We start from the raw sequence: 72,089 nt of genomic DNA, 5'->3' as shown, positions 1-72,089 counted from the left end.
CTTTCGAAAATTCCTTTCGCTATCTTAAGTTATTCTTCCAAAAAGTTAGCCCTTTCGTTTTCACTTTTGAGTTCCTTTATAACTCTGATAACTTCATTTTGAAATTTGAATTCATTGATTTCTTGAACTTCTTTTTTAGGAGAATCCTTGCTTAATTCCTTAATAACAAGATCCACATGATTATCAACATTTACATCTTGATATGAATGCTTCTTTGATTATATATTATGAAGCCTTTCCCAAAGAATTTTGGTTGTTGAGCATTGACCAACTTTTTCTTTTACGGGATCTAGCAGAACATTAAAAATGACATTCATGGATTTCATATTGTATCTTTTAGCTTCGTTGGTAGATGTGTCTACAAAAACAACATATTTCCATACATCATGAGATTGAAAATGGACTAACATTCTAGATTCCCATATCCAATAATTATCTTGATCAAATTCAAGAGTTGGTGTACAATACTAATTTTCTTCATATTTGGAGACTGCTGCAGTACCTAAAACTTCCTTTAAATGTTTGCTGGATTTCTTCTTTGATTTTTCCATCTTTGTATTATGAGATCTGACTTCCATCTTTTAAGATGATACTAAAGGAACATGCTCTGGTTCCAATTGTTGGAAATACCGAGAGGGGGGTGAATCAATATTTATTAGCAATTAGCATTTTTAATCCTTTTTAGAGTGTTAATTAATCTTCAATTATTTTTATTTTTGTTATTCAGATAATTATAAATAATAATCATAAGTACACAACACCATACAACAATGCAAAAAGATAAAACATTAGCCATAAATATTTTAGGAGAAGAACCCCCCCCCCCCAAGTCAAAAACCATTGAACACTTCTTAGCAATTGTCTTCTTCCTTTTTTTAAAGAAAATAATTACATCAAGATGTCAACTATAAATGAGGGAGGCGTCAACCCCCTAATTCACACGCTACAACCTATAGGATGCCACTACTCCCTAAAACTTGTTGCAACTAGAAGGATGCCCCAATTCCCTGTGAGTCAGGCCACAACCTAATGAGTGCTCCAACACTTTGTTTACCAATTGTTGTCGAAAGGATGCTTCATTCCCTGTAATTTATCAACCACAATTTAAAGGATGCAAAAACATTGAGTGCAGGCTGCGAATTCTCGTAGCACCACCCTGTGACCCTGAAGCTTTCTCGGGCCACAACCTAACGGTGACTCCAATCACATGCCTTGCACCACCTTGCCACTCTAATCAACAAGTGAACCACATTTCATAACTTTCAGAATGGATCCCCCTATTCTCTGAATCAATAGAAGAATGTTGTAAAGAAGATGTCAAGCCATGGTTGCCACTTACCACACTACACAATACTCTCCAAACCATTCACTGCTCAAAGTTTCTCATCATAGCCTCACTGTTAACGTTGCCATGTCAACTAACCACTACAAAAGTTGACCATTGTACAACTTGTTATCAATGATCACTATGACTGCTCAACTGCACATCACTATCATTGCTCAACTACTCATGAATACATGACCATTCATGAGCTTACAAACTAGCTACCAACTGCACATCATTGCACTACACTGCAAATGAATGAATAAGCATCAAATATTATATGCAGGAAATCACAATACTTACTTAAATTGCCTATAATGCTACAAATTCTAAACCCAAACGTTTGATAATGGCATACTCCAATATGCCTCATGTCATCCCTATGATCTGCTACCAATTCTCTCAAGCTTTTCACATGGAGAGCTAACAACTTGTATTTTCATTGTTACTAATCATTTATCATATAGTTCTATATGTCTTCATGTCAATAATTTGTACAATAGATGATGTTATCACTATCAAGAGTCATGTCAATATGTCTATGTGTCAAGTCACTAATTATTTTAATCTATGTCAAGAATAAGATCGGGTCTAATAGGTCAACGTAAAAAAATATGTCATTGTCACATCACATAAAGACTTACAACCAATATACACCATTAATGCATATGTCTAAGTGTCAAGTCAATTGTCATGTCTAGGTGTAAACTCAATCAAATCGAGTTTATATGTCAAGTATTGTTGTCAATGTTAGCCATTATATCACTAACACTATAGCCAAGAATCAATTACATTTAAGGACTCATTGTCATCTAACATCTACCTTCAATATAGTCACAAACCAACTCTGCCAAGTATGTCAAAGTGTCAATCACACAGTTTTATATATGCCATAGATAACCAATAGAGTTATTGCTAAGAGTGCTTAGGTAATGATCTCATCACTATAAGTCAAAGTTATATTTGCCACTATATTTCCATATCAAATACTATCCAAAACTATTTATCATGCTTAAGGTCTTCATTGTCTAGATGTTATCACTTTTATCAAGAGATAATTAGTGCAACTTCTAATTCATCATTAGGCCAATACTTACTATCATATCACATAAGAGATCACATTCACACAAGTTCACTACAACCCTAAAAAGGTTATCTAACATCAAAGTATCAATTTTCCTAATAACCTCAATAATACTTAGTCAAGTCTATATTATATGTGTCAAATTGATCTCATTGTTCTGCAAGGCCATATAAGTAATGTCACTTTCACATCAAACATCAGTCCATTGTCAATTTACTATTAAAATCATCAATATTGCTGATACAAAGTTCATGTTAATGCTTTAAGGTCATGTCACTAGTTTTCTTAGGACAGTCACAAAGATGTCAACAAGAGTTTAGTCATCAAGATGTCATTACATCATTACACACTCATCATTTTGAAACATAATTACAAGGTCACATAGGGTATGTCACTGTGTCAAAGAACACAAGTCCATGCGTCAAAATGTCAAGGTATTTTATATATATACCAATAATTTATACAATATTTTTTTAATTCCACTAAGTTTGAAGTCAAAGATTGGCTTAGTGCTTATATTTCTTAAAAATAGTCATTGATACATAATGAGATTATGGTGAGCATGGTTGTCATATATTGACAACTATATGTGATTACTAATTCAAGTTAAGGCCATACTACGTCATTGTTGCATCACATAAAAGCTAACAGTCAATCATGTTATTATCCTTGTTAATGAAGAATGTCATGCAAAGTTACAGGTTATATGTAGTTTGCACCAAATTCAAAATTGTCTATCTCTTCAAGCAACTAAAAAAGCGTAGAAACATTGTTTACAAGACAAAGTCGTTGGTTCCCATACAATCCTAATGACATACAACCTATGTCAATGATATGAACACATTAAAAACCCCACTCGTTTCTTATAAGATTGAACCAATAGATAGTGCAACCATGGGAAGGGTAATCATCATAATCTGTCTAAATATAGCTAGAAAAAAATTCCTTTATGAAAAATGGCCTCCTTTGGGGGCATTAGACCACCAAACGGAGGTTTCATCCTTCTCCAAACCATGTCTACACTGCTCCAAATAAAAAATTATGATTCCATGTTTTGCACACATATTTCAGCATAACCCAATCATATTTTCATGGACTAAATTTATCTAACAAAGAGAAGAATCCTCACTCTCCACTAAGAGCTCCAAGATATCTAAAGGTCTTTGTAAAAGGGTTTACTATGAAAAAATTCTTAGAATGCAAAGAACTTTCAAATGCGCTAAACACAACCATTGATCCAACTGTACATTGAATTCTCGATCTGGGATGAAGAAAAGGAAAAACCAACGGGATATGTGTTATTTATCATTAAGATAATATCCAACAAAGCAATTATGCTCGATATCAATTGACAAAGAAATAAATCCAAATTCTTTGTTGGCACATCAATTTTAAGCGGCAAGAAAATCAAGTTTTCCAATAGAACGCTCCATTCTTTACAAACCAACCGAAACTTTATCAGCACTGATAAAGGAAGCCAATAAAATATAATCTTAATAATCTCAAATGGAAGAAACTTCGAAACACTTGGATCCATCACAAAATCAACAAATTTGGTGAAAGCAAAGTAAATATTGTATGTTACATTGCAAAGGATAAAATCTTTAAAATTACTTATTTTAATAAACATGTGAATTATGATATTAAACATGCTAAAAATATACTTGAAAAATAACATTACCGAAAAGAAAATGAAAAATAATATATATAGATATATATATATATATATATAAACCATTTTTATGACATGTCAAATGTTAAATGACAAATTCCAGATGTTAAATTGCACGTTCAATTGAATTTGCATTATTATTTTTTTGTGTTTCGTGACTCTCAAATTGACATTGTTTTCTTCTGTTCAGTTCATCGTGGCCTTATATCTGGCAATCTCCTAAATCCTCTCCCCAGTTTTCGCTTGCTTACAACTAAGGTAACTAGCTCAAACTCATTCATTGTCAATTATTTTGCTCGCGAAGCCAAGCTGGGTTTTCAGCCGATGGGAGGGTTTGGTTCTTCTCGTCTACTCCACAATGAAATTAAGAATGACTTTGTTAGAATCATGTTCATGGCTCTATTTTTTGTATAACAATAGCAAAGGAAAGGCAACCCTTTTCACAACTCTAACTTTCATTCTTTCCTTACATTTCTTTCAAATTCACTATGCTTGGGACTAAATTACGATTGTTTTGCAGGATTGTTGCTGCCACCATGACCATTTTGTAAGGAAATCCTCCACGATGTCAAGTATAATGCCTAAAGACAGCAGAAATCTCTACGTCATTTTTCATTAAAAGCCATTTGCATTATGCTATGAGGTTTTCATTTTTTTTATTTTAGGCATTCGTTGGAGCTGTTAGGGTTTGATTGGAGCTCCATTCCCATCCTTTGCTATGGTTTTCCTTTTCCCATCTTCTCTAGAACCAGATTAACAACTATGTTTCTAGAATCTTGTTCATCACTCCATTCTCTCTCTCATAATAGCTAACGCAAAGTAACCATCTACCTATCCCTAACTTTTGCTCTCGCCTTTGATTTCTCTCACATTGATTACACTCTCCAATAAATTAGGCGTGTCTCGAAGGATTCATACCATGGCACTGACCATAAAGGAGAAAAAATCTCCACCGTGTCAAGTATATCATGTCAAGGCCCTAGTAATGTCTTCTTGAAACATTATAGGTAAAAGCTCTTAATGATTATTCGAGCCTAAACCATTTTTGTTGATTTCAAGGGGTTCCCATTATGCTGCAAGGTTAAAATTTCTTTTGCATTATTTAAAAGGGGTTTCCATTATGGCACAATCCCATGGTTCTTTTTTATTTTACACATTCCTCAGGGTGACAAGGTTTGAGCGGAGATTCGTTCCCGACCTCCACTGCCACTTCGTTCTTTCCCTCTACTCCAAAAAATTTCATTTTTTTGACACTCAACCTTCGGACCCCTGACTTTGTTAACGCTCGACCTTCCAACTCTGGACATCCGTCTTACCCCTACTACATTGTAGGTTGGGGTTAGGGCCACCCCTACTCCACCCCTACAACTAAGTTGTGTGTAATATCACCCAACTTCCGACTACCCGACAAGCTTCAACTTTGACTAGGAATAAAAATTTATTTGTATCAATTTTTATGCCCAACATCATTTTCTCTTACTTTTCTTTTGTTTTCTTTAAAGGAAGTCACAAATTACAATCATCTATATTTATAATAAACGTACATCGACCTTTGATCATCCGACCTCACCTCCATTTGCGAACAAAAGCAGTTCAAAAGTTTACTTTATGAAAAATTAATACCTATCAAGCAGAGATATTATTGTTGGTGAGGAGGGTTTCAATAAAATTTACTGAATTCCATAATCATTTAACAAAGCTTAATTGTTTTTAATTATCTTTCCAGGACACAGGATGGGAAACAAAGCTAAATCTACCACATTAAAGGAGGTTGGTTGTTCGATAGATTAAGGAACAAAAAAAGCGATTAAAAAATTTGCAACCAAAATATTATTTTGATCTAGAAGAAAATGAACAATTTGTTGTTCAATGTTTATTCTTATAAAAGAATTCACAAGTTGAATATCAAAACATACAAGTTTGCATTCTCTTACCAAGTACAACGCAAACCGCCCTAAGTCGACGCACTAAAATGAAAGCAACAACAACCGAGACCACCCTTAGCCGACACTACCAACAAACCCCAACAATTGAGAAAAATGGCAGCAAAACATACCCTAATTAAACTGAACAAAACCATAGAGATCATGTTTTTAACACCAACATACTCAAACCGATTCAATACACACTACAACCACGTTTCGGGTAGCAAGAATGTTTATTCTTATAAAAGAATTCACAAGTTCAATATCAAAACATACAAGTTTGCATTCTCTTACCAAGTACGACGCAAACTGCCCTAAGTCGACGCACTAAAACAAAAGCAACAACAACCGAGACCACCCTTAGCCGACGCTACCAACAAACCCCAACAATTGAGAAAAATGGCAGCAAAACATACCCTAACTAAACTGAACAAAACCATAGAGATCATGTTTGTAACACCAACATACTCAAACCGATTCAATACACACTACAACCACATTTCAAGGAGCAAGAATGTTTTTTCTTATAAAAGAATTCACAAGTTCAATATCAAAACATACAAGTTTGCATTCTCTTACCAAGTACAACGTAAACCGCCCTAAGTCGATGCACTAAAATGAAAGCAACAACAACCGAGACCACCCTTAATCGACGCTACCAAAAATCCCCAAAAATTGAGAAAAATAGCAGCAAACCATACCCTAACTAAACTGAACAAAACCATAGAAATCATGTTTTTAACACCAACATGCTCAAAACGATTCAATACACACTACAACCACGTTTCGGGTAGCAAGAATGTTTGCGCACCCTTAATTGTTTCCATTTCCTTTTCCCTTACTTTAATGCCACGTTGCCATTGACAAGAAAGATCGACCGAACTCCATCACCACGTTACCATGCCTTTTTACACTCTCTCTCATCACAGCCGTCGATTAACATTTTAGACAAAGAATATTCGCAACACAATTGATCCTTTCGCTTGACAAAATGAAAATTGAAATTCCACAAAGTCCTCATGCACCCAAAACTGAAATATATACACCTATCTGCAAATAAATGGCAATTTGAATATTAGTACCATGTCTGTTTGATAAAGACTGTGATGCATGACTCCCCATAATTTATATCTTTTAGTAAATGCTCCACTTTCACCCCGCATCCAACTCTTTTCTTCTTTCGACTTTTGGGGCACCATGATCAGGATTGGAGTGTTCCAGACATTGTGACGCCAGATTTATGTTTCGTGGTCCTTGTCTGCACCTGCTAACTCCCCATCTTTTGATCAGTTCCTCATCCAGTAAGGCAGGTATCAACCAGAAACCAGAACGTCACGCACATCCTTGACATGCCAACTCATTTTCTATACAAAATGATGTTGCAGCCTTCATTGAAAATCCTGCAAACCTTTGTCAAGTGGAAGCAACTGATGACGTCAACTTCTCAATTTTCTGTGACACAGCGAATAAGCACGCATCTCACGACGAGCTGAGCTGTGGAGGGTAACCACATGATTTCCATGATATCTGAATTTATTATTCTTCTACTTGTCAGCCCCCGTGTGCACAAATCCCAAATAAATTGTAACATAAATTATTATAATGTCATAGAGATGTACAAATATATTTCGACTATGTACAGAAGCTGAGTTCACGTCTCTGTACAGCAAATCTGAAGGTTTTTCTGACGCCATATGCATTAAAGGCATTGAAACCTCACGCTGACTCAATCATATGAGACATATCTTGTATATATATCTGACCAAATCTAATCCCCTAATTTATTTTTCTTCGGTGGAATGGACATTTGCAACTGTCGTCACGACCAGCGTTTAATTTGTCATTGCCAAGAGAGCACTCTGACATCATTTAGTGTTGAATGAATGAAAGCCATGACATTAACCGGAAGCATTTTTTTTTGCATAGTTAACTAGGTCGAGGAGTTGTCTAGAAAGTTATGGAAATTTCTGTCATATTTAGAGAAAATTTAGTAAGGATTTTTGTAAATCCAAGTTACAGTTATTAAACTTCAAAATTTTAGGTGACCTAGAGGTTTTTGATGGTGCTAAATCGATTTTCACTATAAAAACACAATTCAAACACTGCTTCTACAAGACTTTTTAAAAAATTTTATCCGAATTCTGGCCACTTTTAACTGTCCAGACAATTCCTCTGCCTCATTAAAATACTCCTTTTTCTTTTACATGATTATTTAAAAAACCAGAAAGAGAAAAACCTTGTGAAGCCAAACTTCTACGATGTTTTTGGTGTAATGCAGCAATCTTGTCATTAAGTGTTGTAAAGAGTTGGCTTCATGCTTTTAGTGCCGTGATGACAGACTTGGAAATCTTTCATGTGCATTGTTAAGGAAACTTTGTTAGAGTTGTCATGAATTTATTTTGGAAATGGACAAATAAGAGTAAGGTGAAATTTTTATTTATTAGATTTTAGGATATATTTGAAATCTAAAATTAAAATAATTATTTTTTTTGGTATTATTGATATATTTTTTTTTAATTTAATAACATAATTTTTAATAATATTATGAATTTTTGTGGCTAAATATTATTTTTTAAATATAAAAATAAATTAAGTATTTTGAAAAACTTCTTAATCATTTAAATTGGATAAACTTATCATTCCAAAAAATTACAAAGTATACATACAAATTAAGGAAATTTTTAGTAATTAAAGTAAAATGAATTAAAACTATTTATCATTTAGTTTTATATATTTTCCTCGAAACGGAGAAAGGATGACCTCTATCAAGACTTCCCACTCTTCATAATTATTTGTAACTCAAATGTCTAGATTGTTGTTAAATGGAATAATTTTATTTCAAAATCTTTGTAAGAAGAGTTTCCATTGTAACTAAAGTGTTCTAACCTTTTTAAGAAGAGTTTCTAAGTAGTTAAAAGTAGTTTTTGATCTACAAGTTTTTGTTTTAATCACTCTATTTCTAAATTTCGAATGGGTGGTTAGCACTTTGTATATATTATCAAATTAGATTTGTTTTGGTAAAAGTAAACTTTGTTAAATTAATAGTAGTTATTTATGGTACATGGTTTTGGTAAACTCTCATATTAGATTTTACGAATTATATGCGATGATTTTTTAAAAAGAGTGGGAGATTTTTCATGGTAATGTCTTAGAGTTCGCTCACTTGGTAAGAGTTAGGATTTTTTAATTAAAGTTTTCCTAAATAAATAATGCATGTATTATTGCTAGTTCTTTAATTAATTTTATTTTATGATTAATTTAATTATTAATATTTATGAAGAAATAACTAGATTTAAAAAAAATTAATGTATTTTTGTATAATCTTTAAAGATATTATTTAAAAAATAAGAAACTAAGATATATTAAAATTATCATTTTAGAACGATGCTAGGGTTTGATTGTGCGTCTCTGGAGTTTTGGGGTTTTTTCTGATTAGGAGTTAAGGGGGTGTTCTTTTACAGTAATTCTGAGCAAGCATGGTGAATTCTTGAGGGGGAAGGGTGAGAACCCCTCCTTCAAGCAAGTTGTTGGGGTTTTTTCTGATTAGGAGTTAAGGGGGTTTTGTTTTATAGTAATTTTGAGCAAGCATGGTGAATTCTCGAGGGGGAAGGGTGAGAACCCCTCCTTCAAGGAATTTGTTTTCGAAAAGAAGCAGAAAGCAGGGAAGGGACGGGGGATGTTAGAACCCGCGGTCCATGTGATGGGAAAGGCGACTCAACCATGCAAAGGACGTGTGAAATGTGAAACAAAATGAACCTTGGATGAGTTTATAAGGTGTTGGGCAAGTTGAGGGGGCGATCCCATGAGTTGGGCGGGCCGACCCTCCTCCTGGGCAAGATAACACACTGTAAACAAGTTGGATTGGGCGTTGGGTGTGGGTCGGCCGAGTGACATAACCCGCCACCCGCCCGTATATATTGAAGGGCGTTTGGAGGCAAACGACCATCATTTGATCAACACGAGTTCGAACGAGGAGTTATGCAGTGCGTCGATCAGCCCGCATGACAGGCAGAACTCAGGTGGAAAACTCATTCAGAAAAGTCGTTCAGAAAAGTCGGGTGAGAAACTCGGGCGAAAAAATTGTGCAGGAAACTCGGGAAACCCGGGTGAGGTCGTTCAGGTGAACCGGTGAAGTCGTGTGGTGACCCGGTTGAAGTCGTGTGGCGACTCGGGTGAACGAGTTTGGGTGAATGGGTGGACGTGCAGACGGGCGGCCGGGCAAGGGCGCGCCGTGCACGCCAGAACGAAGAATTGTGCATATGAGCGACTTGGGTAGGGCGCGCCATGCACGATGAAATGATGGAAACCGTGAAGTGTTGAGGTTGTGAACGAAGGTGTGACTTGTGCGGAGGTGCCTGTGTGTGGCGACTTGGTTACGACGAAGCGTGCCCAAGTTGGGCAAACAACACGATCGTGCAATGAGGTGAATGAAGGGTGGGTGAGTCGTGTGGCGACCGTGCGGAGGTGTCGACGAGCTGGGCAACCGAGTTTGCCGAAGTTCAAAATTGGCTAAGTGTAAATTTGGGGTTTCCCAATATTTAACTTGTACTTGTAAAAGAAGATTATATATATATTGATTCAAGCAGACTCATATTGCAGGGAGTTGCCCCTCCCTTTATACTGTTGTGCATTTCTCTTGTATAATTCTGTTTATGTGAATGTTATGGGCTTTCACTTGTATAAAGGAAACATAATAATACTTGGTAACGAAAATAAAACTAAGTATGGAATGTTAGGCGTAGTCTACAATCGTAAGTATTGGTGAAAAGAAAACGATTGGTAGTGCCGCACCTCACTATAAGTGGTTGAAAGACTACCACAGGTGTAGGGGCATGACAGGTGGTATCAGAGCAAGGTTGCTCGTGACAAAGTGTAGGTGTGGATGCACTTTACAATTGATGATAGTGGAAGCAGGTACTTGCAGGTGAAGGAAGCTAGTTTCACATACAAGTGTAACAAGGGAGGTTCATGATTGCAGGGAACTTGGTGAAGCTGGTGAATGGTGAAACAGGTTTAGCAGAGGAGAAGCCTAGTTCTTGGGCCAAGCTGAACGACAAGACATGGCAGGTTTGGAAGAATGCAAAGGGAAGATCTTCCTTACCTTGTACAGGTTGAAGCAGATAAAAGAAGAAAACCCCCGAATTCGAAAGGAACTTGAAGTCTTGGAAAGGAATGTTGAAGACAAACTTATTCAACATGGTTAGACAATGGAGCAAGATGAAGTTGCAGATTGTGTTAACAAGGAAGAGGAAGCCATGATGATTGAGGATGTTGCAGATGTGACAATGATGGAGGATGAACTTGAGATTGATCAAGTTAGACCAGGATCGTGCAGTTTGCAGACATCGATGGATGAGGATACTCACATGGAGGAGCCTCATGATGATGATGTAAGTACTATTGATACTTGTGTTTCACTTGAGCATTTGTAGATGGACCATATGTAGGGAAGGGCAAAATCAGTTTGCTGATGCTAGGGAGGATATTACCATGGATGACTATGATGAGACCTTGTATGGAGAAGCAAGGATTGTTGACTATTGCAGGACTTGTTGGGGTTGTTTTTGACCTTATGGTAGAAGGTGCAAAGGCCTATGACAAGGGAGGAACATGATGATCATTGCGAAGGATGGGTCATGCTTTATCCATATGAAGAATTGGCTAAGTGCCCGACATGACTCATGGACAAATTGAAGGGCACACAGTTGGGTATGATGATGCTTGGGTGGACTTCTCATGGACGAGACCAAGAGATAGTCTTGGTGGAACCTTTAGTGGGGGAGATATGACGGAAGGGACTCGTGATGATGAGTATATGGTTGGGTGATCGAGTTTACTAGATCGAAGATTTCAGACTTGGATAACGATGATTGATTGTTGTGATGGGTCTACTTGGTTGGACTACATGGGCAACTTAGTCATGGACATCAGGTTGGAGACATGGAGCATGGCAGTCTTATGCAAGAACATTATGCAGGAGCACTTGTAGAGGTGTCACTTATGGGCATCCAATGAGGAGTGCCAAGGTAGGGATGTTATGCAGGTGGATTTGCTAGTGTGACATGGAGACTTATTATTTATGAGCCGATGGATAGGTTGTGCACTTATATACAACAAGGCCATGGACTTGGATGGAGTTGTGAGCAGGCTATGGAGCATTCCTATTACATGGAGAAGCTAAGGCATCTTGCAGAGACCTTTGGGCCAAAACTTGTATGCTTGCTGAGATGTTCGTTGGAGATGACTCATAGAGCTCATGATGACATGACATTGTGACTTTTAGGGACTTCATATATGGTGGACTTAGAGGATCTAATGCATTGAGGAGCTGAGGTCAGAGACTTTGATGCAGGATGGGGTGCATACTTTCAAGTACATGTATGGGAATGGCTTGAAAGAGTGACTTGATGTGGAGGATCGATATGAGACACTTTGGAGTGATGGAGTTACAACGATGATGATGCCTTGGTGGCAACACTTGGGCATGGGTTGAGCCGAGACTCAACCACTTTTGACACATGGGAGCTGATTGATCTATGATCATGGGCAGCACATGGATAGATGAGACAGGTGCATACTTATTTCTATGGCAGACTTGAGGGATGGCACATACAGATATGATGGAGGTTGCTTCATGGACCTGGATGTGGCACATCGAGAGTTGGAGGTTGATGAGATGATCTCTTCACTTTGAGGAGATGGATGTTTTGCAGATGGATGATGATGTTGGATAGAAAACATCATGGACAACATGTTGCAAATGAGATGGAGACTACTTCATGGACCTGAGCATGGCTTACACTTGTATGGAGATGGATTCTTGATCGAGTTGAGGATGTGATGGGATGTTCAGAGAAACAATTGATGATGGCATGAGGATGTTCACTCTCATGGTTTGAGCGTGACAGTTGGATTAGCTACCCAACTAGTTCAAACATGGGGATGCGTAGTGTACAGAGATGTGTTAGCATTGTGTTGGAGTATCATGGCAGCAGTTCACATGAGGATGACACATGATGAGGTCGACACGAGATGTTTCAGGAAGCATGTAGCTTGAGATGGAGGGACCAACCTTCCACGATAGGGAGCAACATGTGGAGATTGCGACAAGATGGTCGATGGTCATGGATTGAGATGATTTCCAGTGTATGACATACCGATGGGGTGTATACCGTGGTATGGTGATCTTGGTGACAGATGGTTGCCGAGACGAGATATTGTTGAGGACCACAATGACTTCAAGTGGGGGAGGATGTTAGGGCCTGCGATCCATGCGACTGGCAGGGCGACTCAACCATGTGAAGGTCGTGCAAAATGTGAAACGAAATGAACCTTGGACGAGTTTATAAGGTGTTGGGCGAGTTGAGGGGGTGGTCCCATGAGTTCGGCGGGCCGACCCTCCTCCTAGGCGAGATAACACATTGTGAACGAGTCGGCTTGGGCATTGGGCGTGGGTCAGCCAGGTGACATAACCCACCACCCACCCATATATATTGAAGGGCGTTTGGAGGCAAACAACCATCATTCGATCAACACGAGTTCGAACAAGGAGTTCTGCGGTGCGTGGATGAGCCCACACGATGGGCGGAACTCGGGTGGAAAAATCGTTCCAAAAAGTCATTCAAAAAAGTCGGGTGAGAAACTCAAGCGAAAAACTTGTGCAGGAAACTCGAGCGAGGTCGTCCGACCAACCCGAGTGAGGTCATTCGGGCGACTCGGGTGAGGTTGTTTGGGTGAACCGAGTGAAGTCGTGTGGCGACCCGGGTGAAGTCGTGTGGCAACTCGGGTGAAGTTGTTCAGGTGAACAATTTTGGGTGAACGGGTGGACATGTGGATGGGCGGCCGGGAAAGGGCACGTTGTGCACGCCGAAACAAAGAATCGTGCGGACGGCCAACTTGGGTAGGGCTCGTCATGCACGACGAAACAGTGGAAACAGTGAAGTGTTGAGGTTGTGAACAAATTTGTGACTCATGCGGAGGCATCCATGTGTGGCGACTTGGTTACGACGAGGTGCGCCCAAGTTGGGCGAACAAAACAATCGTGCGACGAGGTGAACAAAGGGTTGGTGAGTCGTGTGGCAATCGTGTAGAGGCGCCGACGAGTTGGGTAACCAAGTTTGCCAAAGTTGAAAAATGGCTAAGTGTAAATTTGGGGTTTCCCAAGATTTAACTTCTACTTGTAAAAGAAGATTATATATATTGATTCAGGCAGACTCATATTACAGGGAGTTTCTTCTCCCTTTAGACTGTTGTGCATTTCTCTTGTATAATGTTGTTTATGTGAATGTTATGGGCTTTCACTTGTATAAAGGAAACATAATAATACTTGGTAACGAAAATAACACTAAGTATGGAATGTTAGGCATAGTCTACAATCATAAGTATTGGTGAAAAGAAAATTTTTGGTAGTGCCGCACCTCGCTATAAGTGGTTGAAAGACTACCGCAGGTGTAGGAGCATGAAAGGGGAGGTGTTGAAAAATGTATAACTAGGTTCAGTCTTTATAAAGATGAAATGTATTTTTGATTATTTAAAATGTAAAAAATGAAAGAAAATTATTATTATTATTTTTGGAGCATGAGTTTCATGCTCAAGGTCTTTTATTTTATAGTTCAAACACCCATTGAGTGCTTCTCATAAGTTGAATACCCCATCAGGCACATTGTAACTTGTAAAGAAAATTATTTTTGTCTTAAAAATTGTCACGATATCCTCTAATACCAAGTCGGCTTGGTCGTTGTCACGTTAACCTAAAAGGAAGAGTGACATCCACCTTAAAGAACATATATATAGGAAGGAACTCATCCTCCTTGATAGATATTCACCCATCACTCATTCTTGCGAAGAAGGAGGAAAAAGAAGGAAACGAAGAAGGAAGGGGACAAACGAAACTTTTGTTTGGGCTATTTATCTCTCACACGTGCTAAGGAGGACTAAGGTTTATGCATTAGATCTAGGGTTTCTATCTACAAGTTATATCTTAGAGAAAAGAAGGCAAGTAGGTCAAGTGAAGGTCACCAAGGGTCATCCTCAAGCTCCAGAAGTGAGGGAAAGGAAACCGAAGGTCAAAGGAAGGCAGATCGAAACTCACATGTGTGGAAACAACAACTGCTGGGGGGGCAAAAATTTCAGATCTGCAGTGGAGGCTAAAATTTCTTAATTGGAAGTCAAAGAAGTGCTAATGGAAGAGATTTGATTAGGTTTTACTAGATCAAGGTTAGCGCATCATCCAGAAAGGTTGGTATTGGTCTTGGAGGGTATTGGAGTTAGTATTAAGGTCTTGGAATTCATCAATTGAAGAATCTATAAGAAAGAGAAGATATTTGTGGGTTTTACTCTCAAGTGGAAATGTTTTGGCCCTAGATTGTAGCCTATACTTTTTATTCTTATTATTATTGATTTTGGTAGTTGTTTGATGATACGCATATATAATAAATAAGTAACAAAGCTAATAAGTAAAAGAAATGACAAGCAATTTTCAAGTGAAGAGAAATCATTATAATCTTTGCCCTATAGATTTTTCAACATGGTATTAGAGTTAAGATTGGATAAGGGCATTATGAAGATCTCTAACACATCAGGAAGCTCTTCAAGAAGTTTTCAAAGGTAGAAATCCATCTCAAGAAAGGCATCAAGGAAGCATGGAATCTTATATTCACTGCAAAGAAGGAAGTAACCAAGACAAAGGATAAAGGACTCTTCTCAGCACTCACTAGAACATTCTAAGACAAAAACATTTGTGTAATCAATAGTGTTGCATCTAGACACATGATTGGTCATCACAAACAACTGAAGACATTATCAAAGGGAAAATATTCTTACTCGATGGAACTTGGAGATAATAAGAGCTATCATGTAAGAGGAATTTGATCAACCTCTATAGATCTGGAGAATGGAAGCAACATTCATCTCAATAACATCCTATTTGTTCCATGTTTACATAAGAACTTAGTTTCTATGTCAAGTTTAGAAGATAAGGGTGATAGAGTAGCTTTCAATGATGGAAGAGTTGTAGTATGGAGCAAGAACTCAAGAATAGAGAATGCTAGAGTAATTGGTATTCATGAAGGAAGACTTTAGAGGTTGATATGTCCTCTTGCACAAGCTTTGGTTCACATTCAATTCAACCCATGTGAACTCTAGAATAGAAGATTTGGCCACATTCATTTCAAAATCCTTTCAAATCTAAGTTTTATTGTAGGAGAAATCTTTGAATTGAAAGAAGTTCATGGAGGAGTATGCAAAGGATGTGCATTGGGTAAAAATACCAAGATACCATTTGGAAGTAGTGCTTCATGGTCAAAAGAAATATTGGATATTATTCATTTCAATGTCTATGGTCCTATGACTCCTAAATCACTTAGAGGTCCTCTATATTATGTCACATTTATAGACGATCATTCAAGGAAAACTTGGGTTTACTTGATGAAATACAAGGACAAAGTATTTACAAAATTTCATGAATTCAAAGATGAATTTGAGAACCTTGGAGAAAGAAAAATGAAGATACTAAGGTCCAATAATGGAGGAGAGTATACATCCAAGGAAATTATAGATTTCTGTAAGGATTCTGGGATTAAGAGGGAGCTGATAGTCCCATACAATCCTGAACAAAATATAGTTTCAGAACAAAAGAACCGATCCATTGAGGAAAGTGTAAAAGTAATGTTGCATGATCAAGATCTACCAAAACATTTGTGGGCAGAAATGACTATGACAACTGTATATATTCAAAATTGAATTCCCCACAGATCACTAGACAAAAAAACTCCGGAAGAAGTATTCACTAGGAAGAAACCAACTGTAGATAATCTTTGAACCTTTGATTGTCCTGTATATATTCATATACCGAAGGACAAAAGAAAGAATTTGGATCCACCAGGCATGAGAGTAATATTTGTTGACTACAAAAAATCCTCTAAGGCATATAAAATCCACATAAAAGAAGGACACCATATATAAGTCAATCGAGATTTCATATTTGATGAAAATATTACATTCAAGAAATCAAAGGAACTTCCCACGGACTCTCATGATGAACAATTTCGAGAATTTGAAGAAGAATTTTACAAGAAATAAGAAGAATCTCACCATGAAGATGAAGGTCCCAATGAACCTATTCAACCTGTCATTATCCCTGAATCAAGAAAGAGACCTAATTGGTTGAATTCAACGCTATTTGATGTAGAATATCATGGAGCAACTCAAGGCACATTCAGGGAAATCAAGAAACCCAAACGATATTTTGGGTATGCAGTCTACATCACAAAATTAATAGAAGAAGAGCCATCCACTTTTGAAGAATATGTCAATAATCAAGAATGGAAGGATGCCATGAATGAAAAATATCAATCGATAATGAAGAACTGAGTTTGGGAGATCATGCTTAGGCTCGAAGACAAATCTGTGGTAACTTTCAAATGGATCTATAAGATCAAACATGTAGTGGATGGAAGTATCGAGAAGTATAAGGAAATATTTGTGGCTAGGGGTTTCTCTCAACTTGAAGGCATCAACTATCAAGAGACATTTGCTCTGACAAGAAAGTATAGAACTATACGTTCGTTGGTCTCTTTGGCATCATTGATGAGATGTAACATCCACCAAATGGATGTCAAGACTACATTTCTGAATGGCATAGTTGATGAGGAAGTAAATATAGAATAACCCCTTGGATTTGAAGTTAAATACAAAAAGGAATACGTTTTTCGATTGAAGAAGGAAATTTATGGCCTCAAACAGGCACCAAGGGCATGGTATGCTAGGACGAATGAATAAATTCAAATATTAGGCTTTTGTTGATCAGCAAAAATGACCTTTCAACATCTTAAGGGATACCAACTTAAAATAGTTCCTTTTCCATTGAAATGGTGGTTCCAACAGGTTCAATTAGGTCCAGTTACCCTCTCTCTATCTCTACTAGCTTAAAGTATGACTTTAACCTACCAATAGAGAAGAGATATCATGTCAACTCTTCTTACTGATCGTGCAAGAAAGTGATTCTTAAACTAACTTTATGGCCCAGCCAAACCACTCTAAACACTGCCCCTATATGAGGGGACTTATAGAATGCATAAAGTAGAACTAAATACAAAGTATAATCTAAGATGTATATAATACTAGACCTATCTTGATTGAAGGAAGGATTAGTCTTTATCTCAATCAAGAGAAAGCTAAAAGGAAACAAAAAGAAACATAAGTATGTTGAAATTGGAATAAGATAAAATGAATAGCTCAGGGAAATAAAATTTCAAGATCTAATTCTTGTTTGAGAAATTGTAAGCAAATAAATTCCTATTAAATAGTTAGCAGACATCCAACTACAAACATATGTAATTCCTAATAAAACATATACATAAGGACCAAAAGATTCATGCCACAGTACTGAAATAGTTCAAATACATGACATGTAGAAAGCAGGACATATATAAGATTAAACTGTTAGATAGCTAGAAACTCAAGGAGATAAAGATTTGTCCTTATGCAAGTTCCAATTTCGAATTTCATTTTTTATTAACCCTGTGAGATAGCTTGAAAAGATTCTAAATGAGCTTTTCAATAAGATTTCAAAAATAGTGCTAAAAAGCCACATACATAGTCATACACCATAAATGATATATGGAAACTAAAGCATTTACTTCCAATAACAAAGAAAGTAGAAGTGTTATTCAACCAATTATAGGAATAAATATTACTATAAATATGAATCAAGTTACAGAAAAAAAACAGAGAAATACAGTAGTGCAAGTCCTCTGTTGCCTCTAAACTCGATTCCCTGCCTGCAAACATGGATCGGCTATACCTACAATAGTGTAAATGAATCACAAAGTCCCTCCTTACAAACATGTTATAAGCCCAAGTATTACCCTATCTCTTTTCTCTCGGATTCAAATCCCCTTATCACAATCATAGATGGGTATTTATACATTCGAAAGCATAATAGTTTATCCCAATCTCTCAACCAAAAATTACATAAAAGGAAAGAAAAAATATAAATTAGTATCCAATGGATAATCCTAGCCTAACTTAGCAGATCTCAGAAACTAAATCTGAATCTGATTCCAACAAAATTTCAATAAGACAAAGGGTTGTTTCCAACAAAATCCCTAAATAGCATTATAAACAACCTCCTGCTTTCTTTAGCACTAACATAGTTCAACTGTTCGATAGAAATTGGAAGTACTAGATCTTCAGAATTGGCCCCCTAGATTATCCTTGCAATCAGATTAAAACAAAGCAGTAAGAATTTTATTGTAAATCACGTAAGTAAACCATAATAACAGCCTGAAACCTTAAAGCAATGTTCATACAAACTTTATAGTGGTAATTAAACCATAGTGTGACAAGTGGAAAACTTGGATAGGTATTAAAGGTCTTGATATCGGAGGTTTGAAACCGTCATAACATGACACACTTTGCAAACTTGCAATATAGAAATTTTTGATGTAACAGATGCAAAAGTACATTTAAAACATTATAATAAAGCTAATTTCATTTGTATATGATATCGACAATCAAAGATAAAGTATAATCGAAGATTCCATTTGAAAGTTCCGACATGTGAGGATGTGATTTATTACTTAAACTATAACACAAATCAAAACTGGATTTTTGTATCGGAGCTTTGAGAAAATCAGAGGTTTTACGATATCGCACATCGACAATTGGAGCAAATCGGAGGTGACACTATATCGGAAATCGGAGGTCCTGCGATATCGCATATCAGCAATCGAAACTGAAGTGCTATCGCACATGGACAATCAAAACAAATCGGAGGCTATACAATATCATATATTACAAATTTGAGGTTTGGAGTGGTGTCCCATAACCAAAACACTAATATGGTATTGCTCTAATAGGGTTTCATTATATGAAATGTGTGCTATTTATATTTATGAAAAAAGGTTTCCAAAGTATTAATACAATAGTTTATTACTCCGACAATTGTATTATTAAGCAAAGGTCCAATTTCACTTTGGTCAACTATAGAATATTAAAGTGATCCAATAATAAAAGTCTTGGACTCGAGGGCTATTTGATTCAACAATTCTAATTAATGAGTAATAAAAGAAAGTTTTATTAATATAATATTAAGGCAAACTGAAAATGAAACAAGGCTAACTAGGAAAAAATGAAATAACCAATGATTCAAAAACCAAATGCAAATAAAAGGGTCCCCATAGTTTTTATAATAGTAATAAGGTGAAACTGGGGGTGTTGTGTTTTCTTTACCACAACAATGGCGACACATGGGAAGAACGGGTAATCTCCAAAAATAATGTGAAACTCCAAAGAAAAAGGAATGAAGTTACATAAATATAAATTCTAAAATTCATATTTTTCAGTGAAATCTTAGTAAAGGACAATAGAATTTTATCATTTTGTATATATCTAGTATTGATAATAAAAGAAATTCATGTTTACAAAAATCATTAATTGATTACAAATTTAACTAAAGAACAAAAGATTTTAAATGAGTTTAGTAAAAAGATGAACTCTTATTATCACAGGTAGAGCCACTACTGCTAGCAGGAATCCATAACCTCGACAGGTTACCTTTTAACCCAAGTAAAAGTCAGTATCCCATCTACTAGATATTTCAGAGGAAACACAGTTTTCATCAAATTAGTCTGAAAGTCGTTGTCCTTTCCTGGTTACTAGAATTGACAATTCCACTCACAAGTATTAATAGAAATGAACAAGTCGGATTGTGATGAGACCACTTGTCCTACAACAAGTTGTTGTAATCCATTATCTTGGCATGGTAACTAGATACGATAATGTCACTACGATTAATGCCCATGATCATGGTAGGTTGGCTCTATAAGGAGACCCCTATCTTCTAGGTATATAATAGTTTATTTTACACTCTGATGATTTTAACATACATGGGGAGACAAATCCTCTCCTTAAGAGATTGGGATGATGTAGAAGAGTGATAAAACACTAAACCTTTTGTTTTTCATTTGCTACTTTAGGAATTGTTTATGATAAAAGGTTGTTGTAAAACCATATTATCTCTTAATTTATAAATTAGAGATCAAAAAAAATGATAACGGAAAAACTCATGGAATAAGATCTTTAAATTTGAATTTGAAAAATAGCAGGTTTGATAATTAACCCAATCTTTTTCCTTTTACTAAGTAATTCCATTAGATAAGAGTAAAAATTTCCCAATTATTAACCAAATTTGGGTTAAAAAGAACTCTTAAAAAATGCTCAGTAATACCACTAGGATTAATCCCAAACAAAGGTGAAACATGAACACAAGGGGATTGGAAAGGGGACCAAGAAATGTTGTGGAAAAAAATCCAACCAAGAGACAAGAGAAAATAAATAAAAACTAAAAAGAGAACTAAGATAGAAGCAAACGCAAAAAAAATCAACCATGAAAAGGAAATCATGAATTAGGAAAACTCAAGTGAAACAAAAGCAATATTTTGATATAAGCAATAAAGATCTTATTATGTTCTTTTCATTATGTCAAGAATATGAAATGTTGTCTCACTTGGTGAGTTTGTTATTCAAGACTTTAATTTAAGTAATTTCTCTAACTAAAAGGAGAGTTGTGATTGAATTTTGCATATGAGACTTTAACAGGAAAGTTCTTCCTTTTATAAAATATTGCTTTAAAACATGTAACTTTGAATAAACATATCTTGAAAAAGAATAGGAGAGATGATAAGAAAAACTCAGAAGTAAAGGAAATTGCCTTGAAAGAGTTTTTAAAATTGCTCCTTTCAACATTAGAGTTTGTCACAACTACTTTATTGGTAAAATTTGATCTTCTAACTCAAGCCCATACTTGGTAAAAGAAATTCTAGAAAACTATGAATAGATGGAACATGTAAATGTGTACTTGGGAGAATTCATTCATAGCTTTACCTGATGAATCTTCATCTTCTCCCATCTATTTTTCAAAGTTCAAAAACATCTTCTTATTTAATTTAAACTAACTGCTAAACTACACCTAATCCTAATCTAAAAAGTAGACTAAGACTAAGTAAATTCATTCTTCTAATGTAACCATTCAAACATCTTATTATCTACATGAATGTGTAAATCAAACATAATAACAAAATAATAAATATACCAACAGAAATAAAACTGAATATATTATATACATTTAATACTAATGTATGTCCAACAAGTAACTCATTTACAAAATCCCTTCTATGAAATTCTTCTAAACATATATCTATAGGATCATCAAGATAAGGATGTGATTCAGATTTTTGAAAAGAGTTCAAAGATAGAGGAAACAACAAATCATTATTAAATGTTAAATCTTTGCAAATGACAGGTTGCTGTAAAGAAAAAGAAAAATCTGAAACCTTATTTTCAAAATAATTGAGTGGATAGAAATGAGGAATATTTCTATAGAGATTACATGGCTGGCCAAAGTACAATAATGGCCTCTCAAATGTCAACATTTAAAAATCAAAAAGAAATGGGCTATACATAATCATCAAATAGAATTTAAGAATAAGAATAAGCCAATATTCATGATTGAAACACTGAAACTAATTCTCATAAATACTGATTAATACATTTTATGAGGAACTAGAGTTGTGTTTCTCATAGTACCAGCATAGTGTGCTCAGAAAATCAAAACTAAAATTGAACAAAAAAAGAATTGAAAAGAATGAGAGTTGTGTTACTCCTACCACCAACACTTGGGGGCGTTTTGTTTTCTTCTTTACTACTGACAACTGTATCCATTGATGTCATTTGGGTGTTCAACACTTGGATACACGTCCATTCTTGAGTAATCACTTCAGATAATTATTTCAACATTTAGCTGTGGGAAATTTCCCACTGGAACTTGGTATGTAAAATTGGCAGTAGGGTTTGGCACATGGATACTCGGCCTGACATATACATACTCAAACTATGAATCAACAAACATTTTAAATTATCTTATGAAGTCTAATTTGTGAGAATATATCCCACATTAGCCATGTTACCATTAACATTGTTTTTTCATATACACCAATAATTACACTTTTTTTTTTATATGTTGTGCCCATGAAGTGCCCCGTGTGGTCTTGATCTTGACTCTGACTTACGTTGTGTTGAAATTTTTATTCTATGACCAATAGGTGTATTTTTTGGACTTTGGAAATTTGGCCTTGTGCCATTATATTTTTAATAAAAAATAATTAAACTCTGTAAATAATTTGACAACACACTAGTTCTAAAAACCACTTTTTTCATTTGATAAAATTTGTAACTTTTGCCCAAGATTTTGTATTTTCCCTCACCGGGCTGACCATCCAACTTTCAGTGCCCTTATTTGATATTTTCGAATTAGCGTTAATGATCCAAATGCCAGTGTACCTGAATCTTTTGGAAAAAACAATTAAAATGGTTGAGCCTTATACTCTGAAGCTACGCTAAGATAACACGCACAGTGTAACTTTGTTTTAATGTGCCTGTGACCAGGAAGTTCTCTTCGACATAGTTTAATATTGATGTATCCTTCTTTGAAAGTGATGATGCATTCTTCTTTCCTAAATCATGAAGCTCATTCAGAATCTCATTTTTCTTGAATAAGGAAACTATGTTTAATGTAATATTAAGCTCAATTCCTAGTACATCATGTGCCTTATAGTCCAACTTACTATTAATGCCAGGGCTACATCAATATCAAATGCCATATAACATTCTATAATTTTCTCTTTACAATTTTCTAGATACACTTTAATATGTATGTTGTTCCACGAAGAAATGCATCACAACTGTAATACAAGCATCCACCCAACCTTCTCTAATTATTTGTTCACAAAATGCTTCATCCTTTCCCTTTGCTCTTAAAACTTGCATTCCTGTAAGTGGCCCTTGACATGTAATGACATGAAGGAAAATATGGTGAATGTGTATTATATGTTCCCATAGACTCCTTAAAACATTCTACACATATTGAAATTGATGTTTAGAGATGAATATGAGTCCCAATTATTATATAAGTCTAAGAATGATAGGGAAAATAATAGAAAGATAATGCACATACTTTGAATGAACAAACAAAATAACTTGTCATGACACTATTTCATTGGAAGATTTGCATTAAATGACAATTGGGAATTTTACAAAGTTGACCTAATTAATACAATAGAAACATCCATAAATATTGGTAAAAGAAATGGGGACCGAAACTTTTAAATGTACATGGTGAAAATTTCTGGGGGTTTTGTGGCCACTGCAAGAAGTGGTGAACCACTAGTAGAATCAAACATCTTTGTGTTTTTCCTTTAAAAATATGAAGTCTTAATAACGACGCAAGAAAGTATTGAATAGAAACTATGGGTACTACTTTGAAATACTTGACCGTTTATAAATGTGCCATCTATATATCTCATAGTTAGGTTCTATTAGTCTCTGTACACTACACCAAGAGTTCACACATGTAATTCTTTGACAATGACATAGAAAACATGACCAAGATATTGTAAATTTTCAGAATATAAAATGTGTGTCTGGTGTTTCTCCACTTCCAGCGAGCATCTATAGCCCTAATGGAGTCACTGAAGAAATCAAAAGCATTTCTTCACTACCAGTGAGTAGCGATAGCCCTAACGAAGCTTCTTGCACAACCTCTCTATTCATGAAGCCTTTCTCAAGCCTTTACCATTTTATTTATTTTTCTTTACATGCAATTTTCCATTATCTGGGCATTCTTTTACTAGCTTAGATGAGGGATCCTGACTTATTTTATGAGTAGAGAGGTTATTCCTTGTTTTAAAGAAACAAAATATTTTTAAAATTAGGTTTTCCCTCTTTCCATATCACCATATCACATCTCTAACTCAAAGGTGAGATTTAAAATTCACAAAATTAAACATTCAAGAATATACCATAAATAGAGTTCAGGTTGTAGATGTATATCTTATAATCTTATCAAAGTTCCCTACAAGTTACAACTTGTATTTTCCTCATTAATATGTTAGACTTAGAGAAAGGTGTAACACCCTCCTCGCACATCTACCCAAACAATTGGAAAGCTAGGGTAAACATGTGACGAGAGGCCACTATGATATAATTTGACCTCCTAAGTCATGTTAAGGAAGTGGAACCAATGGAAACACACCATACAGACATTTCACATCAGCATTAGGACCCTCAAGAACCAATTCAACCTTTCTGCCAACCATCCCTAGGTCCCACTGAGATTTTGGACCACTTGACCTCTGGACGCTCTAATTCCATGGGCATGCTAGCATCTAGGGACCTCTAGAGGTTCTCACAGGCCTACAAGACAACATTGAAGGACTATTTTACACAATGGTGTGCCACTGTCCCCAAGATTTGAGCCACTTTTTTAGGCCCAGAGCCTAGGTCACTGCTTATAATTGAATGACATCTTCATAATAGTAAAATAACAAGGAAATGATTGTATAAATTTAATCACTTGAATAAGACCTTGACTGGACCCCTACTAGCAAAGACATACATTTCGTAAAAAATATCACGAATAAGTAATCTACTGGTGTAAATAACATATATGAGCATAGGGATCTCACGCTTAGCTGAGAATAGCTAAGAAAAATTGATGCCTCAACACATCAATTACTATTTCATCCATTAGGTCATAGATACATTGTTCATTCATTTACCAGTAAAAACATAATGAGGTGCATACATAGTTACTATCATAAAACACATATGTAAACAACATAATAACAACAAAAATACCAAGTAAATCAAAACCATATAATCCACATATATACCAGTATAATACTCATAAAAATACAAGGAGAAAGAACCTCATATTGATGATGCAAAATCCAAACCCGAGATGGGGCTTCCATGTTCCACCCGATCATAGAATGGATGAGCCAAATCTCTCTTCAGCGATTCACCCTCGTGTCATATTCCAACCATGAATGTGGGATCTCATAAAACACATCAATCCAAAACCATCCAAGGCTTCCATATGCCAACCACCTCAACCCATCAAATAGTGGTTCTACCTCACGGTTAGACAACACAAAACCATCATCAGATTGGTCTCTATCCAAGCCTTCTAGGGCTCAAAAGCATTTGTTGCAACCAAGGCTCCAGGACTAGTAACGGAACCCACAACTGTCACCAAGCTCCAAAGCATTTGTGTAACCAAGGCTCCAGGACTAGTAACTCAACCCACCAAGGGCTCTAGAGCGTTTTTCCAACCAAGGCTATGGGATTGGTAACTCAACCCAAGTTATTATAGGGATCCATAGCATTTGTCCAACCAAGGTTCCAGGAACTAGTAACCCACCCCAAGCTAAGGAAACATGAGAACCAACCAAAAACAAAATAGGAAAATAAACCCATAATCTCCATGGCTATCCAAGAAATGGAAAGGCTAGGCAATCCACTGTCAATCCAAGAAATCCTCCATGCCAGTGATAGATCATGACCAATAATCTATATGAATATACCAAAACTAGTGAGGAAAACATACATGCAACTCGGTACCTGCAAGCAAATCTCATTGTAGCTATTAATCTTGATGTCCTCTTTCACTTTCTTGCTCTTCCTTTTCCTTCTTGCTCCAAAAATCCAAGTATGCCTGATGAGCCTAGGCATTGTAGCAAGAATGCTACAACTCCCAGGGCTACCAACTTTACTTATCAACTAGCCGTTCGTACAAACTTAGAGGCGATTGTGTTATATACACAAGTAGAAGTGAAGGTACTGCCTGTTGTCACTCCTCATCTGGCAAGAGACCCCAAGGATTCCAAGCCAGACTTCTATAGGGTCAGAAGAAGCTTGATTTTGATGGAAGGAGAGAAAATCTATTCTAAGGGAGAGCTACTTTACTGCAAAAATGAAGAAAACAACATGCAATCCTAAATCACACCATAACCTAATTAACCATGGAAACAACTAGACTAAGTAGAATTGCTAAACAAAACTAATCTAATGCTAACTATCCAAGTTGCAGAAGTAAAAGAGCATAAAATTATCCTAAGGTGCAAGCAAAGGAAACTAAGCTAAGTCTGTGTTTAAGCGGAAAAATGGTCGGAGATCAAAATTGGTCAAAGGAGGATGTGAGGGAGCAACATCGCATAAGAACCATTGGATCAGGTGGGTGAAAGGCAATTGAATGGTTGAGATTGGATTGCAGGAGGGTATGTAGGTAGATGGGCGAACAAGGTTAACTAATAGGATGGACAGTTGATATTATGTCGCGGAGGTGAAGTCAAGAGATGGACTGGTGGAATCAATCGGAAGATGGACAACAGAGATCAGCCAAGCCAGTTGGCGATCAGGTGAAGTGACAGTCATCGGATCAGACGAAGCAGATCGACAGTGGGAGTTTAAGACGATAAAGTGATCGGGTGATGCGATGGTCGTCATATCAGGAGACAGATTGATGGTGGATATGGGAACACTTAAAGGAACATGTCGAAATGGGGGAGCAGGTTTATAGGGTGGTAAGCAGTATATTGCGCGCCCTCAAAGCTGTAAGCAGCTTTCTCAAATTTCACGCAATTAGCCTCCCCAGCCGACATGTAGCAAGGGGAAACTGCTCATTTCACATGCCCTCAGGCGGATAACGATCAGACAGAAATCCACGCGATATAGCGCGAAGGCCATCGGATCTGGCAAGGTAGATCTATGGTGGAGATTTGACCAAGCGGGTTGGTGAGCGGGTGTGCGATAGCCGTCGAATCTGACAAGGGAAATCGATGGTTGGGACTTAAAGTGCACAAATTCAAACTCTAAAAGTGAATTCAGACGGTGATCAGTCAGTTTTGCTGTGTGAGGAGATATACAGTTAAAAACCGTTTGAAAATGGATTAATAGCTTCCGCTCACCTTTTCATGATGAAGGAGAATGATAGGGATGTGAGGGAGATTAAGTGACAAGAAGAGAGCGAAGGAGCAGATGACCATTAAAGGAATAGAGTGATATGGAATGAGCTTAGTGACTATGTTTAAATGACAAAATCCTTATGAAAACCAAAACCCTGTGTTTTTAGGGTTGTTGCAGGTTTCTTCCTCACGTCATGGCCCCAAAGGGAGGAGGTGAGGCCAAGACACCTGTGAGAAACCTTGTGGATCTTTTCTTTGCCAACCTACTGGTTCAATGAGAGCATAAATGGAAGTAGGCTGAATCACAGCTAATCTACTCTGCACTACTGTAATGAGGCTGCAACTACTCAAACAAATAAATAGAAAATAGGAAGCTACTTCACTAAATGAATAGGAAAGCCATAAATATATGTTGAACTACTGTAACGAAAATGCATCTACTTGAAAAAATGAGCAATTAAACCATGCATCTATGTTGTACTACTGTAATGGAAATGAAGTATTTAAGCAGCTGAAGAGAAAGCTATGATACTTAACAATACAATAAAGAGGAGCTTTAGCTACTAGAGTTGATCCCTAACCCAAGAGCTTCAACCCTCTGAGTTAACTCAGTGCTAGCTCAAAACAAAACCCATATTCATTATAAAAACACTGTATTACATCAAGAACTATTATAGGTCTAGTTCTACAGTCAAAAGTTTGAATTCTTGCTAACTCTTGGTAACTGACTAATGGTGATGTCATGCGGAAAGAGTCAATTTTGCGGACAAAACCGACCTCCCTAGAAGCTAAGGCTTTCTAGTGACAAACAAGACAATTAAACACTATCTTTCCCTAAATATGCATTTAGAATACAAGCAATCAGGTGTTTATAACATACCTTAAGTCCAACGCTTTGTAGCAGTCCAGCCTCGCCGATCTGGATGAGCTCCTCCTTCTCTTCGAAACCTGCATTCACTAACAAGAAAACGATTACATAGCACCTGAATAACTCATAAAATAAAACATATTCATCATACAGACCAAGGAGTATATGAAACAAATCATGTATAACAATCTGTTGAGAAAAAGGAGCTTAATTGTATTAAGTGGAAACAAAAGAAACCATTACAACCCGTGCCTTGGTGTTGTGCAGGTCCCTCCCAAGGTCCAGCAAGAGTTCTCCTTTACTTTGATCAGCTCACCCACTTCCAAATGAAGCTAAGAAAGGATGGGAATCTCTCCTCTCAAGCTCTATAAGGGAGTCCTAAGTCCAGCAGCATCTACCCTTAGGAATGTACAGCTTTCAACCTCCTCTCCCTCTGGCCCAATGCCTGTATTTATAATGCTTTGGAGGAAGTTAATTAGGTCCACCATCAATGGGATAAGCCCCTCTTTGATTGGGATAGCTCCCCTCTTGATGGGATAAGTTCCTCTTTCATAGGGATACATGAACCATCTGGAGGAGCTCAATACACATCAAACAAACTTCTAGAATGCTCTAGAATCGACCACAAGTAACTTTTTTGAAGTAAAACTCGCACCTTTTGACCTTTACAGGGGTACGCACCCACCCCTTTACAGACAGAGCGTACAAGTACACAGGGAATGTGAACTTGAGGTGCGTACACGCAGGTAAGGCTAAGAGAAACTGCGTACCCAGAGTTATATAGATTTTTAAAGACTTTCTCTCTTTCTTGGAGTTTGACATGAAGAGCAGAGGTATAAGACTTGCCAAGGAGGATAGTATGACAATTGATGGAGCCATACTAACTGCAAATAGTCATGGTGACAAATTTTAGTGTAACAGATTTCCCCTTAAAGTGCGAAGCCTGTAGTAGATTAGGGTTTCATATCATCTAGGAAGGGTGAAGTACTTTATCATTTCAAGGATTATCTTGTGGAGAGCCCAGTCGGAACCTGAAAATATTCAACACAAAATACATATATAAGATCATATCATCGCTGAGGTAGGCATTCCCATACTCAAATTGAAAACTTTAACTAACAAACTAACTACTGCTCTGATATAGGAATGATTTCGCAGTACATCATAATCATAGACTCTTGTAGACACAGTATGGACGCAGCCATCTGTTTATGATTAGTCTACTGTATAATGAATACAAAACTCCTCGCAGCCAGGATGGTGGAAACTAGATCCAAGGTCTTCATTTCTACTTCCCGAAATGGTACGATTCTATCCATGCGAATAAATGAGTTGATGTCGAACATGGTAGAAACCACTTGATTACCAGTCGATGATGTAAACTGTTAACAAGTGTGAGAGAGACCACCAGTGATGTCAATGGTTCTCAAAGTACCCAGTACAATCCATGAGATGTGAATGAATGAGTTGATGTCGAACATTGCACGGAATCCTTCGATCGAATGTCAATGATGTAAACCGTCGTCAAAGGCGAGAAACCTGCCATTGATGCATGCAGATTTCAAGGTACTGATGATTTCTAGGTCATCTTTCTAGATAATGTGCTGATTCGATAGAAAGCGACCCGTTGCAGGCAAGCCCACAACACGAAATCATAGATCAAGTTGAAGAAATGTAGCAGTAAGGACTGACTCAGGTATGGTTGAGATGGATGACGGGTATTTTGCAGATGAATGGTTTATTTGCAGTGACCTCTTGAACACATAACGACACGACAGATGGCTTGGTGACAATTGACCCAAAGTTAATACCCGGAACCGGTTGAAGATTTTCAATGTGGTTTGATCAACTATTAGGCAAAGGATTTCCCAACCCAGGTGAATGAAAAGTGTTGTGTTCAAGAGTGGTGATAAGGCTTCTTCTGAGACAAAGGATAACAAATAGGCTCATTTCTCTCTCTTTTCCCCCACCATTTCTGGCAAGTACCTCTTTATTTTTTACAAGCTTGAGGAGGATAACATATGCTTGATTATAAGCTCATCCTTCGGATGAGTCCAACTTAGTTTAGATTCGAACCCTAAGAAGGATTGGTCCGTTCCTGTTTGTAATCGAACAGGTCCTTTACTGTGAAATTTTAACGAGTTCAGTATAGGAGAAACTCGGCATTTTTCAATTTTAGAGAGTCTGAAAAACTTAAGAAGACTCCAGGGTTGAAATTTTTCGTAAATTTGTGTCTCCCAAGCCCGAAAAAGTATAAAATAATACTTGAGAGAACCGCTTGATCTTCTACGACCAAGGAGTACTTTCATGATTAGTGTCTTTGACCTAAAAAGTAAAAAGCGATCAAGGACACGTCGTTTTCTTTCCAGTATCGAATTTGAAACGAAAAAAATCCGACAATCTTTTCCGTTTTTATGGTCAGAAAAGGGCTATAAGGGGACCGTCTTTTAATTCCGTTTTAACGAGTGTAAAAGAAACGCTCGGCAATCTTTTCATGTTTTAGGAGTCAAAAAAGAGCTTAAAAGATGACTCTGATGTTTTTGTTTGTGAAAAATGACAATTTTCCCTGAAAATCCTTTTATCCTGCACAAAAGCAAACACATTACTCATACCTGTTTAAAGATAGATAAAAATTCTTTGAAAAATACCTTTTCATGGTGAAAAATAAACAAATTTAGCATTTATTTACCCTAAAAAACCTATAAAAAGGGTTTTTACCATTTCATCTTTACCATTTTACTGTTGAGGAGAGAAAAAGGGCTTTTGGCAAGAAATTTCCCATGGACATTGCAGAGAATCCGACCGTCGAAATCGAATGTTGTCTCATCAGGTATTCTACAACATCCTCCTGTTCATTTCCATCCGTTTAGAATTTGTTTTTAGGCCCTAGTTTCATTTTTTGGAGGTTTTTGGGTTTCAAGGTCCGCTTTCGGGGTACGCAGGTGCTCCATTGGTGACCCGCGTACCCCGACATTTTCTCAGTTGGGAAAATGCCGGGCGTATGCACCTTGTCTTAAGGGAACCTGGGTACGCACGCCCTGTTCCTAAAGGTGGGGTGCATACCCCGCAAAATGAATTTTTAAACCCCAATTTCTTCAAAATGGACCAAAAAGTTTTGATTTCGTTGACTCTAACAGATGTTTTTTGGTGTGTAGATTGCCCACCATGCTTGATTGGCGTGAGAGAGAGCACGAAGATGTTGATTTGGCCGCCATTAATCATCAACCGTCCATTGATGCTTTAAAGGCATGCGGCCTCTACAAATACTGGGCCATACCTGGCATGAGGGCCCAGGTGCGCTTTCTAGAGTGGCTGGTAGAGAGATGGAACGTCCAGGACTAGTGCTTTTACATTGGAGGGCACCAGCGAGATAAAGCCCTCAGATATTTACTTTCTCACTGGTTTGCCCAAGAGGGGCGAACAATTGACTCTGTCCGGGACTAGGCCGGGTGGCCAGTCCATTGCTAGTCCCCGACTAGAGTGGTGCAACATGTAGAAACAGGAGAAGGGGATAGAGATCAAAACTATATCCCGCCCTGAACTTATGGTCATTTCTTCCACGGTTACCAGACTTTGCGGGGCTGCCACTTTACATATTGCCACTAGATCCCAGATGCGGATGGAAATTGATTGTTATCGGGGCACCATTTTCAACTGGTGCGATGTTGTGTTGGCTAACTTAAAAAGCCAACTGACTAAAACCAAAAACGGACAGCTGAAGACCTTTGGTTATGGGGCTTTAGTTGTGATTTTTGCTTTAGAGAGGGTTCCGATGTTGATCCCACAGCATCTCACTGTTGAGGCTGGGCTTCCCCGAGAGCCAAAATTGATGCGATGGGTTGCGGTTATGGCCCGTCATCCTGACGAGGGAACGGAGGTTGTCCGATTTAGACCGGAGTATTTTCACTGGTTGGAGGACCAGATCTTTTCGATACAGGATTTTCCTTATGCCGGAGTTGATTTTCGTGGAGATCCGGACATGGTTCTTCCACCGGGAGAACAATGGGATGACACAGGTACTTCATTTTTCACAAGTTTTTAAATTATCTATTTTTTTTGTTTTTTATATCGTCTCAAAACTGACAGTAACATTTTTCAAAATGCAGATGTAGGCCCACGTCGTCCAGCCAATCTCCGGCCTTTCGAGAGGAGACAACCAGTTGCAGCGGCACCGGTCCCACGGGACGAGGCCACAGAGACCCTAGCTGAGTTGGAACAAGACCTAGAGCATCTTACGGCAGACATACCAGAGACTACTATAGATGATATTCCTATCAGGCTTCAGCGCTATGTAGTCACAGTCCCAGGACCTTTTAGGAGGTTCTTTTGTAGGGTGGCGCGTGCAGTGGTGTCGTATAGAGAGCATCACCAGTGATTGGATGGTCGTTTTTGTAGACACATGTGACATTTTTGTTTTTTGTACTTATCATTTTTGCCGATCATAAGGTGTTTTTCAACCTATGATCGAAGACGATGTATTTTTTGACACACTCCTATATATATATCATTATTACCGGCTTATCTTGTTAAACATGTGTGATTAAATGTTTTTAAATTTACATGTATGATTATCGCAAATGTTTGTCTAACATTCGAGAAGCAATTGCGTCTGCTAATGTATTTAAAGACCTTGGAATATGCTGATATTCAATGTAATCAAATTCACGTTCCAAGAGACACACTCTCAAAAATAACCTTAATAACACTGGATTTCTAATGGCATACACTCTATCAAGCTGTAATACAACGAGTTCAGAATCTAACCTCACTATCAAACTCCGAATCCCAAATGAAATAGATTCAGACAATAATTCAATCACTGCACTGTATTCTGCAATGTTGTTTGTTGTTTGACCGAGGCTTACCCCATGCATAGAAACTAACTCGTCAGAGGGAGAATAGATAACCCAAGCTGCGAAAGAGATATTCCGTGTGATACAACAAGCACCATCAACAAATCCGATGTATGTTTGGAGAGGCATCGACATCTGCAAACATCAAGCGTAAAACCAAGATAAGCAGAATAACGACGAAAAACACACTTTCTAAGCTAAGCACGCTGTCTAAGCTAACAAACACACCAGCTAGAAAGAAAAACCTAACCTAACTAAAAATATCCATACCCATCATTTAAGCATAATACCTCTTTAGGTAAAGTCCATTTCTGGATTTACCCAAAAAGTCCCCGTCAAAATCTACCAGCGCATAGGCCCCTTTTGCTAGCTTTCGCTTGATAATGTAGGGCCCATGCCACATAGCAACAAATTTTCCAGCACCTAATTTATCGTTAGCTTGATCATTTAATAGCACTAGGTCTCCTTCCGAAAAATTTCGAGGGGTCACATTTCGATCATACTGAGCTTTCATACGTTTTGCATGAGTCTCGATTGCTAATACAGCTTCACGTCGAGTCTCATCTAATTGAGCTAAGTATAATAAACGCTTCTCCTCTTCAGAAGTAGCTGGAAGTAATTCGACAGCCATTTGAAGTGACGGGATTTCGCATTCAATTGGCAGCACAACTTCCAAACCATAAACTAGTTGGAAAGGAGTGAACCCTGTTGATGTTTTCACTGAGGTTCGGTACGCCCAAAGCGCGGAAAATAACATGTTGTGCCAATTCGACCAATGAATACCAATGATTCGTCGGATCATGATAACTAAAACTTTGTTGATGGACTCAACCAGACCGTTCGCTTGTGGATAATAAGGAGTTGAGCTATCGTGACGCAAACCAAGCTAGCCTGTAAGTTCTGTCATCATAACGTTTCGAAAATGGCACCCATGGTCAGTGATTATCGCTTGTGGGACACCAAACCTAGCAATAATGTGATTGAATACGAAAATTGCAGTTGTCTTGCCATCTGCCTCGAATGTAGGCATCGCCTCGGCCCACTTAGTAAAATAATCAACCGCAAGGATGATATAGGCATGTCCCCCGGCCGAGTGAGGGTTACATGTAATAAAATCGATACCCCATTTGGCAAAAGGACCAACGGCAATTATAGGGTGGAGAGGAGCAGGTGGAGTGCGCATCTTGTGATCAAACACTTGACAGTTGTGGCATTTCCGGACCGTAATAATACAGTCTTTAAATAAGGACGGCCAGAAGTAGCCAGCGCGCAATATCTTTTGGGCTGTGGCATACCCAGACATATGACCGCCACACACCCCAGAGTGACAGTCATTCAGAACCCTTTCAGCTTCCTCGTGGGTTAAGCAACGACGAAAAACCAAGTCCGCCCCATGGCGATAAAGAGTATCTCTAATAATTTTGTACTGTTGGGACTGGAATCGAATTTTCCGACGTTCCGACTTTGAAACTTCGGGCCGAAAGGATTGGGTCTAGAGATAGATGATTATATCCCCATACCACGGATCTAAAGTGCTGGTGAGAAACAAAGATTCGTCTGCAATGGGTTCCTCTACCACAGTTTCTGTGTCAGCACGCGGGAAGTCACACATTAACTCTGCAAAAACTAAGGATTTCTTAGACTTAGATTTTTCAAACTCCAAGTCGAACTCTTGCAGGATAACGATCCATTTAGAGTACTTGCCCGTTAGCAATTGTTTAGTCAAAATGTAGATCATAGGGTTGCAATCCGAAATAACTGTAGTTTTACGGAGGAGAATGTAGTGACGAAAACGTTGGACAGCTTGAACGACTGCCAATGCCAATTTCTCCACATGTGAATATTTGAGTTCAGTTGGATTTAAGGTCCGACTAAGGTAATATATCACATGTTCCGTTCCAAATTCGTCTTCCCGTACTAAGACCATTCCAATGGTGGAATGAGCGGTGGCGAGGTACAAAAAGTAATCCTGGTTGTAGTTGGGAGGATGCAGCAACGGTGCATGGGTTAACGCGTGCTTGAGTGCATCAAAAGATTTCTGAGCTATCTCATCCCAAGAGAATTGAGCATTCTGTTTCAACAACTGGGTAAAACCTTTTGTAATCTCGGCGTAGTTAGGAATGAATCGGCGTAAAAAGTTTTCTTTCCCCTGCAAACTTTGGAGTTGGCGAAGACTCGAAGGAGGAGGCAATTTGATGATAGCTTCTATCTTCGAGGGATCGACGCGGATGCCGGCTTTTGAAACTACAAATCCCAGCAATCGTCCCACTTCTATACAGAAGACACATTTGTGTGGGTTCAACCGAATCCGATAATGCCTACACTTCATGAAGATTGCCCGTAAATGGACAAGGTGATCAGCTCGATGTAATGAGTGAGCGGGCAAATCATCGAGATACGGTTGCACAATGTGTTTGATGTCATGAAACGCATAAGACATCGCCCTTTGAAAAGTGGCTCCGGCATTCTTAAGTCCAAAAGGTAATTTGCAATAAGCAAATGTCCCCCATGGACAAATGAAAGCCATTTTTGGTTGATCGGTAGGTAGAATATTGATTTGGTTGTAAACGAAAAAACCATCCATAAAGGAAAATATTTCACTGCCGGCACAATCATCAATTATTTGATCGATATAGGGTGTTGGGTAGTTGTCCTTGGGACAAGCATGATTAATATCCCTATAGTCGATACATATTCTTATTGTTCCCTATTTTTTGTTAACCGAAACAATATTCGATACCCAATCCATTAACGGGATCGGATAAATGAAACCTGCTTTCAACAGCTTCTCAACTTCTGCTTTAATTGCAGCCGCTTTTCGTGGGTGAATCTGATGCAAACGTTGCCGGACGGGTTTAGCGTCCGGGTAAGTCTTGATCTCATGGACAACAATCGCGGGATCAATTCCTGGCATTTCCTCATAGGACCAGGCAAACACGTCGCAGAATTCTTGAAATAGGGCCTTGTATGTCTGAATTTCGTCATCTGAACACGAGGCACCTATATGAATGTGCTCAAGAATTCCGAGCTTGACTCAAATGTCAATGGGAAAAGTGCGAGAAATGTTTCCCAAATTCAGCTCTGAATCAGGATGTTTCATTGGACTCTGAGCTTCTTTGACATATTCAGCTGTAAAGATTGATGAGAAATCATTTTCAAAACGATCATCCTCAGGTAAAAACGAAGATCTATGATGGAGATCTTCCCATGGTAAATCGTCTACACATAGGACTTCACAAAGTTGTTCGTCAAATGACACAACTTCGGGAAACGTTATTAACTCCGAGGTTGAGGTGAAAAGTGATTCCTCATGGACCACATTCATTTGGTCGATTTTGGTTGAACGCGGGTCGGTAAAAGACTGCACAGCTTCATAGGCAATTTCATATGGACTCAAAGGCATAGCATCACCAAATGAGTCTATCTCAGATTCAGAAGGAACGATCCAAGGATCGTTATAAACAATGGTGTCTGAAGTAATCATATGAATAGATGCAAATGAAGACAAGGCGTTGATTGGAGGAAAAGGAAAAGTTCCCAGTAAACTGGCATCTTTAACTAATCCTACTCCAACATCCTTATAAGGGATAGTCGTTTTACCGACATGCTGGATACTCTCTGAAGAGGCTGGGTCAGATGAAAAGTAAGCCAGCTGGTCTATGGTTACGATCTTGACATTATGTCGAAACTTTATTACTCTGAAGACCAATGAAATGACCGCTGTCATAGCGTAAGACCAACTTCGACCCAAGAGAAGGTTGTAGTCTAGAGGGGCATCAACCACCTCCACATCCAGACTAACGGTTTTTCCCTCAACCCCTATAGGCAAATCCTGTAGAATTCTAAACGGATGGAACCCATGGCCATCAAAGGCCTTAAGAATGGTCGGGGATTCATTTGGTGAAGGAGAACCAAGCGATCTCCAGCACTGTATCGACATAATACACGTGGAAGCTCCCTCATCAATTACAGTCCGATGAATAGGCCTGTTTTTGACTATCACTGGGATCTGGAAAGCCATTTGATGAGGTAAACGCGGTGTACTATTTTCTAGATCAAAGATTATTAGGTTCGGGTCCTGAACATCAACAGCTCCTATAGCCGACAAAAGTAATTTACGTTGTGCTGGGCATGATTTCAGCACTTCCAAAGCCGACATTGCTGAGGGTGAAACAGCTAAATCCTCAACAATGTTGTAATTCTGGGCCGCTCTCGCATGTGGATTAAAAGCAGACCTTCGAAGTACACCCTTGGCGGGCGGTTTGATTACTAAGTCTGGGTTAGGCTTCTCGATCTGTAGTGGATCGGAACCGAGAGCTGAGGTTGATGGATTAGAATGAGAAGATTCTGCTTCTTTGCCATCAACAGGACTTTTACTACCATAATCTTGAAATCGAGTCGCAATCCTTACATGAGACATCATTAATATGGGTTCTTCACTGGCACTCGAGGAAGAACCTATCATCTTACTCTCCTACTTTGGAAATGGATCTTTCAAAACAACAGGAGTTGGGGAACCTTTGACGATTTTCACAACCTCAGCCCGATGAGGGCAATCTCTTGTAAAATGATCCTCTTCACAAATAAGACAAGGATATCGAGGTTTGCGCTTTTCGTCATTGGTTTTTGACTTTTCAGTTTTCTCCTTTGGAGCTTTGTCTGCTTTATTCTTCTTCTTACCTTTCTTCTTCCCACAGGATTTTGATTTAGCCGTAGATGACTCTACAGCGTGAATATCGTCGGAAACTTCAGTAGAAGATTCTCCTGTCGGGGAGTCTGGTAAGGTTATAATAGGAGAAGAATTATTTGAGGACTTCTTCTTGATTTTAGTGTTCACCGTACCAATCATGCCATCAGCGGCATGAGACCCCGAAGGAGCAGCAGCGATTTGATTTGACTTAGGAAGATCTGGGATCTTTTCGTGTAATGTACCTGACTGAGTGTAAACTAAGTCAAGGTATTGCGCTTGAGCAATCACTTGCTCCTCAGTAACTACTCCAGCCTTAGCTACGTCTTCAGTAATCTTCGGTAATAATGATTTAACAAACCATTCAGCTAAGATTTGGTCCGGGATAAAAACTTTCACTAATCGCCTTCGACGTCTCCATTCATGAATATGATCGGAAATATAAGTGGACGTCGATTGTTTTAATGAAGTTAGTAACTCCGTGCCATTATCATATCTGACCGGCAACTGAAAATGAGTTAAGAACGAGGTAGCTAACTGGCTAAAATTATAAAAAGAGGCCCGTGATAACTCAATGTACCACTTGGCCGCGAGACCAATGAGAGTACGCTGGAAAAGACGTAAGCGGATCGAATCATCCGAGATGGAATTAGAGGCACACCAGAGGTGGTAAGTCATCACATGATTCGATGGGTCCTCTCCAGACTTACCTTCGAACTTGGGTATGTCACTGGGCAACTTATTTGGCATTGGCGGCCAAAACGGAAGATAATTTATTGGATCGTTCGTTAGGCGCGACAAGTCTGGTAAATCCAAAGTTGCGATAAACGGTAATTGCTGATTAGGATCCCTAAAACTTTGGGTCACAAGACCAGTCCCAGGAGGAGGATATCCAGGATAACTTGGAATAGGAATCGCATTCGGGATATTGTATCCTTCCGGAAAACCAGGATTAACCGGACCGTACTGGGGTTGTTGAGGTTGTTGATAAGTGTACCCAGGATACAGTTGATACTGGTAAACTGGCTGCTGGACAGCAGGCCCGCATTGGTACTGTCCCTGGTACGGTTGATAAGTGAATTGAGGTTGACTAGTGACAACCGTACTTAAACCAGGTTGTCCTACAGGCATCTGAACCGTAGTTTGAATCGTGGATCCAGACAAAGGTAAAGATGTCTGAGGAGTAGTTACAGAGACAGTAGAAACCGGAGCTGTCGATACTCCAGAAGTAAGTGTGGTAGATTGAACAGATGTTGCGGTAGTTGCAGCAGTCGTTTGAGATGGAGTACTAGGGGCGATAGGCCCAGACTGAGAAACTACTGAAGGTACAGAAGTTTGAACATTAGACTGGACTGGTTGCTGGGGTGAACCAGAAACTAAGGGTTGTCCAGCTTGAGATGACAACTGTACACTTGGCTGCAATACCTGTTGAACTTGCGATGGATCCCACACTATATTCATTCCGGGGTATTGACCCATGACAGGTTGAGGATATTGAGATCCATAACCGGATTGAGGGTAGGATTGATAATTGAAAGGTACATTTCCCGTACCTTGAACATAAGATTGACCTTGGGGTGGTTGATAACCTTGACTCGAGTACTGACCTTGGGGTAGATACCCTTGAGGTAAGTACTGATACTGAGGTTGACCTTGAGGTATAAATTGATACTGAGGTTGACCTTGGGGTACATATTGAGGCTGAGGTTGACCTTGAGGAATGTATTGCACCACGGGTACATACTGTCCTTGAGGTTGCCCCCCAGGCGGTAACTGGCCACCTTGAGGTTGAGAACTAGGAATTGAACCTGACATCATGGAAATGTCTCCTACACCCGACGGTTTATTACCATTGTTTCCAGTTAATAACCCATGTTCAATGGGTTGAGGAGATGCTCCCGCAAAAGTACCAGAAAGTGACTGATACCCAGAGGGAACAGAAGGACCGCCGTATAAAAAAGATTCAGGCGATTGAGTAAACATAGACGACTGACCAGACATATTTACAGGAGTATAAATACCTCCAGGTGGATAAGGAGTACGAGGTGGAGAAAAACTTGACCCTGAGTTGTCCAAATAATTAGTTAACGAAAGATACCAAGTAGTACTTCTAGGAGGACTGTAAAAAATGGATTCACGCTCCCTTAGATCAATAGTAGGTTGATCTTCAGGGATAGGGACGCCTATTTCTTCTTCTGGAGCAAGTTCTTCAATAGCTATCAAACCAGAAGGAAGATTTTCAGTGATGACTCGTTCTACCCTTGGTGAATCAGGAGCACTAGAAGTTGGAGTAACAGGTTCAGAGATTTCAGGTTCTTCGCCTATATCACTGGTAGACGAAAAACTACCAGCAAGCTTAGAAACTGCAATATCTTTGGGATTATAACCTGTTTCTAGACTTTGGTAATCAGGATGAACTACCAATGAAGACTCTCCTTCTTCCGGTGAACCTACTTTACTGCCACTAGGAGTTACAAGGACTTTCAAACCTTCGTAATGACCCGGGACGTCTTCAGGAGGTTGGCCCCGAAGTCTATGGGACTTCCTCAACAAATCGGCCACGGTTACAATCTCAAGTGACTGGCCCCGAAGTCTACGAGACTGTCTCGGTAATTCAGCCACAGTCAAAAACTTTTAACTACTGCACATGCAAACAAAGTAAAATCTCAAAGCAAACCGCCGAAAGTCTCTAAAGAAACAAACAAATTCGAATCACACGCCTAAAGAATCTAGGGCGTCAAATCATTCACAAATAGTAGCCTTCCGGACCGAAAACACTAGTTGGTGATGAAGCCCAACATCGTCGAATTCAGTACAGAAGTGGCGGGTGGAACAGTTACCCCGACAACCTGCTTAATGAATAGACTGGCACAAGTTCCTCCACTTTAACCGTCTCGAGTGAAGTGAACCGCCCGGAAAATCCAAGTGAGTCTAGCTGACGTCTGTTCCAGGTACAGTGGGATCTTCCCTCCACCGTCACCTTGGGTAGAACCCTAAAGATAATGGTCACTAAGGTCACCAACAACAACAAATACACCTGGGGGAACAGTCTATGACCCGATAGCACGCAAGGGCAGAGTAACAAGCTCAATCCCCTTGCCGACTCCTTGACAATAATCCAAGGTTTACCGACAAGTGACCCCAGGCTCCTCGACAATAATCTGAGGTTTACCGTTTGTAGTACGTGCGTATATGGCGTCTTTCGCAATGAAGGAGGATTGATCCCCTCACTGGTTCAGACACGGTCTCGTGCTTCTCCTTTAAGAGGAGCTTTCCCAGAGCATAAATGTAACAGTTGGATTTATCCTACCACAAGATGAGCTACTTGTTTGGTTTTGCTGTCTTGGAGAGTTAATTACTCTCCTACTCCAAGACACTAGCCTGATCTATGTTGGTGTTTAAGAGCCCTAGTAAATAAAAAGTTACTAAGTAAATTTTACCTTAAGCGTTAATTTTTATGGCTTTTCTTTAGGACAAAAGGTAGTGGAGATGAAACTGATGGTGTGTAGACTCGACTCAAATCCACTAAAAAGATGCACCTAGGATGATTTAAACTATTTTTCTTTTTTCAATGAATTCCCTAGCTAAGAGAGTTGGAGAATGCAAAATTGATATAAAGACAACTTTCTTGACAACGAAAATCAAAGAAACAACCTCTTTATCTTTTCCAAAGCATACAACACATGACCACTAATTATTTCACGAAAATTCCTTTCTCTTTTCAAAGACTTCAAATGCTACTAAAACAAACTTTTCTTCAAAAGAGATTTTTTGTATTTTTTCCTATATTAACAAAGCATGTAAAACTACTTTAACAAAAATCAAGTTTAAAAAATCTATGACAATCAAATCAACTTTTCCTAAAAGCAAATCTAAGAGAAATTCACCTAAAAGCAAATCTAATGAGGCAAAAGCCTACAAAGTATAATTCCAGGATGTTTTACTCAGTTACAATTCAACCAAGGACTCGTTCATGCAGAATCATAAACCAGTCAAAAACAAAAATCAAAATCTTTTGTTCTTTTTCTTAAGAATAAAATTCACAACTTTAACAAACAAGCTTTCTCAAAATTCCGCAAAGAGACAACACAAAGGTAGGTTTCTCACACAGGTGGATTTTATGAAAGGTCCGACTCCTAAGAAGACTGAAAAGACCAGGGAGATCCAAGGTTTTACAACTTCTAAAGCCAAAGTCACTACAGGACCAATGCAAAAATCAAACCCTAGGGCTAGAACTTCTATGAATTTCACTAAAACCCTTGATACTAATGAAACAAGCTTAGATGAAGAATTCTGACAGGTAACTAGTGGATCTGGGAAACAAAAACAAATTAAAAACAAAATATAAGAGGCAAAAAAGGAAAAATTGAAATTTTCTCAACTTTTGACAGGGTACGCAGGCAGCCTGTTTGCACAGGTGCGTGTACGCTCTGTGTACAAAGTTGCAGTGCGTACAAGTACACACTGTGCTTAACACAGAGGCTGCGTACTTCTAGCAAAACCAAGAAAAGTAAAATCTAACTTAACCCTAAGCTATTCCACCCAAATTCACAGTCAATCAGTCAAAAACCAGAAAGAAAATGACTTTTCTCAAATCAAAGTATCAATCAAAAGAGAAATCAATCAAATCCATGGATTCCCCAGCGGAGTCGCCATTTTGTCATGCGGAAAGAGTCAATTTTGCGGACAAAACCGACCTCCCTAGAAGCTAAGGCTTTCTAGTGACAAACAAGACAATTAAACACTATCTTTCCCTAAATATGCATTTAGAATACAAGCAATCAGGTGTTTATAACATACCTTAAGTCCAACGCTTTCTAGCAGTCCAGCCTCGCCGATTCGGATGAGCTCCTCCTTCTCTTCGAAACCTGCATTCACTAACAAGCAAACGATTACATAGCACCTAAATAACTCATAAAATAAAACATATTCATCATACATACCAAGGAGTATATGAAACAAATCATGTATAACAATCTATTGAGAAAAATGAGCTTAATTGTATTAAGTGGAAACAAAAGAAACCATTACAACCTGTGCCTTGGTGTTGTGCAGGTCCCTCCCAGGGTCCAGCAAGAGTTCTCCTTTACTTTGATCAGCTCACCCACTTCCAAATGAAGCTAAGAAAGGATGGGAATCTCTCCTCTCAAGCTCTATAAGGGAGTCCTAATTCCAGCAACATCTACCCTTAGGAATGTTCAGCTTTCAACCTCCTCTCCCTCTGGCCCAATGCCTATATTTATAATGCTTTGGAGGAAGTTAATCAGGTCCACCATCAATGGGATAAGCCCCTTTTTGAGTGGGATAGCTTCCCTCTTGATGGGATAAGTTCCTCTTTCATAGGGATACATGAACCATCTGGAGGCGCTCAATACACGTCAAACAAACTTCTAGAATGCTCTAGAATCGACCACAAGTAACTTTTTTGAAGTAAAACTCGCGCCTTTTGACCTTTACAGGGGTACACACCCACCCCTTTACAAACAGAGCGTACAAGTACGCAGGGAATGTGAACTTGAGGTGCGTACACGCAGGTAAGGCTAAGAGAAACTGCGTACCCAGAGTTATATAGATTTTTAAAGACTTTCTCTCTTTCTTGGAGTTTGACATGAAGAGCAGAGGTATAAGACTTGCCAAGGAGGATAGTATGATAGTTGATGGAGCCATACTAACTGCAAATAGTCATGGTGACAAATTTTAGTGTAACAGGTGACTAACTGACTAAAACAAATGAGGTCCTAAGCCTCTCTATTTATACATTTGAAGTCTCTAACGACTTCCTTCAAATTAGGGAGGTACAACCCCCCACTCAGTGATAAATTCGTGCTTTCCCTTTCACTAGCTCGACTGCATTCTAGTAGGGAGGCTTCTTGTACTTCCACTTGCTTGGCTGCCTTCTAGTACACATGATTTGGTTGTTTGCACCTTCACTTGCTTGTTTATTTGTACTTTCAGCTGATGGAGGGATATTCAAATGGAGGGGCAGTAAATGAGGAGGATTTACCTCCTGTAATTCCTCTCCCTTGTCCCATTCGAGTTTTTACCGAGGTCTTTTACCATAGTTCCTTGCTTTTATCTTTTATGCCTCCATCTTCCTTGTTCTTATTCTTTATTCCTACATTACTTGCACATTAGACCACAAAGCAATATATCCAACTGTAACTCATCTCATAAGCAAAATATAATCATAAGTATGCAATACGTTGTGATAATAGTTGGTTTGACTAAGCTAGGAGGTGAATTAAGGCCAATTAAGGCCCATATAATTACTAAATGATGAGGCTCATCATCAACCCCCTACTGAAAATGTTGCTCATCCTCTGAGAAACTTAGTAGCTCTGGTAGCCTCTCTGACATCTTATGCTTCTGCTGTGGTCTTTTCTTCTTGTTTATAGTAGCTTGCTTTCCTTTCTCCTTCTTCCCATTGATATTCTCTAATCTTCAAGCTATGTGGCAATGTTTTCCATCTCCTTTGGTAGACATTTATATTATCATTTCTTAGTAGCCTAAACATATCCTCAAAATGTGTACTTGGTTTCCCTTGGGTAGCAAAACATCTAAGTGTCAGCTGAGGATAATTTGTAATTGGATTATGGGTGCTAATTAGGGCCATGGAATTTTATTATTTAGTCATTTCTCTGTCCTCGAAGCCACTTAGTTCTTTTGTTTCTTGCTTCTCTTTCTTTTTCATTTCAATGCCTTCTTCCTCTTCTGTTTCAGCATCATGTTTCTTTGTATTAGTGTCTTCTTTATCCATTTCATCCCCATCTAGCTTTGTATCTTCTTCTTCTTGTTTTGCCTCCTCCTCACTGACAGAAGGACTAACACCATAGATGAAGGTTTTGATGTCATCCTCTGCTAGTAAGTCATTGAAGATTGTCCATGTTATAGGGATCCTGAGGTTTTGGAGGGCATCCTCAATGAGGATTCTGATCAACCCATGGTGAACTAACTGTTGGGAATTTCCTTTATTTTCTTTGCTGCTGGAGTCCATGAGTGATTGCATCAGAAAATATGGTATGCTGAGGCTTTGATGAACTGGTGTTTCTACCCAAATCTTAGTTCTTCAATCAGTCTAAAATGGTAGCCATAAACAATATTGTATCTACCTTCACATGAGGAGGAAATGAGAAAAATACTTGATAAGCATCTTGCTTGTGAGGCTTGAGGAGGAAATGAGAAAAATCTTGAGAAAACAAAGTTTCTTGTGCATGTAATCCACTAGCTTTTTAGAGAAAACTGGCCACGTTTTTACTTACAAATCAACTACCTCTTAACCTTTACAAATTTTGATCAGATGATGCATATAAGGGAGTGAGTAGGATAGTTACCTGTGGCCTTAATGCCATGTTGTAGTTGTCAAAGATTAGAGGTGTTGTTGATGGTCATTCTTCTTTTTTCCTCTGTTGTCTGTTGATGGTTTCTTGACTGCAGATCTAATGTTGTTGTTGCTGCTATATGTTCATCTTTCTTCCTCCTCTGTTGTCTACTGATGGCGTCTGTGACTACAAATCTGATGCTGATAAATGGATAGAGGGGGCAGGAATGTGTGTCAAGGTTGGGAGGATGTTTTCAGCCTAGATATTTTCCCTGGGTGCCTCAAGGAAGGTTTTCACCCCAGGGATCTTATTTTTCTTTCCATTTTTCTCATCCTTGGGCCGCCTCATGGATGTTTTCAACCCAAAGATGGGACTCGGGCGCCTCATGGAGGTTTTTACCTGAATCCCTATTCTCTCTTTTTCTTTTTGAGTGACCTGATGAGGGAGGAGCTAAAACTTGCTCCACCATCATCACTATCTTATTAAAACTAGAAATGAACTCTTGTTTAGATAAAGGAATATTGTACATTTTCATTCTATGTTGATTAACTAGTAATGGGATGGCTTCTTCATCTATAGTTCTGATTCACACTGAACCATTTTCATGGCATCTTTCCATCACATATGGTCTGAGCCATCTGGTCCTTAGCTTTCCCTTGAAGTCTTTGTACCTTGAATCATATAATAATGCCCAATATCCTTCTTGAAATAGCTTCTCCTTAATATGTTGGTCATGCCAGATCTTCCTCTGAAGATGAACTATCTCTGTATGAAGGAGGGCCTGCATTCTGAATTAATCCAAGCCATTCAAATGGAACAGTCTTTCTCTCTGTTCATGGCTATGATCTAGATCTAGTTGGGCTACCATCCTCAATGTGTTATATTCAAATCTAATGGATAGAAAAGCGTTTTTCCCATAGACCAACTCATAGGGTGTAAACCTAGTGGTGGTCTTCTATGTTGTATTATAGGCCCAGGTGGCCTCAGGTAGTCTCTCTGCCCAATCCTTTCTGATGTTGTTCACTACCTTGGTTAGGATGTTTTCTTGTGATCTATTGGTCACCTCCACTTGCCCATTAGCTTGTGGATGATAAGGAGTGGAGGTCCTATGCTTGATTTTTTTATGCTTGAGCAGTTCTTCAATTATGCTGGAGATGAACTGGCTACCTTGGTCTATGACTAGTTCTCTAAGGTACCCAAATTTGTAGAATATATTCTCCCTTAGGAACTCAGCCACCTTTTCTTTTGTTGTTGCCTTGATTTCTTTTGCTTCAACCCACTTAGTCAGATAATCAGCACACAATGATGTGTTTATTTTGCTTTGAGGGAGGGTGGATAGGCCCAATGAAGTCTGTGCCCCACTTTTTAAATGGTTCAAAAGTCACTTGAGGTTGTAGGAGCATTTCATCTCTTGGAGTCGGCTTTCCCATCCTCTGGCACTGATAAAACTAACTAACATACTTCTTCACATCCTGATGAAGAGTAGGCCAATAATAGCCTACTTGCAGAACTTTGAATGTTGTCCTATTTGCTACAAAGTGACCTCCACAAGGCCCATCATGACAGGTCAGAAGGATGTCAAAGACTTCCTCTTCCCTTACACATCTTCTCAAGATTTGATATGGGCCATGTTTAAACAGATTTCCCCCAATCCAGATGAAGGGGGCACTTTTCCTAATTATCTTGTTATTTTCTCTAGAGGGCAAGTTTGGTGGGAACTGTGCTGACACCAGATAGTTTGCTATATCAACAAACCATGGGGAGAGCACTAAAATAGAAAAAAAAATCTCATCTGGTAACTAATCATCCACCATTCCTTCTTCACCTACAGGCAGATTCATTCTAGACAGAAAGTTAGCAACAACATTTTCCTTACCAGGTTTATCAATGATAGTTAGATCAAACTGCTGTAATAAAAGTAACCATCTTATGATTCTAGAGTTTACATCTAGTTTGTTCATTAAATATTTAATTACAGCATGATCAATATGCACAAATGTTTGATAGCTTGTAATGTAATGCCTAAACGTGTTCAATGAATGCACAATAGTGAGGAGTTCTTTTTCAGTCAAAGAATAATTTAACTGAGCCTTTGACAGGTTTTTACTAGTAAAATAGATGGCATAAGGCAATTTCTCCCCTACCTGACTTAAGGCTACTCCTATGGCTTTATGTGAGGCATGAGCATGGATATGAAAAGTGGGGATCGAGTTTGGGCCTCTAAGCATTGGTGTAGTGGTTAATTTACCCTTTAGAATGTCTAGGGCCTCTTGACAGCTCTTTGACCATATAAATTCAGAATATTTGGCCAATAATCCAAACAAAGGAGAGGCTAACTTGTTGAAGTATTTTATGAACTTTCTATAGTATCCAGCTATCCCTAAGAAACTCCTAACATCTCTCTGCTTTTGTGGAGGTGGGACCCTTTGAATGATTGTTATTTTGTATGGGTCCACCTACAGTCCTTGCTGAGATATGGAATGATCTAGCATAGTCCCTTTAGTCATTAAGAATTCACATTTTTCTGGACTGAGAGACAGGTTCATCTCAATGAATTTGTGTAATACTTTGCCTATGTTAGTTAGGGCCTCTTGGAAATCACAACCATAAGGTGTAAAATCATCCATATAGATCTCAACGGCGTCATGAACTAATTCAGAAAAAATACTCAAGACTACTCGATAGAAAGTGGCAGGAGCATTGCACAGGAAAAAAGGAAGGACCCTATAGGAAAAATTACCCCAAGGATAGGTTAATGTGGTCTTATCTTGGTATTCTAGGTAGATTTTGGATTTGGTTGTCCCCACTGAATCCATCTAGCAAAGAAAAGAACTTCTTCCCTGCTAGGCCATCTAACACTTGGTCAATGAAGAGTAAGGGAAAATTATCCTTCTTTGTGGCTTTGTTCAGCTCCCTATAATCAACAAAAATCCTCCACTTCCCATTTTTCTTGGGAACTAACACTAAAGGAGAGACCCACTCATTGTTAGAGATAGGGTAAATGAACCATGCATCTAATAGTTTTTGCAGTTCTTCTTTGACTATGTCTTTGAGGGTTGGAATCATCCTCCTTTGTGGTTTCCTGACTGGATTACAACCTTCCTTGATGTATATGTGGTGAGTACACATTGAGGGGTGTACTCCCTTCATTTCCTTGTAGCTCCAACAAAAGCCTTCTAGGTTCTCTCTCAACAAGTGGCATAGTTGTTCCTCTTATAAAGTAGAAAAAGATGGATTAATCTTAAAGGTTCTCTCTGGGCCAAATTATATGGTTTTGACTCGGATTAGCTTGGAATCGGTTAAACATAAGTAAATTTGATGATTTTGCAGTGTTTCCTTTACTTCTTCTTCTAATGGTAATGAGCTAGGAGTTGAACTTTGGAGCAGGTGTTCAATTAAATCATCCTCATCTTGTTGTCCTCCTCCTATGATGGCTTCCAAAGTATAAAGTTTGGTAGAATAAAGCTCATCCTCTTCCTCCTCCTCCAACCATAAAGGTAAATCATGTTCTAGGCAGGGTTGAGCAGGAAGGTATAATACTAACTATTTGGACATATGCCCATTCTTGATGGTCATATTCCTAGCTCTACAACTAATGTAGGGATTAGTTGTGGCCAACCATGGCCTCCCAAGGATGAGAGGGTAACCAGTAATCTTAGCCTTAGGCTAGAGAACTAGGAAATCTGCAGGGTACTCCTAGGAATCAATGGAGACCATCACATCCTCCACAATTCCCCCAGGGGTGACTGTGGAACAATCTACAAGATGTAGCACTGTTGTGGTCTTCCTTAATTACCCTTAGAGGTTAAGCTTGAGCATGGTGTCCTTGGTCATCACATTAATGGTAGCCCCAAGATCAATCAAAGTGTGTGGGACAATGGTGCTATTGATGTGCACATCAACTATATGGCTTCCAGGGTCTAAGTATTTTGGACATATTGCCTACCCCAACATTAAGTGAGATAACTGCCCAATGAAATTAATGGTAGGGGCATCCCTTTTTCTTCTTCCTCGATTCTTAAAGCATTTCTCCTTAATCAATTTATTGTAAATAGGAACATCTTTGACTCCCTAGAGAAGGGGAATCTTTACACATAGGTTTTTCAATTCTCCCAAAAGTTTGGTTTCTTCTGGGGTAGGCTGGAGTGGTTGGGTTAATATTTCAAGAAAGGGTGGATTTAATTTAAGGTTGCTTTCCTGTCTTCCTCAACCTCCTTATGTGGAGAGGGAGGTTGGTTATCTAGGAGAATTCTCGCAAATCTTAGGTTGATCTCTTGGATTTCAATAACATAAGCTAGGTATGATGTCTCTCCACCGTATGTTTGTTGAGCCTACCTATTTTTGGGGTTTGGTTTTGGCTAGGAAGGCATCTGGGGCTTCCTAGGTGGAGCAGATTACAGGAGTTGCGATTGGGTAGGTGATGGAGGCAATAGAGCTAGAACATTGTTGAATTGGTGCCTCCACCTGTGGGGTGGGGTATTCCACTGATGTTCTGGCTGATTGTAAGGTTGAAATGATTGGCTGGCTGGCTGGGAATGATATTGAGATGCATAGGACCAAGGAGGGGGTGTAGACCAGGAAGGATGAGCAGCGGGTTCCCAAGAAGGTATAGTTGTGGTTTGGTTGGGTCTGTAATATGCATGGGATGATCTTTGCATAACCTTCTGGTATGGTCTAGGCTCAGGAGGTCTCCTTTGGTTGATGTAGCAAAGCTGCTTAGTGACCCCATCAGCTCCTTGATATACAACTTTAAGTCCAAGTAAAGAAGGGAACTTGTCTATGGAGTGGTTTTCTTCACAGACTGAGCAAATCTCTGTGGATGCCTCCTGGTGCATCTAGGACAAAATATGGCCAAGGCTCTCTCTGCTTCCTTTTGCTTCCTTTTGATGTTCATGGAATCCAATTCCAAGGCAAGGGTTTGCATCATCTCACTTTTAAAGTCCTCCAACATATTTCCAATTTCACCCTTGATGGATGAGTTGGAAGATGATGTACTGGCCATAGGTTGACTACTCCTACCCTTTTTCCTAGTTGCCCTAGAATGGTTTCTAAATACAATCTTGATATCCTCATAGGGTAGTTGGTAGATATCTCCTCTTGCTAACAAATGAAAGGTATCTAGGATATCCTCCCTTACTCCTCTAAGCAGGACCAGCTTCAATGACTCAGGGTCAAGTGTGCACCTGGCCCTTTTGCAACTGAGCTGGAATATTTCTTTATAGCCTTCTAAGGATTCATGCTAGCCTATGGCCATCCTAAAAATCTCTTCTTTAGTGTCTTTTGACCTACAATAGTCCCTATATTTTTTGTCAAAGGCCTGCTGCATCTAGCCCAAGTTATGATGCTATCTCCAGGTAAACCCATGAACCAGCGCAATGCTGCATCCTTGAGGGTAGATGGAAATAGTTTTAACTTTTGCTCATCCTCGGTATAGTCATAGGTTTGGCATATAAGAGTAAATTCAAACAGGAAAGTTTCAGGGTACTCTATGGTCAAGCCATGGTAATGAGGTAGAGCAGAGCGGCTTATATTATTCATTTTAGTGTCCCCATTGGTTTCCCTAATGGAGAAGGCACTCTCAATTCTCTCTCTATTTCCTCTGTCATCTTGGTTTTCAGCCATTAGTTCAGTCGGAATGGGTTCTTCCTCTTCTTCTTCCCCTATAGGTTCTTTAAATATGTAAGGTTGCTCACCTAAAGGTTCTTCCAATTCACAGTCACCAAAGAAGAGAGAAGGTTGGCTATCGGATGCAGTGGGGGTATTTGGCAAGAACTTTCCTGAGTTATCCCTATTCCTACGAGGCATGAAAGGAAATGTTTTTGGTTTTTGTAAGATTTTCTTTAAATCTGGGAAGTACTATGCAGAAACACAATTACTGATTAAATGGAAAACTACTAACAGAATGGAAACTACTTGCAGAATGAAAGACTACTAACAGAAAGAAAATTGCTTACTGAATTGAAATTCTACTTGCAGAATGGAAAGGAAAGTAGATAAATGACAAATGAAAGAAAGAAACTAAATTACTTTTGTAGAAATAAACTAATGGAAGAAAATGAAATACTAGAAGTAGAAGAAAGGAAAGTTAGAGACTAGAAATAGAAGAAAACAGTAATTCACATCCTACTCTGACACCTCCTTGGCAACGCACCGAAAAGTGATGAACCTATGTATTGTACCAAGAATGCTGCAACTCCCAAGGCTACTAGCTTTACTTATCAACCCGGGGTTCATACAAACTTGGAGGTGACCGTGCTATATACAAAAGTAGAAGTGGAGGTATTGTCTGTTGCCACTACTCATCTGGCAAGAGACCCCAGGGGTTCCAAGCAAGACTTCTATAGGGTCAGAAGAAGATTGATTTTGATGGAAGGAGAGGAAATCTATTCTAAGGGAGAGCTACTCTACTGTAGAAATGAAGAAAACAACATGCAATCCTAAATCACACCATAACCTAATTAACCATGGAAATGGCTAGACTAAGTAGAATTTCTAAACAACACTAATCTATGCTAACTATCCAAGTTGTAGAAGTAAAAGAGCATAAAATTATCCTAAGGTGAAAGAAAAGGAAACTAAGTTAAGTTTGTGTCTAAGTGGAAAAACGGTCGGAGATCAAAATTGGTCAAAGGAGGACATGAGGGAGAAACAATGCATAATAACCGTTGGATCAGACATGTGAAAGGCAATTGAATAGATGAGATCAGATCGCAGGGGGGTACGTAGGTAGATGGGTGAACAAGGTTAACTAAAAGATGGATGGTTGAGATTATGTCATGGAGGTGAAGTCAAGAGATGGATGGTGGAGATCAGCCAAGCCACTTGGCGATCGGGTGAAGCAACAACCGTCAAATCAGATGAGGCAAATTGATGATGGGAGTTTAAGGCAATAAAGTTTTCGAGTGATGATATGGTCATCAGATCAAGGGACAGATCGACGGTGGAGATGAGAGCGCTTAAAGGAATGTTACGAAATGGGGGAGTGGGTTTATAGGGTGGTAAGTAGTATATCACGTGCCGTCAAAGCTGTAAGCAGTTTTCTCAAATTTCATGCAATTAGCCTCCCCAAGAAACATGTAGCACAGGGAAACCACTCATTTTGCATGCCCTTGGGCAGATAGCGATTGGGCAGAAATCCACATGATATCGTGCAAAGGTCGTCAGATCTGGTAAGGCAGATCTACAGTGGAGATTTGACCAGGCGGGTTGGTGAGCAGGTGTGTGATAGCCATTGATTCTGACAAGGCAAATTGATGGTTGGGACTTCAAGTGCACAAATTCGAACTCTAAAAGTGAATTTGGGCAATGATTGGGAAGTTTTGCTGTGTGAGGCGATCTACGGTTAAAAACCGTTTGAACGTGGATTAATAGCTTTCGCTCAGCTTTTCATGCTGAAGGAGAATGACAGGGATGTGAGGGAGATTAAATGACGGGAAGACAATGAAGGAGCAGATGACCATTAAAGGAACAGAGTGATATGGAATGAGCTCAGTGACTATGTTTAAATGACAAACTCCTTATGAAAACCAAAACCCTATGTTTTTGGAGTTGTTGCAGGGTTTCTTCCTCACGTCATGGTCCCAGAGGGAGGAGGTGAGGCTGAGACACCTGTGAGCAACCTTGTGGATCTTTTCTTTTCCAACCTACTGTTTCAACGAGAGCATAAATGGAAGAAGATTGAATCACAACTAATCTACTCCACACTACTGTAATGAGACTGCAACTACTTAAAAAAATAAACAGAAAACAAGAAGCTACTTTAGTGAATGAACAAGAAAGTTATAAATTTATGTTGAACTACTGTAATGAAAATGCATCTACTTGAACAAATGAGCAATCAAACCATGCATCTATGTTGTACTACTGTAATGGAAATGAACTATTTAAGCAGATGAACAAAAAGTTATGCTACTTAACAATACAATAAAGAGGAGCTTTGGCTGCTAGGGTCGGGCCCTAACCCAAGAGCTTCAGCCCTCTGAGTTAACTCAATGTTGGCTCAGAACAAAACTCATCTTCATTATAAAAACACTATATTACATCAAGAATTGTTGCAGGTCTAGTTCTACAGTCAAAAGTTTGAATTCTTGCTAACTCTTAGTAACTGACTAATGGTGACTAACTGACTAAAACAACTGAGGTCCTAAGCCTCTATTTATACATCTGAAGTCTCCAATGAATTCCTTCAAATGAGGGAGGCACAGCCCCCCACTCAATGATAAATTCGTGCTTTCCCTTTCACTAGCTCAGCTACCTTCTAGTAGGGAGGTTCCTTGTACTTCCACTTGCTTGGCTTCCTTCTAGTACACATGATTTGGTTGTTTGCACCTTCACTTGCTTGGTTGGTTTTACTTTCAGTTGATGGAGGGATATTCAAATGGAGGGGCAGTAAATGAGGAGGATTTACCTCCTATAATTCCTCTCCCTTTTCCCATTCAAGTTTTTACCGAGGTCTTTTACCATAGTTCCTTGCTTTTATCTTTTATCCCTGTATTTTCCTTGCTCTTATCCTTTATTCCTACATTACCTACACATTAGACGACAAAGAAAAATATCCAACTCTAACTCATCTCATAAGCAAAATATAATCAAAAGTATGAAATAAGTTGTGAGAATAGTTGGTTTGACTAACCTAGGAGGTGAATTAAGGCCAATTAAGGCCCATATAATTACTCAATGATGAGCCTCATCAATGCCACACCCTCAAAGAGTGCTCCAAGGAAACTCTAAGTATCCAAGAGTATGAGAGAGAGAGAATAATGAGAAAGCTCCAACACTGAACTAATAAAAGGTCAACAACTAATCCTTAGTAGCCTTTTTATGAATGAGGCCTCTATTTTCCTCATTTTCCATTATTTTCCTTCATTTTCCTCCTCACATGCAACTTGTGACATCATCCCCCTTTTCTTCTAATTTCCATTATTTTCATAAATAAATGTGCCAAAAATGCCATTTTCCTTTCCAAAGCCTTAGCCATTGCCTTTGCTAATTTCCTTAGCCATTAAATAGTCACAAGTGATCCCCATCACTATGATTTTTCCCAACATTCAACTTGGAATAAGTGTCCCAACAAGCTTGGTTATTGTTTTTGCCTTCACTAACTTTTATTACATGGAATTTTCAACAAGGCTGTTACAAAACCCTCCCCCTTTGGGAGACACCATCCTCGGTGTTCAAAAACACTTTTAACCATAAGACTATTGTAAGAAAAATATACTTTTGATGGAGGTTTATAACTTAGCTCGTCACAGTATTTACAATGATCGTCCTGTTGAGAAGCAAACAAACATGAAAACATAAAAAACATAATATCATAATGTCATGACACCCATACCACTTATTAGAGCTTTATAACATAGCTCATGGCAATATTTACATCCATATACATATGTACATATACGAAACATCACTAAAACATATACCAAAACATATATCAAGACATATACCAAAACACCACACCAAAATGGCTTTGCCTCAACCGACAAACAAGGAAGGATACATAGCCCGCATCTTATCTACCATCTCCCATGTAGCTTCATTGGGCCTAAGGTGCTTCCATCGCACCTTAACTTGCTCGATTTCTCAGTTCCGGAGCATGAGCACCTTTTTCTGCAATATACACTCAGGCTGCAGCTGGAATTCTCCATTTGGTTCCACATACAAAACATACCAATCAATCACATTATCAACATCTATAACATACTTCTTGAGTAATGACACATGGGAAACATCATGGGATTTCACTTTCAAAGGAAATGCAATTCGATGGGCTATTGGTCCAATCCTCTCAATGATACTAAAGGGTCTACAAAACCATGGTGCCAACTTGGCACATAATCCAATCTGTAAGGATTTTTTCTTTAGTTTAATGTGCAAGTACACTTGTTCCCCAACCTAGAACTCCTTGAACAACCTATTTCGGTCTACATAGCTCTTCTACTTATCATGTGTTGCCTTTAGATTTGTCTTGATTACCTAAGTTTCTTGTTCCATGTCTGCCAACATATCTGGTCTAATAAGTACCCTATTCACTGGATCACTCTAGCTAATGGGAGTATTACAACTCTGTCCATATAATGCCTCAAAAGGACTCATCCTCAATGACTCATGATAACCATTGTTTTATGCAAACTTAACCAAGGGAAGATAATCCTCCCACTTTTGTTACTGATGCATCACATACATCCTCAACATATCCTATAATATCTTGTTGACCCTCTCTGTCTGTACTGAAGGCCAACTCTATGCCCAAACCTACGAATAACTCCTTCTAGAACTTTCAAGTGAACTTTGCATCCATTTCTAATACAATATTCTTTGAAACACCATGCAATCTGACCACAACTCTGATGAATACCTGTGCTACATTGCTAGTTGAGAATGTAGACTTCACTAGAATGAAGTGAGCAACATTTTTCAAACTGTCCACACAAAACATGATGGAATCATGTTATATTACTGTCTTCAACAATCCTATGATGAAGTCCATGGAAATGACCTCCCATTTCCACTATGGAATCACGATCGATTGTAGCAGTCCACCTGGATGCTTACATTTTTCCACCACACACTGACAATCAAAACACCTAGCCACAAACTCTGTTGCATCCTTCTTTAGATTCGGCAAATAATAAAATATCTCCACTACCGTTAGTGTATTATGGTAATATGGGTGACCTAAATATGGCTTCGCATGAAATCCCTCAATATCACCTTCTTGAGCTCACTATTGTCTGGCACATATATCTTATCTCCAAATCAGACCAATCCATTTGTTATAAGGCAATAGTCCACATCATGTGCCCCTGCACCTGTACTTGTGCATGTACCACTACATGTACCTATATGTGTACCTCCACCTATACCTATACATGTACTACCACCTGTACTTGTACTTTGCTAAAACATATTCATAATATCCATATATCTGACATCCTACTAACCTGCATGTAAGATACTATCATATAAGTATATCCCATAGCATTTCATAGCTGCTAAGTGATTTACTTGTATCTGCCTGCTAAGAGCATCTGCCACTTTGTTCTCTTTACCTTTGATATATCTGATCTCGAAATCGAACTCACTGATCGTTTCCAACCACCAAGCCTTCCTACCATTCAAGTTTTGTTGGCCAAATACATATCGTAACCCACTATGATCACTCATCAACACAAATATCCTTCCCATAAGGTAGTGTCTCCACATCTTTAATGCATGTCTGATCATTGCCAACTCAAGATCATGTGTCGGTTGTTTCTTCTTATGCTCATTTAATTTTTGTAACTCATAGCATACCACCTGTCCCTCCTACGTAAGAACTCCACCAAGTCCTTTCTTACAAGAATATATGCGTACTACAAACTATTTATCTGGATCAGCAATATTCAGCACTAGTGCATGTGTCAACAATTGCTTAAGCTGCTTAAAACTAGCCTCACACTCCTCTCTCCATTTGAGCTTATTACCTTTCCTCTACAACGACATGATAGGATAAGAAATATGTGAGAAGTTCCTGATGAACCTCCTGTAATAACCTGCCAACACCATGAAAGATCTCACCTCATCCACATTCCTAGGAGCTACCCACTCCATGATGACCCTTATCATTTCTGGATCTACTACAATGCTCTCCTAGGAGACAACATGTCCCAAGTAGTGTACCTCTATCTGAAAGAAAATAGACTTGTTGAGCTTAGCGTACAACTAATGCACTCTCAACTACCTTAACACTACTACTAAATGCTCAGCATGCTCTTCCTTATTTTTAGAATATGCCAATATGTCATCAATGAATACAATAACAAAATTATCCAAATACGGATGCAACACACTACTCATCAAGCACATAAATGTATTTGGAGCATTAGTCAAACCAATTGGAACTAAAACAAACTCATAATGCCCATATCTGGTCCAAAAAGTTGTTTCGTAAATGTCGTCCTCTTTGATGCGTACCTGACGATATCTGAATCTTAGATCAATCTTTGAGAACACTGATTCTTTGTTCAATTAATCGAACAGGTCATCAATCCTCAGTAACAGTTACTTGTTCTTGATGGTCACTTTGTTCAACTTCCTATATTCAATGCACAATCTAAGAGTACCATCTTTCTTCTTTATGAACAATACTAGTGTGCCCCAAGGTGATAAACTTGGCCTAATGTATCCCTTGTCTAACATTTCCTTCAACTGCAGCTTCAACTCTACCAACTTAGGTGTGCTCATCATGTAAGGTGCTTTCGATGTTGGAGCTACCCCTGGCACCAACTCAATAGAAACTTCTACCTCCCTATGAGGTGGCAACTTTGAAATATCCTCAGGAAATACATCCTTGAACTACTATAGAATTTAGTACGTTCTCAAAACATCTGCATCCTCAACTTTCTTACCCTTGTCACTAGAAATGTGCACTCCAAATAACACACCCTTTCCTACAACTACAATTTTATTTCATGGTTCTCACCATCCTAACTGATGTGGATTTCTTCTTTCCCTGTAAGACTCTTGGTTCGCCATTGTCATCCAAACACTCAATAGCTTTGTCATAACAATCCACCTTGGTTTGATGAAGGTACAACCAATCCATTCCCAACAACATACTATATGACCCCAAGGGTAATACATTCAAATGTGTTGTGGTAGGCATACCATTCAAATCAAATGCACAAGTTCTTACCCAATGATGAACTCACTTCTTTGTACCTGTAGCCAACTACACTAACCAAGATTCTGCATGAAATTCCTTATTCAAACCACACTTATCCACCAAGTCAGGACTAGCATAGCTATAATTATATCTAGGGTCAATCAAAATAGAAATAAATTGACCACAAAGCTTACCATCCATCTCAATGATAGATTCCTGATGATTTGCCTACTTTTTATCCATTGCTGCATAAATACAAGGAACTCTCTAACCAACATCCCCAACATTCTATGCATCATGTGCACTATATATCTGAGTTCTACCTCCCTAATATTGTGGACAATCTCTCCTGCGATGATCCCCTCCACAGGTCCAACACCACATGGGCTCCTTATTTTTCTCCTCGGATCGACTTCCCTATCCTTTATCTCATGCATTGAGCTTGTTAGATGGTGCAACATTCTCTTGATTATCTGTACCCTGAGGTATTTCGCGTTTCTTATCCCATTTTCCTTTGTTCCTTGCATTGCTTTTCTAGTCTGGCTTAGTCTTAGACTTGCGCTTCAATTTATCATAGCAACGCTTTAGCTTTCGATTGGTTTCCTCCAATGATTTAGGCTCATCAAACTCAATCATGTCTTTAAATGCAACTGAAAATCCACTAATGAATCTATGAATCTTGGCCTTCTCCTTTGTGACATAAGGAAAATACCTCAGTAACTCCAAGAACCTGCTAGTGTACTCCTCATCTGTCATCAATCTCATATTTAGCTCATAGAATTAATTTTCCTTGTCATCAAAGTACCTCTCTGATAGATAATTATTCTTGAATAGTTGCTCAAACTCACTCCATGTCAATTCTTCCTCATGAATACACATGACATTCTTCACACCTTCCCACAAAATGTCTGCTTTACATTTGAGACTCAATGTAGCTACTATGGATTTCATGTTCTATGAATAATCATGTAACCCGAAGAACTTCCTCATGCCAAGCAACCATGCCTCTACATCATGTGGTTTATTCATCTCTTCATCATAATTAGGTGGTTCTTCTTTATTAGACTCATCTAGCAAGTATTCCCTATCACTCCTCCTATACGGGTGATAATGATGACAATCATAATGCATATCTGAAGCAGAACTAGAATAATATGTGTGTCTATCCCGTCTCCTCTCTGGAGTGTCCAACAATATTCCATATCTAACCATGTCATCTCTATCTGACCTGTGACCACCATGAGACCTACTGCCATATGCCCCATTAGTTTTTTCCTCCTGCTCATAGCTGATCCAACATGGTTGGTGTCACTGCAAATTTGACAAACTTTGAAGTATCATTGCATTTACCTCTGCTTGTTTCTCTTATTCCTGCATGATTTTGTCATTATTTGTCTTACACCTCCTTATTTATTCCTTTAAACTTCTAAGTGTATCTATCGAATTGGAAGAGTTCCCAACACCATACCACTCATTTTATTCATAGGGAGAGTCCTTGTAGTCTACCATCTTGCTAGCCATTTGATATTTATTCATGTAAGGTATATCATGTCAGATTAACCAAATCAAAATAAACCAATGTACCTTAGTATAGCTCAGGGAGGATACCTTATCTGCAAGATCATCAAATTAGTTTGATACATGCATAACATAATCATAACAACATATAGACACATAACACATAAGCATATAACCATGCAACCATCATTCTAGCTAGGGTCCAAATCATCAATGCATGACCTTATCAACAAATCATACCACGACCTCATGCAAGACAACAACCAATACATCATTGTGCACTTAACCACATGCGAACATTAACATGCATAAGAAATGCGTAACCAACCATACACATGCATAAACACATGTAATCAAGCATAAACAAATAATAATTGTAACCAAACCTACAAGAATTATACATGTAACCAAGCATACAAGAATGTAGCCAAACACACAAAAATGTGACCAAGTGTGCAAAATGATATATGTAAGTGAGATATACCAACATGTAAGCAGTCATACAATCATGACAGTGCATCCTACAATAAGAACATTAAATTCCACATGGCGACATCAATACACCCATGATCAACATTATCCAAATGCAAAAATCACTTGGAATGCAAGTGCAAGAGACACACATGAAACTAACATACATGCATGAACAACACTCAGCCCATCCAGTTTGAGGGGTGAACCATGCTATGATACCACTCTGTAACACCCTCCTCCCACATCTACCCAAGAAACCGACCAGCCGGGGTAAACATGCAACAGGATGCCACTATGATATGATTCCACCTCCTAAGTCATGTTAAGGAAGTGAAACCAAGAAAAACACACCATACATACACTCAACAACCTCAATAGGACCCTGAGGAGCCAATCCAACCTTTGTACTAACCAGCCCCTGCATCCCACTGATATTTTTGGCCACTTGACCTCTGGATGCTCTCATGCTATGGGCATCATAGCATCCGGGGACCTCTAGATTCTCTCATAGGCCTGTAAGAGTGTCCAGGGACTATTTTTCATAGTTTTTTGCCAATGTCCCTGGATTTGAGCCAATTTTTCAGGCCCAGAACCCAGGTCACTACCCAAAATTGAATGACATCTTCAGAACAATAAATTAACAAGGAAATGATAGTACAAATGCAATCACTTAAATAAGGCCTTTATTGGACCCCTACTAGCCGTGACAGGCATTTCATCAAACATATCATGAATATGTAATCTACATGTGTAAATAACATATATGAGCATAGGGATCTCATACTTAGTTGAGAATCATTAAGAAACATTAATGCCTCAACACATAAACTGCCATTTCATCCATTAGGTCATAGATACATAGTTCACTCATTTACCAGTAAAAACATGATGAGAGCCATACATAGCTACTATCATAAAACACATACATAACTAGCATAATAGCAATATAAATACCAAGGAAATCAAAACCATATAATAGACATATAAACCAATATAATACTCATAGAAATACAAGGAGAAATAACTTCATATTTATGATGCAAAATCCAAACCCAAGATGGGACTAACATGTTCCACTCGTCCATAGAATGGTTGATCCAAATCTCTCATCAACCATTCACCCCATGCCATATTCCAAGCATGAATGTGGGATCTCATAAAACACATCAATCAAAAACCATCCAGGGCTTCTAGAGGCCAACCACCTCAACCCATCAAATAGTGATTCCTCCTCACGATCAGACATCACAAAACCATCATCACATTGGTCTCTATCCAAGCCTTCTAGGGCTCCAAAGCATTTGTTCCAACCAAGGATCCAAGACTAGTAACTCACCCCACAACTGTCAACGGGCTCCAAAGTTTTTGTCCAACCAAGGCTCCAAGACTAGTAACTCAACCCACCAAGGGCTCTAGATTGTTTCTCTAACCAATACTATGGGACTAGTAACTCAATCCGATTGTTATAAGGATCTAGAGCGTTTGTCCAACCAAGGCTCCAGGAACTAGTGACTCACCCGAAGCTAAGGAAACATGAGAACCAACCAAAAAGAAAACAAGGAAATAAACCCACAATCTCCATGGCTATCCAAGAAATCGCAAGGCTAGCAATCCATTGTCAATCTAGGAAATCCTCCATGCCAGTGACAGATCATGACAAATAATCCAAATGCATATGCATTGCATGCCAAAAATAGTGAGGAAAACATACGTGAAACTTGGTACTTGCAAGAAAATCCCATTGTAGTTACTGATCCCAATGTTCTCTTGTGCTTTCTTGCTCTTCCTTTTCCTTATTTCTCCAAAATTCCAAGTATGCCACACCCTCCAAGATTGCTTCGAGGAAACTCTAAGTATCCAAGAGTATGAGAGAGAGAGAGAGCGAGAATAATGAGAGAGCTCCAACACTAAACAGAAAAAAGGTCCCCAACTAATACTCAGAAGCCCTTTTATGAATGAGGCCTCTATTTTCATCATTTTCCATTATTTTCCTTCGTTTTTCTCCTCACATGCAACCTCTGACCTTTCATCTCCCTTTTCTCCTAATTTCCATTATTTTGATAAATAAATGTGCCAAGAATTCCATTTTCCTTTCCAAAGCCTTAGCCATTGGCTTTGCCAATTTCCTTAGCCATTAAACAACCACAAGTTATCTCCATCACTCTACTTTTTCCCAACATTCAACTTGGAATAAATGTCCCATAAACCGTGGTTATTGATTTTGCCTTTATAAACTTTAATTACATGGAATTTTCACAATGGTTGTTACAGAATATATCTAGGACATAATTTCATTACAAGGGTCTACAAGTGATTTCCTCTTGGGGCGATAATCACAATCACACAACAAATTATTGGATTTTGTTTATGTATAGGATTGACAGAGGAAAAGCAGTGTAAAGAAACATTGTTAATTGGAAAGAAAAAGATCAATGCATTGGAAAAAAAAAAAAGATAAATGTAATGCTAAATTGAACAACTAAATTTGAAATACGAATGGAGCTAACTACATACACAAACAAACTAGACCTATATGCAAAGGAAAACAAAAGGCAAGGAATGAAACTAGCTACAAAAGAAAGTGCATACATAACTACTCTATTAATCAAGTAAACTAAAAGTAATCCTAAATCTAATCTAACTTAAGAGGGGATTGGAATCATGTGATATTAAAATTCGAGTGGATCCATTCAAGTTTCTCTTGTCATGCAAAAACATAGATATCAATGATTAGCACTAATATAAAGTAATGTGTAGAAATAAAGATGCTTACCTGTATAAAATGAACAAGAGAGAGATGGTCTCGCCTAGTGGAAAAAGACTTTTCTAGAATGCATTCTTCTAACGAAGCTGCAATTCTATCTTGATATATATAACGATAAACTTGGAAACCATAGAAAAAATTCAAATATGAGCATTCATACAATGAAACAGTGTTGTAAAGAGAATCTTGTGGAAAAATACTAACATGATCTAGTTCTGAGATCTTATCAATATCGCGAGGTCCTGACATAATTTTCAATGTGAGTTGAAGTGCCCTGTTATTCTAATGAGTCTCTAAACTTTCAAATGTTGGACAATCAAATATTATGGGCTTGGTCAGGTCAAAAATCTACATGGACTGCTAACATCAGTTGTATTAGTGAAATCATTATTCACTAGATGACAGTTGTTAAAGACATTAGTTTCATTAGATTGTTTGATATCAATAGACTAATGATTAAAAACACAAGGTTCTCCTTTGATCATAAATAGATATGAACCAATCAGAGGAATTTCATGAACATTATGTTCTAAAGAATTGTCTTCTTCCCCTACTTAAGATTAAAACCATAAGAGATATGAGAGATAGATTCACTTTTGTCCTCTTCCATAGGAAAACCTTACTATCTTATACTCAATTAAAATATAGGCCAATTGAATGTGAACCTAGAGGATTTAACATAACTTCCAGTATAGTGCATTCATTAAAACAATCAAAGTATAAGGAGTAATGAGCTATGGATGAAACAAGATGAAAATAATCCCTTGAAGAAAACTTTATTCCTACCGAATCTAGTTCCATTTCTAGGTTTTTTACTTTCATATCTTATTGATGAATTAATAGATCAACATTCATGTTATGCTCTATGGAACCACTTGAATACTTATTGTTATCCAAGATAGGGTCTTGGTCACTATAGGGAGGTAAAGGAAAAAGAATATCAAAATGGTTTTCATCAACATAATAAAGAATATATGACTTGTGGATTTCAATTTTAGCTTTTCCCACTTTAAAATCATTTATCACAGTTTTTGAAGCAAGACAACTTTTCTCCTTTCCATTCAAAATGTCTTCATTACTTAGATAATTTTCAAGTCCTTATAATACTAATTGATTCCCCTTATTTTTATTGTTAGTGTAGCCCCCTATTGTTATTGTTTTTCCCATGTATCCCTCATGTTTTTATTGTTGTGCCCCATAGAATCCAAGTATTTTTATTGTTGTGGCCTTACATTATTATTGTTAGGTAGGCTCTGAATATATTGTGGCCCCTTAGAGTCCTATATATACCAAGGAGGTCTTATCATTTGTATCATCCAAGAATTGTTTGTTTATGTAATGTATAATAGGTTCCCCCTCGAAGAGGATAATTTTTAAGTCGTTGATCTATCTTTTCTTCTATTTGTGAGTTGGTTGCATAACATTTGGTATTAGAGCATTAGATTCTAGGGTTTCACATCTTCAAACATGTCACCTTGGAATTTTCACTATAAAAAAAATTCTACAATTTTTTAGAAGCTTCAATTGCAACCATGTGGAGCCAAAATATTTATGAACTTCATGTACGAATTTCATATCTTTGTTCACTATATTTTCGGATATAGGTTAGGGTTTTTGTAGGATTTAGAATTCCATCTCAAATAGGTGACCTAGGTAAAATTGTCATAACCTTCTCTTTGAGAATTGGATTTGAACTTCGTAAAAAGTGACTAAAAGTGGTTAGACTGTAGGCTTTCTAATATTAGTTTTAGGGCCAAAGGTTGAAATAGTGACACATGGAACTCCATACAAGTTTTCTCTACTAAACTAGTCTATAATCAGGTCATTGTGGGAGATTGGGCATAACTCTTTGTTGAAGAATCCAATCTTTGTTTCACTTGTGGAGTTGGAAAGAAGACTTAGAGGGATACCATGGGAAAAAATTTCAGATCTTGGATATCTGAACGTACAGAGATACAATAGTTTCAATATTGAGCTCCTAAAAAACAAGAAACATGTGTGTATTTTTTAAATTTTGCATAACTTTTGATTGAAAAATCAGTTTGAAGTGATTCAAAGGGCGTAGTGAAGAATATATATCATTGTTTGATTCAAAAATTAATTGAAAAAACATGGACACACCTAGTAAGCAACAATAAATGTCTTCTATGATGCATAAAGAAGAGGAAGAAATGGAACATGATATATCAAATTTACGAGACCAAGTCCAACAAATTTCGCTCTCAGAAAAAGTAACAAAAAAATGAGTTGGAAGACATGATGAATGTTTATATATATATGGTATAAAAAGGGACATTGGAGTCTTGAATGATGGTTTAAAATCATACATAGAAGCAATGATGAATGTCAAGATAGAAGGGTTGAAGGAAGGTTTGGCAAAGTTGCTAGAAGAAATAATTCCCAGTGGTGACATGTCATCCATGAAAATCATGATGAGGATCAAAGGAATATGAATTAGGATTTTAGAGACTCCAATTTTGGGTATGAGAACCACCACATTTGAAAGATCGATATCAAGTATTTTGACTACAAGGATCCAGTAACATGGATACTACAGATGGAACAATATTTTGATCTTCGTGATGTGCAACACACACAAAATGTACACAATGAATATTTATATTTGGAACCCAATCATTTTGTATGGTATCGAAGGATTTATTCTCATAAACCACGTGTCACTTGGTCAATTTTTAGGAAGGAAATGATAATTCACATTATGATGATACAAAGAGCAACATCTTCTTTATCCAAATGATAAATCTCAAACAAAAGGGTTCAATGGTGGAGAATATTGAGGACTTCAAAAAATTGAATATCAGGGTAACTGATATTCCAAAGGAGAATAGGATTTATATCTTCATAGGGACTTTGAATGATAACATCCAACATGAGGTTCGCCTTTGGGAACCTGATTCATTGGATAAGGCATTTAGAGTGGCAAGAAAAGTTGAAAGAAAACTTATGGCAATAAGGAAGTCTACCACTCACAACTATAATGATGAAATTGTTGTTGCAACCAACCTTCCACAACCTACAAGGTTGACACCACAACAGTTAGAGGGAAAAGTGCAAAAGGGAATTTTTACAAGGTCATAAGTGTGCTTGGAAGAAATTATTCTACATAGCTTGTGAAGACGAGGAAGAAAAGGAACAAAAAACATCAAAAGAGGAGGATAAACACCAGGAACCAACCTCAGAGAAAGGATAAATGAATATGAGCATATCTTGCAATGCATTGGCTGAAATTACCACTCCTTAAACTCTTAAGATAGAAGGATATGTCAAAAGGAAAAAGGTAATAGTGTTGATTTATTTAGGTTGTACTCATAATTTTATTCATTTTAAGATAGCCAAGTAATTGAATTCCTTCCTATATCCGGTAGCAGAGTCTCAAGTGATGGTTTCAAATGCAAGAACTATAAATTTCTCTGGAAAGTGCCATAATATTAAGCTAAACATGGGGTAATATGTATTGAATAGTCCAATTATTTCCATTCCAATAGGTGGTGTTGATGTTGTACTTAGAGTCCAATGGTTACAATCTTTGGTGACAATAGATTTTAATTTTCAAGAAATTTTCTTGAAATTTTCTTGGGAATGAAAGGAAGTTAAATTAAGGGGTGTCACAGGGAAACCAAGAAAGATAATCAGCTCTAATTGCATGAATTTTTTTTGAAGAAAGAACAATGAAGCTTAATGGCACACTTATGTTCACTAGAGGTTCAAACATCAAATCATTTATTTCTCAGATCTTAAAAAAGTCGTAGAAAATCATTCCAATGTATTTGAGACTCCCAAAGGCCTCCCACCTATCCTTGATCATGATTATGCTATTCATTTGATTCCAGGAAGTGTTCCTCCAAACATCGGACCTTGATGATATCCATATGCCCAAAAGAGTGAAATTGAACTTATGGTTAGAGAAATGCGACAGGATGGTATAATTCAATCTAGTCAAAGCTCTTTCTCTTCTCCAATAGTATTGGTGAACAAGAAGGATGGATCATCGTGTATGTTTCTGAATTATAGGGAGCTAAACAAGCTCACTATTAAAGGCAAATTTCTCATTCTTGTCATTGATGAATTTTTGGATGAATTACATGGAGAAATTTACTTCAATAAGCTGGATATTCATTCAGGATATCATCAAATTATAATGAATAATCAAGACATTCTAAAAAAAAAATCAGAACTCACGAGGGTCATTATGAATTGTTGTTCATGCCTTTTGGCCTTCTTAATTCACCTCCGACATTTCAAGGTTTGATGAATTCCATTTTCAAACCCTTGCTTAGAAAATTTATGTTAGTATTTTTGGATGATATACTAATCTACAACAAGTCTTCGAAGGATCATGTTCAACATGTTGACAGGATGATCATGTTCAAAATGTTGAACTTATCTTCACCCAAAGCCCTCTTCTTTATTCATGCTACAATTCTTAGTGAAGGAACAAGTTCAACTATCAGAAGAGATAAAGATAGAGCTTGCATTTCTTATAACATGTTGGTCATTTCAATATTACAATGATTTTCCCTAGAAAACAATGGCTTTCCAATAAATATTCTACCAAATAGGCATCCCTCCTTATGTTCTCAATAACAACCTTTCCATATTCAGCAATATTTTCTATTGATTTTAATAGCTTTTTCTTTCAGATGTTAGCTACACCTGGCACATTGACTTGTGCAAAAATCTTCAAGTTGAAAATGTTTTCATAGTACTCAATTTCAACTTAGTCTAGCAATATCAGACTCACTATTCCTTTCTTAACCAGTCATTAGAATCATTCACGCTTTTTGCAAGGAATCAGAAATGATTGATGAATGAGGACATATTTGAGACAGTTTCATAATGATGCATCTTATGTGCCACTTCAATGATTCTTTTGTGTTGTGACATTGCCTTATCCCATTGATCAAGCACCCCACACAATGGCATGAGGAAAGGGAGTATTATACATTATGGCACACAGAGTGTGATTAGATGGCATTGTAGCTCTAGGATTAGGAGGTTCGTAGTGATATATTTTTTAATAGTTTGTAAGGGAATATTACTATCCCTTATGCCACCGTTGCAATGCAAGGATGGTAATTATTCAGTGTTGAGGCTGAAAGAAAAGAATCAACCAACGTTATGGTGAAAGGAAAGGTAATAGATAACATTAGGAACCTATGGCAGGATACACAACAATATTTTTCTCCATTTGTGTGCACAATATACCAGCTCTCCCTCAATATACCAGCTCTCCCTCACACTATCTTATCCAACATATCCTCTTTATTGTTTCAAAATCAAGCTCTAGAATACCATCATCATTAAACCAAAGGTTGTCAAAAATAATTTTCTGATCAATGAGGACCAATGTCATCAAGATGCTTCATAAACCCCATTTTTGTTGCATAGAGAGACCACTGCTAGCCTTGACATTGCCTGAGGATTCAACAAACCCTTTATTGGCTTGTCTCCGATTGTGCAATCATCACCATTAATCCAAATATATGTCTTGGAAATAATAACAACTTATGCAAGTGAAAGTTGTAGAACGACATCTATCTGTTGTTGTGTAACAAGGTCTTCTAAAGGTTGAGATCACCTACTATGTTGGGCGCAGCCCAACTTGGCCTAGTTTTTAGTAAAGACTCCACATTTTGTGGAGCGGAGTGCGAAGTGAAGAATGGAGCAGAATGTGAAGTGGACAGCGTAGCAGAGTAGTTTTGGATATACCCCACGATATAAGGGCTTTGGGATAGGGCGAAGCCCATTCCTTTTGTAATTTTGTAAGAAATCAATGGTTTTTGGACCACAATGTCTTGTATTAGGTAGTCCATGGTATTGTAATGATATACCCTCAATGTAATAATAGATATAGGGTAAGCTAATAAGAACAAGAATCATCTTTATGGTCTAGATTTGTGTTTTATGGTTGTATCATTGTGATCTGTAGTTGGTGGTGAAGGAAAGGCTCTGTAGCTGAGTGCACATAGGCCTGAGTCTACAGCTGAGTGCGTGGATGATCTACAACTAAGTGCACAAGTCAAGAACTATTTTTTGTACAAGAATTATTATTATAAGCAATAATTCTTGTGGACATAGTCCCACATTGGGATGAACCACACTAAAATTGGTGTCTTCATGTGTATATTTATTTTTTATCTGTTGTAGCGTAGCAATTTATTACAATGCAGTGATGATTTATGGGTTTATATGACATGTTTATGTGATTTAATGAATGTGGTGAAGTGATTTATGTATGTTAAATATAAAAGAACATAAAAATACCATATCGCATATTCTCTCAAGGTTGCAGAAAACTGGTTCTTCATCATCCCATAGTCACTTCGGGTGAGACTATGATCTGGTTGTAGGTTCTTGCCAAAAGGGCTAGTCATTGAGGGTTTTGTTGGTGCACAGTATAGATCGAACCTAGATTAGGCCAATCAAAACCAACATACTAGAGGAGGCAAGAGTAGCCCATCTAAGAGATAATGCCCCTTTTTTTCTATCGTTGTTGTCCCATTTCATGAAAATTGACGGCCCTTTACTTTTTTTGGTTAGTCCTTTGTCCCTGACACCTTTATCATTATTGATTTTCTCTACTTCTTCAATATTGGCAAAATTGATCTCATTTTATTCAACACTAATAATGGATGTGTTTATTAGTCTCATTTCCATGTGAACATGGGTTAGATGCACTTCAAAATCGAAGTGTACACAAGAAATGGCCATATACAATATTATTAAAGCTTCCAATTTCCTCAATGTAATTCTATATGTAACTCGATTATGAGGTGCATAATCGCCACATTGTAACTATACATATGCATCAACTAGGCCCTTTCTTGCTTCATTTCCTGCCTTTCGCATAAGGGCCTTTGCATAAGCATTGTATCATTGAGTTTGAGGAATAAAATATGAATACCATTCATTTTCATGCTTTTGGTGAACACTAACAACATGATCTTCAATATGGTTATTTTTTTGGTCATCTAGCTCATCGATCATGACATAAATGAGGTCAAGCTTGGAAATAATTGTAGGAGGAAGTGTTGCACTGTACTTTAGTGGCTTTGATTTATCATACAACCCTCGAGTTGGAATTTGTAGCTACTAATATATAGGTATGGTCATGTAGAGTTGCTTGAATGCTAGATTTATTAATGTGTGTTGTCTATTGTTCCATAGCCTTATGAATTGAAACATGATATTTTGTATCCATTATATCAACATATTCCATTATCATCTTTTATCAAAGCTCCAGCTTCAATATATAATTCTCTAGGCTTTGGCTCCTTTGTAATAGTTATTGTTAAATCTATGATAGAAGTAGATCTTCTAGAGATATAAACAACCTTAGATATAATGTTTGATGCATACATGGCACAAATTAGATATATAATGATGAACATATTAATATCCACTCTTAAATTGATTCCATTTATTAACGAATACTCATCCCTTATGTTATTCTCATTGGTTCAGGAGCCTCTTTGCGTAGTGAATTGAACTCCTGCTCCCCTATTGCACCTTTGGTTGTTGACTATTGTTGTTGTTGTTGATGGCAGGAATATTTGTAGAGGCTAAGGGCACCCTTATTTCTACACAAAAATCGACATGCCACCCCTCAACGCATGGAAATCCAACTCCTTTCACAAGTTGTGGTCTGCAGTTAAGCGACCACTGTGACACTGCCATTCAGATTCTTCTAACAAATATACATCGTAGGCAATGCTATAACAAACTATCTTACTCAACCATACCTCCCCATTAATAATATCTCTTAGAGCAGTCTTACTTCTATCCAGCAATGTCATATACTCTTGAAAAAACACCCTTTGCTCAATTACAACTTCTCACATCTCCCTATACAATAAGTTAGCTCTAATCTTACTAAACCTTCAATGGTGATTAACATTGCATTGCCCCATAATCTCAACTCTCTTCCTATAGAAATCGTGCTTCCTTCACTGCACTACCGCACCTTGTAATCCCATGGCTACAGATAATCTAACTCACTGCAATATGATGCAAATCACAAAATATTTGACCCAACTTACCATAAAACCTTATAGCATGGCAAGGGGGGGGAGGTTGTGGGTGCATGCCTAAACTTGGTAATCATCCTACCTCACCTTAAAACTACTAGATCCATCTTCATGAAAGGCCTCAAAACTATCACTCCATTAATTGAGGGATGATAAGTTGAGGTGTTGTCCTCGGGCATGTGTGTTAACCCAGGAAATGCAATCTCTGATATCAACTCCTCATACGATTGCCTACAGCCACATAAAACTACTACAATAACCAATCATTTCACTTTACTATCACATCCATAATTGTTTTAAGTGTTTGCATCTGGCTTCTAAAATGGGGCATGCCCCAACACTATATGTTTTCTTGCTATGATATTTTTGCACCATCCATTTCCTTCATGCACAACAAAATTCTTGGCACAATATGTATACATCTGGAAACTAGTTTCGTTAACAATAGCTAAGGTGATCTATCTTGCAACACAACAAAAAAAATTAACACTACCACGTCTTATTTATATACAAGAGAACTATTGAAAATGATTCCATCTACTATTGTGCAAAAGGCTAGTTGTCCCTCTATAATTTTAGCTACCTCCTATTTACATAACCTTCCAATGGTTCACCATTTAGCATCTCAAACTGTACTTCACCTCCATTGGTCACATTCATGATCTTATATGGACCCAACCAATGCATCTGAAGCTTTCCAGTGTGCTTCAAGAACATAGAATCATAAATCAACACTAGGTCCCCAAGTTGAAGTGTCTTATGTTTAATGAATTGATCATGCCAAGTTTTATCTCAATCCTTCTACATATTTTGATGAAATGTTGTGAGAATATGATCCTCCTCCAACTACATCAATGCTTCAAGTTTGTGTTCCAAAGCATTTGGCTCTGTCATCTGTGTAAATGTAATAATGCACAATCTAGGTACTAGGAACTCTATTGGAATCACAACTTTTTATCCATATACCAACCTCAAAGATGTGTTTCCTATTAAGTACTTACAAGTTATTTAGTATAAACCTATTAATGCCTCCATCTCTTTGTCAAGTTGGGCATGTGATGCCATATGGGCAATGTATAAACCTATTAATCCCCTATTCATTCT

The sequence above is a fragment of the Pinus tabuliformis genome, chromosome 8, assembly GCF_031772625.1.
Source record: "Pinus tabuliformis cultivar Carrire ecotype Pingquan chromosome 8, CPIR1, whole genome shotgun sequence".
NCBI classification, from domain to species: domain Eukaryota; kingdom Viridiplantae; phylum Streptophyta; class Pinopsida; order Pinales; family Pinaceae; genus Pinus; species Pinus tabuliformis.
Note: the sequence above shows the minus strand (reverse complement) of the source record.